Here is a 72,089-nt window from a genome sequence, read left to right on the forward strand (position 1 = left end):
TTTCTGTGTGCGTGTAGTGCGTTCCCCAGCAGCTGGAACAAAAATTAATGTTTTGCATTACAGCTGTTATGGGGCACAAATTCTATATTTATTTATTTAAAATCATAATTATATAACACTAAAATATTTAATATGGGAATTGTGAAAATAGTGCCCAGTAAATGACTACATCTTCCTATATTATGATGTTCCCGAAACTCCTCACTATCCTTATATTTCACATATATGTATCCTGACTCTTTTCTATCGTGTATCCGTCTATAAATAAATACACATGTACATAGAAGCAATTACTCTGAAACTTCATTTGCATGTGTATGGACAGAGGTGAAAAACACTCAAAAAAAGAATCAATGCCAGCATATCTAATAGTTATCTGGTGTCATTGTACTATATATTTATGATGCTTTATGATGAAGTCAATTAAAGTTAAAAACATGCTTCCCAAGTATAAACCCTGTTGTCAGCTATTAAAACCTTCATACTGAAGTGTGATTTCTACAGAGGCTTTGTGCACATCATCTCCACTGTCTCACCCACCACACCTTCTCTACTTTCCAATTCCCACCCACCACCTACAGACAAGTGACTGTGACTATACAAGTGGGAGATCCAACTCCCCGTGATGAATTCCAGACTAGAATGGGTGCTGCTATGGGAGGAGGGAAAGGGGTGATTGGAGAGAAAGGTTATGGGTTAAGCTGCTATTTTTTTTTTTTAATTTTATTTAATTATTTAATTTCCCATCCCCTTCCCTCCTCCCAGGGAGTTTGTTCCTTTAGCCCTGCTGGAGTGTGATTTGATGTTTGCTATTGCATGCAGCAAGCAAGCAGCCACCCACGCCCTGGCCGCCTCCCACGCCAGGAACTGCGTCACGGGTCCTGTGTGGGAGGGAGACAGAGAGCGAGAAAGAGAGAGAGAGAGCTTCGCTGTGTAGCAAGAGCGGAATATCCCAACCCAGCCTCAAGCGGAGGGGGGGTGGATGTGGGGTGATCGCTCAGCCTCCCGCGCCTTGCATGTAAAGACAAGTAGAGACACCCCCACGCCTGGTTTTTACCGGAGTTCTAGAACACTGCTCTCTGTTACAAAGTATCAGCAGCCTGAGCTGAGCTAGGAAGGGAAGGGGTAGCAGGTACCACTTGGATGGGGCAGAAGTTCTGTGAATAGGGATTCTGGCAGTAAACCTGCAAGTTCAGGGCTGAGCATCATAAAAGTAAGTGTGTGGATCTATATACTTCTATCAATGGCAACACTTGCAGTTGTTATCACAGCTGGAGATGGGCTGTTATATTGTATGCATGGACTATAAGATGTAGAACTTAAGCACAGGTCTGATAATCAGTGCTCACACTCAGCCTGCTAACTAGTAGCACTAGTACTAAGTTATAGAGTTTTTATAAGTTGATAGGTGTGTGTATATTGAATTAAATACAAATACATAGGAAGTAGGACTGGTTGTCAGGGGATTAAATAATATTATTTATAGTGATCTGTTCTGGTTTTGTGTATCTATTTCTGTTTTAAGTAAGATCCTATATTGGTCATTTTATTTCTTCTACGATCTATAGTACTGATGCAAGAACAAGATAATTAAACTACCGAGCTTATATAGTAACAAATAATAAAATAGTATAAAACCTGATTCTTCCCAACTTTAATTCTAGTGATGACGTAAAGGGATGACATGCCATAATCCAGTGAGTGTGAGACATCTATAAGTCTATCAATATTAAAATCAATGCAAGGCTGACATGCATTAATAGTCATGTAGCTTGTACATTGCATGATCTGAAATACTAGCAGAATTTAAAGTATTTAAAGGGGTCTTTTATAATTAGGGGTCTTTTATAATTGATCAAACTTTTGGCTTATTTCTACATAATGCTAGTAATAGCTCATTTGGAAATACTACGAGCATAAGAAATAAATCATTTGTATTTTTTTTTTTTACTTTTCTTTGTGTATCTACCTTTTCTGTTAATAAATCGTTTTGAATGAAAAAAAATATTGGTTCATATTGTATATAAGTATTGACGTGGGCAAGTATTTTTGTTAACAGTGTAATATATTATTATGCAAAGTTTCAGCAGCGCTGTACAATGTTCGTTTTATAGTAACGTGGATTATAATCAGTAGCTTTGTAAACTGATACTTATGAAGTGAATCTGTCATTAGGTTATAATATTAGACAAGTTGAAATGAGCTTTTGCAGAGTTTTTCACTGGGAACTGCAAGTCTGCGTAAGGAAGTGTATTTACAGCTGAGCCATGCCATGTTTGTATTATTAGTTTAGCATAAGCAATGCTGTATGTTTTAGACATTGGGTTTCTGATTGTAATGGCTTGTTTTCAATAACTATCAGCATGTGGAATATATAAAATGTGATGAGGTGTACTTCATAATTGCTTCCAAAGTTGAATCTTATACTATAACGTATTAATTGATCATGGGTTTCTTGTTACATTCTACCATTTGAATCTATATTTTCTCATAAAGTAGAACTGTGATGTCTTCATTTTAGTGTTTACCAGTCTTTTTTCAAATTAAGTATGAAAAATATATATTTTCACGCTTGTACCCCTAATGACATCCTTTCAGTTATTATTATTATTATTATTATTATTGCCCTTTATATAGCGCCAACAGATTCTGTAGCTCATTACAATATTATGAGAGGGGAGAATCAAGTACCCCTAATAAACTAGCAACACTGGCGAGTTTGCCATTCGGTACATCAAATAGCACAGAATGTGGAATTAGTGATATTTAAAATGTATCAATGCTTAAATGCATAAGGGAATCAAAATCGCTTATCTCCCGGTGAAACACTTTCAAAATTAAAGTATGAACTGAAAATGAGTGTGATAAGTTGTTAATGTGGTTGTTTGGAAAAGTTGTACTTTGAAGTTACTATCACCGATTGGAATAGTATGAAAGTTAAATTATGATAACATTTCACAAGAACAAGCATGATCTATATGTGTAGGAATTATCCACTGAATTATGTAGAACTGAAAAAGAGAATAGTGTCAGGGTTATACACTAAAGGGAAAATTCAAAGATCATTTCTAATTCATGGAAAAATAGCACAACTGGAAACCTGCTTCTCCTTTATTCTACTTTGGCCTAAAATTTGAATTTCACTCTGAATTGACTTATTTTATGTTTGTACGTTGGGTTTCCCACAGTTCATGTTTTAGTGAATAACCTTACTCTTCTTCATGTGATTTTCATATGAACGTGGTGGAATGAGTTGATCATGGGGTATTTCAGTGGACTCCAGAATATTAAAAGGGGAACTGCAAAAATTAGATCACAGTAGTCAGCCTGAAAAACATCATAGTTAAATGAATAATTCTTCCAGTCCAACTTTTTTTTGGTATAAAAATTACCTAAATGTGTCATTCCCATTACAGTTTTCCACATTTCTCAATATACTGAGTAAACCCGGTGGCTTTCACTGCCGTTTTCTACAGCCAGAAGTGTGTCCTGTTGCACGTTCCCAAGCATATCAGTAAGCAGTGACTGTTTAGTAGATCAGTAGCATCGGTTACATTATAGTAGCTTCAGATTTCTATTTACTGGTAATGTGTCTGATCAGGAATACCAGAGACAACTGTACAGTATTCTAATGCTTATTATTGAAACACTTGGACTTTTCCATAGTTCTTGTACACTTATTTGGGATTATTAACTAAACTGTGAATTGTCATTAATTTAGTAGCTAATTGCAATTTAAATGGAACACTATAGGGTAACGAACACAAACATGTATTCCTGACCCTATAGTGTTAAAAACACAATCTAGCCCCACTGACCCACCCTTGTCCCCCTATACAGTAACATCTTACCTTTATTCTAGTCTGCTGGTTCTGGCTCTGCCCCTGATCTGTCTCCTTGGCTGACATCATCAGAAGTGATGCTCTTAGCCAATCGCAATACTTTCCTATAAGAAAGCACTGGATTGGCTGAGATTGTCAATTCTGATGATTTCAGCCAAGGAGGCGAGGTAGGAACGGAGCCAAACACCTCGCTGGCCAATCAGCATCTCCTCATAGAGATGCATTGAATCAAGTTCAGTGTCTCTATGCAGTGGGTGGAAACACTGGCTGTCTGCAGCACTGCCCCAGGAAGCACCTCTAGTAGCCATCTAAGGAGTGGCCACTGGAGGTGTCCCTAGGCTGTAATGTAAACACTGCCTTTTCTCTGACAGTGTTTACTGCAAAAAGCCTGCAGGGACTGACTATTCTCACCAGGACAACTACATTATGCTTTTGGTGGTTATAGTGTCCCTTTAAGGCTAAATTTATCAAGCAGGATATACAGTTGAGCTAGATACATTTTTCAGTCTTACTCTTTTGCTCTACAAATCATTAGTGAATTCCATAGTTTAGCGAATAGCCCACTTAGCGTTGCTCCAAGGTTATGTAGGTTATGGCTAATATTTTCCCTAATATTCCTTAAATCCAGTCTTAGGCAATGGTAACACTCTGGTGCATAGCTAATCTGTAAACCGGTATTGTATATAGTATTGGACGTTCTATTCTGTTTTCAGCATTCTTTTTGCCATTTCTATATCATTTGCACATTTACAGCTGGGAGTCCCTCCGAGGAAAGGAATGTGCCATCACTGTAATTATAGTCTCAGTTAATCAATAACCCTAAGAACAGTATCAGCAGGGTTGCCAGTGCCACAGACAATAGTGTGGTGCTTTTGTGATTGAAATGGAGTCGGATGCTTCTTATTGATGGAAAATGAGTCACTGCATACGGTGAATCCAAGTACTTTTAAAAAAGGAAAACCTTTTTTTTTTTCTCTTTAATTGTATTTTTCTGTAACACTGGACTGCATGACACACTACCATAAATAAAGCGGATTTCTTTCCAACCACTTTATAGATACAATCTGCTTCAGGTAGGGAATTAAAGGAACAACATAACGATATGACCACCCATTTAATGCATGATTATATTGATTATATATGTCTTTAATGTGTGTCACCTACTAGGAGTTTCTCCTTTTAATAAATAGAATGCATGCTCTGATTTCTAAAATACTGTTTGGCAATCTAGCTAAAGCTATAATATAGGTTATAGATATTTTATTCATATCCTTACAAATTTGAAACCACTGATCTCAACTTTCCTCATTGAGTATCTTTTCATTTACTTCAGAGTTTTACTCCTCTGAGCTGGCTGACTGACATAACTTGTAACTTCCAACCAATCTTACTCCTTTTCCAAATGCTGAAGCCGTAGTGAGACTACGTCATCTAGAAACAATCCCCAGCCCACTAACACTGTCCACAAATATACCACCCACTCTACCTTGACCTTACTAATGCAGTCCTGACTCCAACTTACGTAACCCCTTCCTGCTCCGTATACACACCCCTAAAAACAATCAGTCAGCTACCACTCCACACCGTTTTTTTACTGCCACTCCACCTTGGCTTTTACACGCTTCACAAAACGTTTGTGAATTTGGCCCGTGTACTGTAATTCCGTTAATTCTATGCCAAGGTGTTTTAACTGTACCTTGAACCCATTCTGAATCCTAAACTGACCGGATAAATTACTTATTATGCTCCTTTAAAACCAATGTAAATATAACAGATATCATATTTATTTTGTTGTGCTCTGAAACTGCAATGTTTACATTGCAGCACTAAGACAGTGTCTACCAGACAGCCACTACAGGTGCTTCTGGGATTTTACAGGCCTTTTGGTCGCCTGACGCTGGATGTGTTTATGCTCTGCATGAGGACATACAGTGTCAGCTAAATCCCCATATGGGGAGAGACTGATGTACTCACAGCGCTCACTGCGCATGCGCATTAGGTCTGATGTATTCTAAACAATATAGAATCTGTTTAAACCTGTACAGCAGCAGTGAATGGCAAAAGTAGTTCAGTTGTTACAAGTCACTTTATTTATGAGAAACTTAAGTAAAACTATGTGAGAATCTCCATTCGTGTGCCTTGTTTTAGCTATGAATAAACCCAGTGGCTCTTTATGCTCATGGCTGCTTTACAGTCTTTATCAAAGAAAGCAATGAGATAGCCTGTTCAAAGGCAAACATACAGAATTGTGTATGGGCCATACACTCCCTGTGACATCACAGAGTAGTAGGGAATGAGAATGTAGCTGCTTCTTATTTTGCAAAATGGTTATGGTCTTTTATGCTTCAAATACAGTGTACAGTATTTACCACATAACAAAATGCAAACATTGTATTATATTCTTTCCTGAAGTTTTATCTTGCTTGAACATTTGTGCACACACGTTTCTTTAATCACCATTCCTTATTGTATTCCCTGGACATTGCATTATGGGATCATGAGTGATGTACTGTCCATTCACACACAGTGCACGGGCATGTTAACAGTTTTAATATTGCTACCCCAGCAGTAAAGTGATCTATATATACTGGAAACGTCAGATAGAAATATATCTTTATCAGTACGTTTCCTGCAATTTAAATTTGTTAAAAAAAATGTGCACTCTGGGACGTATTCATTAAACAAAATCTTGTGAACCGTTGCTGAAAAATAACAAATCTTAAAGTGATTTGAATTGGTCATGGTGCCTGGATTCTGTATGTTCAGAGTGTTCCTATGAAATAGTGAACATGCTGTGATTAACCCATCTGCTGCATAAAATGTAACTCCACCTATGGCAGCGTCATTGGGGCATCATAAATCCACTCGGAACAAGAATTCCTGGTGGCTAATGTAAACTCTGTGCAAATTTGGCAATAGTGGGCTGCAGGGGGAACTTGGCCTCAGTGCTGGAATTGAGGAAAAAAACATTTTTCTCTCTTCTTTCCTTGTTCTTATGTTTCTTTCCTCTGATCAAACACAGGGTTTCCGTCAAATACTGTATTTTTTTTTTGGTTGGAATAACCCTTTTAAGCCATAATAGCTGAATGAGTACAATTCCTTGAAGTCTATTGTTGTTTTCCCACCGCTACCATTTGTAAGTACTTTGCCAATTCTTCATAAAAGTTGTTCAGAGTATATGAACACCAAAGTCTGTGGTGTTAATATTTATAAATCCTTTCTTATTAGCGTGATGTAAATATTTGCACAATACCTGTAATTATTGACCAGAGAAACATCTTCCCTCTCCTAAAGGTAGGGAGGCTGGATGGACTTAAATACAAATGATAAATAGTAATTTGTGTGTGTGTGAGAGAGAGAGAATGTGTGTTCGCCAGTGACTGTGTCTGTCAGTGTGTGTTAATTGAGTGAGTGTGTGCATGTGTATGTGTGTGTATCTGTCAGGCCATATGTGTCAGTGTCCTCTATGTGTAATTGTTCTCTGTGTGTGTGTCTGTCAGTGAGTGTGTCCTCTTTGTATAAATGTATAATTGTTCTCTGTGAGTGTATCCTCTGTGTATAAATGTGTGTGCCAGTGTAATCTGTGTGTACCTATTATGTGTCTCTTACATTTTCAGTTTGTAACTTTTATACTTCAGATTAATAGTTCATACACTCCTTCTTACATACACAATATTCACATTGTGTCATATTTATTTTGTAAAATATTTTTTTCTTCCTTTTATCAGGTTTGAGTTCCATGTTAACATAAATATCAGTGTCTACATGTTTCATTTGGAATTAAAATCAATAGAAATTCTTGAGACAGGGATACTTAGGATTTGTTTCACACCTGCAGGGGTACTTCCCCGTGAAAAGTCGAGAAGCGCTGATTTAAAATAAGTCTTTTTAAAAACTGAAAATATATCCAATGCTCCCAGACCAGTATGAGATGCTCCTAACAGATTGAAGCTTCTTATTCTGGTCTATAGGGTTTGATCTAAGGGGGAATGAGAGTGGGCTCAACATATCTGCTGTTTGCAGTAATTTAAAGCTATAGTTCTATAAAAGTATGAGTTTATTTTATAATGGTTTTCCTATAAGGTAGAATATGTTGCACCAGTCTATCGGTATGAAACATGCACATTTTCATGCAATAGGACTATTAGGACTATTATTGTGAAGCTACAGAGAAATAATGAATATGACAGCTTCGGTACAATAAAATTGCTGTCAGCAGAAGGTGCCCCTATTTCAGAGACAATACAGTTTGTTAAAATATATCCATCTGCAATGTTTGATTTTGTAACAAAGCTCTTGGTAATTACAGTGTGTTCTAGTAACACCTGGTACCAGAAAAATATATTATGTGTATTAGGTAATGTGTGGGAGTAACTAGTAGCAGGGAAAATCCACATACCGAATATGACTTCTCACCCTCTCTTTATACCCACAATTTATATGTCTTAACTGTTTGTGCCGGGAGCCTTAATCCAACCATTTAAAGGAAAACTTTATTTTTTATTGTGTTTTTTCTATTATATGTGCCATATATTTATAGTGAAGATTTTAAAAAAAATTACCTTGTGGACTCAACAGTTTTATCTTAAATCTTTTGCATAATCAAGCTATGGACATTCACAGAGGAGGCAAGTACAGAGAAAATATTTGCATATGAAGCATGGTTTCCAGGCTTTCTTCCTCACTGCCTCGTAATCAGCAACAAAAAGAGAGTGGTTGAAAATGTTTCAGCCAATCCGTGCTCTTCTGCAAAAACGTATGGGGTAACATTATGCATGCTTATGATGTCACTTCCATGTGATGTAAGTGACATCACAAAAGTTTGTGCATGTTTAATGCTTTTAAAATAGTTTTGTTTTAGTTATTTTTTTTCACAATATAGTTTTTGTTTTATTAAAATTAATATATTCTCTCAATTTCACCCTGCCTCTAAATTCCTCATTTTGCTGCAGTTGAACAGCTGTGTACTTTGTCAACTCAAAGCATTATCTAATTATCTAAATGTCTACTTGTGCCTTCAGAAACGAGTATAAGAAATAACCTTGTCTTTAAAGGCACCTGTAGTGCCCAAAACATCTTTAGCTTTTAAAAGAGCATGACATTCTATACACTGCCGAGAAATTGATTGACAGGGAGAGAAGAAAAGACCTCCCACAGGAAGTCCATCTGTTCTCCATGCGCTGTGGTTGCTATGGAAACCTAGCCATCAGGGTGATTTCACTTGGTTCAGATGTTGGCTAAGAAGCCAGTTCAGACACTGGCAAGGAACCTCAAGCAGGACAAATAAGTGATCGTTGGGGGGGCAGTGCGGGAGGACTGGAGAGCAGCAGAGGAGGAGGGGGGTGGACCTCCTTAATGTGATCTCGGCTGGGGAGTGGATGCCTAGGTAAGTGGCGACAGGTTCCGTTTAACTTAGCTAAATTTACAGTTGGTTCTATTTTGGAAAAAAAGAAATAATAAAAATGAAAGATTTTGCTTGATTTTTATGAAGAATATGTAACAAAACATTAAAGGGATACTCCGGGCACCCAGACCACTTCTGCCCATTGAAGTGGTCTGGGTGCCAACTCCCACCACCCTTAACCCTACAAGTGTAATTATTGCAGTTTTTAAAAACTGCAATAATTACCGTGCAGGGTTAAGTCCTCCTCTAGTGGCTGTCTATCAGCCAGCCACTAGAGTGACTTCTGTGTTCTTAGAACATGAAAAGTGTTTTAAACAACGCTGGATGTGAGAACCTCCAGCATCACCGAAATTCCCATAGGGAAGAATTGACTAATGCTTTCCCATGGGGAGGTTTAATGCACATGCGCGGCCAATGCGCATGCGCGTTAGGTCTCCCCATCGGCTGACGTTGTCGGGGGGGCGGAGCCTGACCCAGCGCCGAGGGACATCAGCAACATGGGATTGGGGGTGGGAGGGAGAGGGGCACTGCAGTGCCAGGAAACCCGATATGTTTTCCTGGCGCTGGAGAGTCCTTTTAATAAGCCAGTTAAAATGTTCTTGTCCAGAATATCAAAAAAAAACAAAGCAACAAACAAAACACATTGTTGCTCTTGCTAGGTAGTAATGAGTTGATTAATGGGTGCTAATACAAAAGGATAAGCATATAAAAAGGTCACTATCACAAAAGTTGTGAATCTTGCCAACCCCATTGGTTTACATAATGATAAACTACTGTTAGAAAATGTGCATAAATGTTTGGTTAGTAACATTTAAAGGAACACTACATGCACCATATCTAATACAGCCTGCTGTAGTTACCTGTGCCCCACTGGGCACTCGTGCTGCTTCCAGCCCTTTCCAGGCAGAGAAGGCGGATGTCACTGCTTAGAGCTATGCAGGGCTATAGGCACTGTCTGACAGTGTCTGAGCCTTCTCAGCCAATAAACACAGTCCTGCATCGGTTACTCTATAGAGCAATCCAGCTACTCCTACAGTAGAAGACCGTATGCATTGTGGGCAGTGGTGGTGATGGTGCTTAGTTATTCCGTAAATCAGGTTTAGACTGTTTTTTAACTCTTCTGATGGTGTGGACTACATCTCCCTTGAACATTTGCCAGCATTCTGGCTGTAAGAACATGGGAGGTGTAGTACAGAACCTGAATGTGCTGAATGTTGACTACCTCCGCTTTAACCCCTTCATGTCAGCACTCATGTACACTGTTGCCAAGGTCTGCATCCATACCCCACAATCATGTGTATACGATTAAAATCATTGCTCATGAAATGTGTTCATTGCAGCCAAATTTTGTTTGCAATGACTGTGCTAATAGCAGACCTGGCGCTAGCTTTCAATCACCGACTCTGCTAAGCTCCCCCAAAGTTTCCCTGCGAAGCACGGGCCTGTAGGGAGATCTAGAGATCTCACTGTGCAGGCTGCCCTCGTGAGGAACGCAGTGATCAGAAAATGCTTCCTTCTGGTCAGAGAGTGCAAGAGGGCATCCCATGGGGTCTAGCAGACCACCAGGGAAACCAGATTCACCAGACCACCAGGGAATAAGCATCACAGTAAAAAGGTAAGCTGCAGTGGGCCTTAGCTAAAAATAAGTATAAAAAAACAAGCACTGTGTGGGGAGGCTGTGCACACAATCTACATCTCCCCCGGGGGAAGCTGTCACATCACGCACACTCTGACACACAGTCACTTTGTCACATTACTCTTCCCCCACAAACACATTGTCAGTCACCTTGTCACATCACCACATCCCCACACATTTATTCACCCTGTTACATCACACATCCCTCCCATACACATCCAGTCATCATGTCACATCACACTCTCCCCCATACACACTCACTCACCCTGCCACATAACCCAGTCCCCCAAACACACTCCGTCCCTGTCATATCACTCCTCCTATACACACACACACACATACAGTTACCTCACACACTAAAGCCTCACACACAGGCACCATGTCACAGTCAACCCCCCCCCCCCCCCACTCCCCCAACAAGACTTTGGAACATTTTCTTACAATGAGCTATTGGACTGTAAATTGAGGGTGCCATTGTATAATCCAACTAGAGGTATGTTTAGGGTGGGTGGGACTGTGTAGGTGACCTTATAACTTACTGGTAGTTAATTGTATAACAGTCAGTTATTCAGGACAATATAAGATAATTTTTAAGTGAAACACCTTTATTGACTAAGAGGGATTTTCCTGAGGTATGAACATGGCCAGTGATGATATCTGAATGAGAGAATAAATAGTTGTGGCGCACTCAGACTACAAAACAATATAAGAAACAAAGAAGGCTACTAAAATGCCTAACTAAGTATAAATATGGGGATTTGGTTCCACCATATGGCCATATGTTGTTAAGCCCACCACTACTTTCAAAGTACCCCATTATTGGTGGGTCCTACACTAAAATGTGGGGGGCAAAAAAATAGTGAAGCATTTTCTATCTCTGGATTGGCAACATCATCACAAACCTTTAAATCTCCTCCCACCACTCCCTCTTTAAACAGAAAAAGTGTAAATAAACTCCAATGATTTTTTTAAAACAAATTGTTGTTATCCTGCCTGCTCGTCGACATTTAACGTCCAAATAAATGTAACGTTTACAGTAATATAACTCCAAAGTAGTGATTTTGAGCACACAACTATAAAAAGTTATATTAAAGGGACACTAGATAGTGCTTTTAACACTATAGGGTCAGGAATACATGTTTGTGTTCCTGACACTATAGTGTTACTTTAATACTGAATTCATTTACAGTTATTTTGATTTGATTACAGTTTGCTGTATCTCTTCTAGTCACCTAGAAAGAAAGAAAAAGGTCTGTACCTACAGTATAAATGTAATATGTTTTAAGAACACATATTTTCAAGGACTGTGGTATATGTTAGTGTATTATATCGGCTGGTTAGAGCAGTGGTAACGTCACAACACACCTAACGATCTATATCTGTCTGTCTACCTCAAATCGTCATAGCTTGTAAGCTGGTTTGAGCAGGGACTCCTTCACCTCTTCCCCTTTCTATAATTGTAAAGCATTGCGAAATATATACAAAGGCTAATAATAGTAATATCATATGCATTTCATGGGGAAATGAAAATATAGTTCAAATACACTTTTTATTTACTTAGCTAATGCAGAACAGTTTATTTCCAATGAAGCAATTACTGGGGTAGATAGTGCTGTGGAGGTTCGTAAAAACCTACATACCTACCTCCATGGCACTCACACATTCTGAGTGACATTGTCATACCGTAATGCTTTTGAGGTGCTCAGAAATATCAAACAAACAAAAGACAACTCAGATATTCCTTCAGTAGTGCCACACTACAGAAGTTAAAGAGACACTCCAGGCACCCAGACCACTTCTGCTCATTGGAGTGGTCTGGGTGCCAACTCGCACTTCCCTTAACCCTGCAATTGTAATTATTGCAGTTTCCATAAACTGCAATATTTACCTTCGATGGGTTAAGTCCTCCTCTATTGGCTGTCTCCTAGACAGCCACTAGAGGACACTTCCGTGTTTATAGAACACGAAAAGTGTGCTATAATGTCCCTGGACGTCCTCACGCTATGTGAGGACCTCAGCGTCGCTGAAATCCCCATAGGCAAGCATTGAAACATTATTCAATGCTTTCCTATGGGGAGGTCTAATGCGCATGCGCATTAGGTCTCTCCTGCCGGATGACGTCGGCGGGGAGGGGCATGGGCAGACCCTGACCCAGCGCCGAGGGACATCAGCGCTGGATACAGGTAAGTCACTGAAGGCGTTTTAACCCCTTCAGCAACCTGGGATGGGGGTGGGAGGAAGAGGGGACCTGCAGTGCCAGGAAAACGGTTTGTTTTCCTGGCACTGGAGAGTCCCTTTTAACAACATTTACATGCCAAGACCAGCACACCGTGAAAATAAAGAAATAAAAACTACTTTTGAACTTTTGTTAAATAAGAACTTTTGTTAAATAAAACGTTACCCATAATGAATTATTTGGATATTGGCATGTGCAAAATTGTGAGTAGTGACCGTTCTGCATTGTTTTTAGAAACTTAGGTGGGAAAGGGTTAACATCATGGGCTTGTTTTCAGAGTTCATGAACACTGCATGTGTTTTTTTTGGTTTACATTCCCATGCAAAGCATGTGCATTGGCATTTTGTAAGCAGGTTAGTTGCTTGTGTTAGTATGGGAATCTTTCAAGTCATGCTTTCTATATGTTCGTGCGATATTCAGTTTTTTCACATTGTGCTGAAAAAAAGAGAATTGTGCTGGGTCTGTATCAGTAATTTTGGCTAAATCAAGCCTTGAAATAATTATTCTGAAGTTGGCCAAGAGAGATTGTAAGCTCCTGGGGACAAAGCTGTGATTGTACATTTTATAAATTCTATAGCACACACCGTCAGCATTATTTCAGAATAAATTATATTATTCTGAGGGAAGCAGATGGCTAAAAATCCTTTTGTGCATGGCCTGAGGGAGAGGGTGGGTTATGCATGCCCTGCGTGGGAGATTCCCAGAGAAAATCTGGGACTCTGGGTGTAGGCGGAAGGCTGGATTTTCAAAAGTAGTAAATCATCCTTTTTATAGCTTCTTTCTTCAGCCTGTTTGTATTCTAAAACTGAAAATCATTTGGTGGAAGAGTTGTCTGTGGAATCTGTGACCAAGGGATTTTTTTGTTTTAAAGCAAACTTGTATTATACTCACAAATATAACCAATTCCTTACTACCTATCCCATCAGACAGATGCTGGTATGATTTGGGGTGCTCTCATAAGATTTGTACTGACCCTGATATTAACCCCTCAAGGACACATGACATGTGTGACATGTCATGATTCCCTTTTATTTCAGAAGTTTGGTCCTTAAGGGGTTAAAAGAAAAAGCCAAGTGGTGTGATTTGCAAATTGTTATTATAGCATAGCTTGCATATACGGTATACTGAAAGGGACATTACAATTAACAGTAGTGGTTATGGGCCTTGGAGCCTGTTCCTGCACGCTCGGCAGTGTAAACGTTGCCTTTTCTGAGAAAAGGCAGTGTTTAACCCCTTAATGCCGTTACGGCGTTCTATGCCGTCCCGCTTTAAGTGGGCTTTAAAGCCGTTGCGGCGGCATAGAACGCCGTTACGGCTTTGAGCCCTGGAGCGCCCGGGTTACTTACCTTCCCAGCGCTGCGCTTCGGGAGGACTGCCTCACAGCCCAGGCAGCCCTCCCACGGCAAATCAGGCCCCCGGGGGCCATGTGATCGCTTTCAAAGAGCGATCACATGGCCCTCTATAGCTGGCTGTGGATCTGCCAGCAGGGGGACTGTCTAAAATGTCAGACAGTCCCCCTGCTGGTGGGAGCTGTAAAAAAAATAAATAAAGAAACCTGTTATAAAATAAAATAAATATATATATATATGTTTGTGTGTGTATATATATACATATTATATATATGTAACATCATACAAAGTGTATTTTGATATTGATATAAGTACATATATCAGTATTAAAATACACTTAGAATGACGTTACATATATATATATAATATATATATATATATATATATATATATATACACAGTGGCGTACTAAGGAGGGGGCGGTCCGCCCCGGGTGCTACCAGGGTGGGGGGTTCCATGACCCTGGTCTGGGAGCTGGAGGGGGCTGTGTGAGCTGTAAGGGCACACAGTGCCCCATGGCAGTTAGGGTGCCGTGTGGCCAGAACAGCTCACACACATGCTAACAGCAGCTGAACTGGCCGCACGGAGGTAAAGTGGCCCTTACCCGCTGCTGTTAAGAGGTGCAGCAAGATGGAATCCATGCTTCTCCACAGCTTCAGGGAATCCAGTCCTCCTCCAGCCCACTGTCTGTAAGTAAGAGTGTGTGTGACTGTGTGTGTGTGTCTGTGTATGTGTGTGTGACTGTGTGTAACTGTATGCCTGTAACTGTGTGTGTATGTGTGTGTATGAGACCGTCTGTGTGTAACTGTATGCATGTAACTGTGTGTGTGTGAGACCGTCTGTGTGTAACTGTATGCCTGTAACTGTGTGTGTGTGTGAGACTGTCTGTGTGTAACTGTATGCCTGTAACTGTGTGTGTGTGAGACTGTCTGCCTGTAACTATGTGTGTGTGGCTCTGTGCATGACTGTCTGTGACTGCGTGTGTGACTGTGTGCGCGTGACTGTCTGCCTGTAACTGAGTGTGTGACTGTCTGCCTGTAAATGTGTGTGTGGGGCTGCAGGGATTTTGTAGAAGGGGGCAGGGGTTTTGTATTCTGACAGAAGTCTTTATAAGGGGGGATAAGCAGGGGAATTGTGAAAGGGTGTTGCGGGGGTTTGTAGACGGGGCAGTACAGGATTTGTAGAAGCGGGCAGGACAGGGGTTTTGTATGAGGGGGCGCGGGGCAGGACAAGGGTTTTGTAGGAGGGGCTGACAGCAGTTTTGCAAAGTTTACACATTGTAAAAAAAAGAACATTTACATTTTTTTTACAGGTTTTTTTTTTGTTAACAAAATACACTTAGAATGACATTCTATATATATCTATCTATATATAAAATGCAAATAACTGCAAATATAAATATATATGTATGTGTGTGTGTGTGTATATATATATATATATATATATATATAGAGAGAGAGAGAGAGAGAGAGAGAGAGAGAGAGAGAGAGAGAGAGAGAGAGAGAGAGAGAGAGAGAGAGAGAATTACATAAAAGATTACATTAGTATACACATAGAATTTAAATACCTATAAATGCATATATATTAAAATTCTACGTGTATATTTAAGTAATCTTTTAACATAATTAGGTGATTTGATTAATTAAAATTTGAATGACATGCCTGACAACACAGGGAGAAAGTGCAGAGTATTTAATTTGCAAGCACTATATTTGACCCTGTAATTCTCCAAGACACCATAAAACCTGTACATGGGGGGTACTGTTTTACTCGGGAGACTTTGCTGAACTCAAATATTAGTGTTTCAAACTGGTAAATTGTATTACAACGATTATATTTTAATTAAAAGTTAAGTTTTTTGCATTTTCTTTTACAAACAACGGCACTTTTATGGACTATATTATTGTTGTAATATGTTTTACTGTTATAAAACACTAATATTTGTGTTTAGTGAAGTCTCCCGAAAATAACAGTACCCCCCATGTACAGGTTTCATGGTGTTTTGGAAAGTTAGAGAGTCACATATAAGGCTTGCATTTCATTTTTTTGACATTGAAATTTGCCAGATTGGTTACCGTATATACTCGAGTATAAGCCGACCCGAATATAAGCAGAGGCCCCTAATTTTACCCCAAAATCTGGGAAAACTTATTGACTCGAGTATAAGACTAGGGTGGGAAATGCAGCAGTTACTGGTAAATTTCTAAATAAAATTAGATCCTAAAAAAATTATATTAATTGAATATTTATTTACAGTGTGTGTATATAATGAATGCAGTGTGTGCGTATGAGTGCAGTGTGTATGAGTGCAGTGTGTATGAGTGCAGTGTGTGTATGTATGAGTGCAGGGTGTGTATGTATGAGTGCAGTGTGTGTGTGTATGAGTGCAGTGTGAGTGCAGTGTGTGTGTATGAGTGCAGTGTGTGTGTATGAGTGCAGTGTGTGAGTGCAGTGTGTGAGTGCAGTGTGTGAGTGCAGTGTGTGAGTGCAGTGTGTGTGTGAGTGCAGTGTGTGAATGAGTGCAGTGTGTGTATGAGTGCAGTGTGTGAGTGAGTGCAGTGTGTGTGTGAGTGCAGTGTGTGTATATGAATGAAGTGTGAGTGTGTGTGATGCAGTGTGTGTTTGTGTATGTGTTGGTGGGGGTGGGCATTTTGATTGTTATATTATTAATAATTTTATTAATTATTATTTTATTTTTTAATATTATTATTTTATTTTTTAATATTATTATTTTTTTTATTATTATTATTATTAGTTTTTTCGTCCCCCCTCCCTGCTTGCTAGCTGGCCAGGGAGGGGGGCTCTTACTCCCTGGTGGTCCAGTGGCATTGGCAGTTCAGTGGGAGAGGGGGGCTGGCAGAGCTGTAACTTACCTGTCCTGCAGCTCCTGTCAGCTCCCTCCTCCTCCGCGCCGTCCATTCAGCTCTTCTGTCAGCTCCCACTGTAAGTCTCGCGAGAGCCGCGGTTCTCGCGAGACTTACACTGGGAGCTGACCGAGGTGCTGAACGGACGGCGCGGAGGAGGAGGGAGCTGACAGGAGCTGCAGGACAGGTAAGTTACAGCTCCCTGCCAGTCCCCACAGCCCCTGTCTTTGTTATGGCAATGCAAATTGCCATAATAAAGACTATTGACTCGAGTATAAGCCGAGTTGGAGTTTTTCAGCACAAAAAATGTGCTGAAAAACTCGGCTTATACTCGAGTATATACGGTATGTTGCCTTTGAGAGCGTATGGTAGCCCAGGAATGAGAATTACCCCCATGATGGCATACCATTTGCAAAAGTAGACAACCCAACGTATTGCAAGTGGGGTATGTCCAGTCTTTCTTAGTAGCCACTTAGTCACAAACACTGGCCAAATATTAGTTTTTTTGCTTTTTTCACACAAAAACAAATATGAACGCTAACTTTGGCCAGTGTTTGTAACTAAGTGGCTACTAAAAAAGACTAAACATACCCAACTTTCAATACCTTTGGTTGTCTACTTTTTTCAAATGGTATGCCATTATGGGGGTAATTCTCATTCCTGGGCTACCACACCGTCTCAAAGGTAACATTACTAATCTGGCAAATTTCAATTTGAAAATGGAACGTTCTATATTTGACCCTGTAACTTTCCAAAACACCATAAAACCTGTTAATGGGGGGTACTGTTGTACTCGTGAGACATTGCTGATTACAAATATGTACATTTTTTTGCAGTATTATGACATTCACAGTTAAAATGTCAGACGGAAATACAAATTTAAAAAAAAAATCTTATTTTCTCACATTTGTTTTAAATTGTATTCATAATAAATTATGTTCCATATATGAATAGTTAATGATAAATTAAAGCCCTGTTTCTCCTGAACAAAATGATATATAATAAGTGTGGGTGCATATAATATGAAAGAGGGGAACTACTGGTGAACAGACATATAGCATAATCACATTTAGCCACAGTGATTTAACAGATTGTGCCCGCTCACTGGTTAGTCTCTAGGTCTTTAAATATGGTCCGAGCTGACTAAAGGGTACTTCCAGGTATTGAGTGATACCTGGTCATCCCTGTTGCCAGCAGGAATTTAACCCGTGCAGGTACAAAATGAAAACACAATAACCACTTCAAAACAATGCAGTGATCATGATGTTTGCAGTAATTAAATAGAATATTTGTATTTAATATACCATATGCTCTACATACATTGATGACAATTATGTGCACAATTTCAACTAGTGTGTACCTAAGGAAAAACACCCGTAAATATATAATTTATCAAACTCTGTATGACTGTTCTTGCCTCAGCATTTCAAATGTACAAGGTTTACAGGTCACGTAAATCTTAAATGAATAACATCCTCCGCCCCCAAGAATATTTTTATAAAAATAAAAGCAAAAAAAAACAGATTAGAGCGCATTTTGACAAAACAATTGGATTTCAAGCAAACTACCCCCACAATAAAATGTAATATACCGTAGTTCCTTTATTTTAGTCAGCTCTACGCAAGCACACCTTAGCCTACTCAGAAATGACAAAATAAGATTATGCCATATGTCCAGAGTACATTTATAACAAATATATTTGTCAGATGTTGGTTTACGTGTACAGCAGCAGCAATTGAGAATTATGGGGCTTGAGTGGGTGAAGTATGTATATTTTAAAGGGATATAATGAAATGTTGACCCATTTTTTTGTAATGCATTATATAGATAAATAAAGGAAATATTTTAATGAGTTATACATACGGTACAATGAAATCAGAACTGTGAGCCTAGAATATTGCACTTTTTTTCACAATATTCTAATTTACTGAGATTGTGGATTTGTGGTTTTCATGAGCTGTAAGCCATAATCATCGCACTTATGACAAATCATGGCTTGAACTATCTTGCTTTGCATGTAATGCGTCTATCTCATATATTAGTTTCCCCTTTTACGTTGCATTACTGAAATAAATGAACTTTTGCACGATATTCTAATTTTTCGATTTATCACCTGTCAATGAGAACTTTCTGATTGGGCATCCTCCAGCATAAACAAAAGTCTTCCTGGGTGGGCTTGCAGTAGCTACAGATATGAGATCTGCAGCTATTGTAAGCGAAGATTTTTTTGTGGCTCTAAAGAAAATTTGTAAAAAGGATTACAAAAAGGTTGTATTTGCTGATATGCTTATTCAACAGTTGTTATGCATTCATTTTAGAAAACTTGCAAATAAAAACCTAAAAATATACTCACCTTAAAAGTTCCCAGCTTTGCACAATCGCATGAGAGGCTTCAGTAGTTAAGGGAAGTTAGATCAATGGTGGTGGGGGGAAAGAAGGTCAGTGGTGGTGGTTGTGGTGATACGGGGAAGTAAGGTCATGGGTAGTGTTGGTTGGGGGGGGATGTAAGGCAGATTTAGGGAGGTGAGGTCAGTAGTAGTGGAGGTGGGGGAGGACAAGAATGTTTACGTGTTGGTTAGTTGCATGTGGGGATTTCCACATGGGTAATAGTCTGACTCCTGCTTGTGACTATTCAACATATAATCTTTAATCTGTTCAGTTGTATTCACTTATTAAAAATAACAGACACTAAATTAAGAGTTACCAGATGTATGCAAATATTTATATATTCATTTCTTGAGTCAAACCTGTTTATTATTCTTTTGTATCTGAATTTACAGATTTATTGGACATGTGAATTCATATAGCAGTACTATATTTGGACAGTTTCATGGTGTCATGATTTATTTTTGAATGGCTTGGTAGAATGAGATGGCAATGCGCGCAAATCCTATACATGTGATTCATCCCATACCTTGTAAGGCTTGGTAACTCTATATTGAAGAATACTTGGATGACTAACAACCTATCATTAAGTCAATCTTTCTTTTATTAAAGGCATATAGTATAGGATACAGAAGAGAAATTGGAGGAAACGTTTAAGTGATTTACAGTATAGGGTTGGTACATCAATACGCAAAGTTAGATTACATTTCCAGATTTTCTATGCCTCATTTTTTTTTTTTTATGTATTGTAGTTAAACTTCAGTTTGAAAATACAAGCTAAGGATCAAAAGATCCGGATTGGTAACTCGCTAAGTCATGTTAGTCAGGCGTCTGGTGACACAAGGATGAGTAAAACACAGGTTTCACAATAGCTGCAAGCGTAACACGGGTAACGGTACTGACCTCGTTGGTACTTGTTAGTATGGCATCCTGAGTTATATTACTAAGGCCTATACCTAGCATGCTCGTGTCGGTTAGTTATAGTATTGTCTACCGAAAGGTCATAGAAGTTGTGCTATAATTGTTAAATAGTAGAACCACGCTTCAACTGTGGCGTAAAAGTAAAACATTAAAACAGGTTGTCTCTCGCTTTAGTATGTATGCGACAGGTTATCTCTCGCTTTGGTATGTGTGCGACAGGTTATCTCTCGCTTTGGTATGTGTGTGACAGGTTATCTCTCGCTTTAGTATGTGTGTGACAGGTTATCTCTCGCTTTAGTGTGTGTGTGACAGGTTATCTCTCGCTTTAGTGTGTGTGTGACAGGTTATCTCTCGCTTTAGTGTGTGTGTGACAGGATATCTCTCGCTTTAGTGTGTGTGTGACAGGTTATCTCTCGCTTTAGTGTGTGTGTGACAGGTTATCTCTCGCTTTAGTATGTGTGTGACAGGTTATCTCTCGCTTTAGTATGTGTGTGACAGGTTATCTCTCGCTTTAGTATGTGTGTGACAGGTTATCTCTCGCTTTAGTATGTGTGTGACTGAACGTTAAATTGACAGTACCGGCTAGATACTCGTTATAACTACAGCATTCATAATTAATCGCTTAAGTGAGTAGTAACAGTCGCTGTAGATTACTAGACATTTTGATTTTGTTAGGCTAGGCATAGGCTTAAAAAAAAAGAGAGAGAAAAAAGGAGAACAACATCACTAAAACAAAATATGAAGAACAGTGTGCAGGGTCTGTTAGGCACAGTGGCAGCAGGGTTGTGTAGCAGACCTGCAATTCAAATGCAGTCCAAGCACTAAATAGCTCAGTCAATGCCCCGGGAGGGGGGGGGGGGTTGCCAGCAGGTGGATGCTTCCAACCTGGTGTAGATAAACCAGTGGTGACAGATTATAGGAATGCAGGTTTGTTCTTGGGCTTGGGTCGTCTGCCAGTGTCTCCTACCATTATACCAGTTCCAGTCCCGGGTCAACCTACCCCGCACAGGGGCCATGTGGGAGAGACAGTCTCTGCAACTGTGGAGGGCCAGAGCTCCGCTCCGGTTTGGTCGCGTACTGCAGGAAGCTGTACTGTGGCCTGGTAGGCTACTGTGTTCCGGGGTTTCTGAGCATTGGCTTGCTGGTCAATGGTGCTGCATATGTTGGCCCCCACGGTCAGGGGATCGCCTCCAGTGGCAATAGGCTGCGGACATGAGGCGGCCGCCTGCCGGCCCCAGGCTTTCGTGAAGGCCTGCACCTTGAAACCACCAACTCGGTAACTCTGTGAGGCCGGGTTGATCCTCTGTCGGGCGCCGTGTAGAGCTTGGCTGTTTCGCCTCCGCCTGCGGTGGCCTGCTCTTCGGCGGCGTGGTCGGTGCCTGGGAGGGTTGCTCCTATTGGTCCTCGGCCCGGGAAGGCTTGTGGGGCGGCCATTGCCAGTTGCCGCTGTCTTCGTTGGTGGGCCATATTTACGCGGGTTGGGGATGCGGTGGGAGTTAATGCCCCGTGGGATCCCCTTCTCCCTCTTACCCGCTTGTGGTAGCATGCTCTTCGGCTCCCCAATTGCTGTCCACATATGTTCCGCTAGCTTCTCCCAGAATCGGGTGAAGTGTTCATCTATGCGTTGTGCTATGCCATCCAGTATGGCGCTCCCGTCCAGACAGAGCTGTTGCGTGGTTCCGATGGTAAGTGCGTCCGCCATGTTGCGAGGGCTCACTGGACGACCAGCGACCCTGGATGTAGCCGGCAGCAGTCTGTGCGGTAGGTGAGGTGTGCTGGTGCGGACCGAGATAACCCCCGTCGGTCCAGGGGGGGGGGGAGGTGTTCCCCGGGGTGCCCAGCCACGGTCAGTGAGTCCGGGGAGCGGCCGTCTCCCCAGGCCTCTTCCACGTGTAGGCCGCAAACCTCTTTTCAGCAACGTTTTGGTCGGGAGAGGTACCGTCCGGTGCAGCAGCCTCTCCCGGGTCGTGTGGGTTAGGTTGCGGTAGGCAAATGTCGCTTATTGGGGCTGGATTACCCCGGATTGTGATCCCAGATGCAGGAGCCCTAGTCAGGCACGTCTGGTCTGCTAAGCGGTTAGGCTCCGCCCCCCACAACCTATCATTAAGAACGTCCTGTGCAACATGGCACTTCAGAGACCTGAATTGCAAAATTCAAACTAAGATAGCCATGCTGCGACTATAGTTGAGTTGGAGAATTATCCCAGATCCGCCATTTCAGCTTGAAGTTTGTCATTTGGATTTTTGCGTAGTACAATTTGGAGCTTAGTAAATAGCCCTGTTATTGTACTGTGATGAGTTTATATGGGATGTCCTGAAAATAGGTCAAATTGACAACCTCCATTGGTGACTTTATAGTGAATCTTTATGATCTTAGTATATTCAAGTCCCCCCCAAACACTGTAGTGGCGGCATTAAAGTTATAGAATTGTGGACTTTTTTTTTTTTATCTCTGCAGATAAATTCTTTATTGATTTGTACATTGTCCATCTTTTTGTGCACCTTAGTTCTTCTCCGTACATATTGTAGAGATGTTTAGAGTGTTTCCAATGAAATGTCAAAATAAATGATGGCAAATTATAATGCAAATTAAGTCAAGGGATTCTTCTAGTGAGGTGAGCGCTGAGAAGACAACCAGTTATTTGACTTCAAAACCAGTCAGTGAAATACTACTCCGAGCTTCATTACACACCTTTCATTTATTATCACCTGCCACAGTGTTGTTTAAATATGAGCTGAAATAAAACTCAGTTGACCTCTCAGTAAGGTTCATCAATCCGTGTCCCTTTTGTTTCAACAGAATCATATTTGTCCAAGCTAGGTTTTTTTTCAAACAAAGACATTTTGTTGGGAGTAGTGAGATTTACCAAAGTGTCTTTTTTATTTTTGGTCTTTAATCTGTATGTATTTATTAAATTGTTCTAAACAGTTCTCCTTCTCTAAATTCCACATTTTTTTGCACAAATATTGATATTAGAATACCGTAATCTGCCAAGTGTAGAGTGTCAGAAAAGAAAAAGAGTGAAACACATATCGCCCTACATTTTAAATAGGATTTGAGCCCTAAATAGGGACACTTGGGAGGTATGTTAACAGACCACTTTTCTGGATGAAAAAAGTGATGTAAAGATTGATAAATCCATTGCATTGCCTATTAAGTGTATGCATAAATGACAGAATTGCCTACTAATTTAAAAAATAAACCTGGTAATCATTCCATGATTGTCATTTTTTGCACTAAAACACATAGTGCCCGAAGTTACTGTTCACTGATTAACACGATAAGTAAATAGATTTCGACTCGTTACACTTGAGAGAAGGCATTACTGTTGAACATAACCCCCAGGAGAGAATCTGCACTGTGAGGATATTATTAATACATTCATCACAATATACATTAGAAAGAAAATGTAAGTTCAGCTACACTATGAAAAAAAATGAGTTCTAATCACATATGCACATTTTATGTCTTCCCACGGTGGTCATTTAGTCGATCCCCTCATTATGTTATATTAATGATTTCTTTGCAGATGCTCTTGTTTAGCTTATGCCAACTGTTTTATTGTATTTTAATGCAGGAGTGGTTATTTTAAGAAACGACATTTGCTGCTTTTCATGAAATGGCATTTTTTATTCCTAAAAAAAGTATATGAAGCGTTTATTTGTATTTGTGTCAAAAAGGCACCAACACAATTTGTATTCACTTTTAACCTAAAATTACTCTCAGCAAGGCAGTCAGACCCTGCCCCCATTGTGAGTGTGTGTGTGTGTGTGTGTTTGAGAGAGAATCGATCTGTCTATCTTTCTACCATATGTGCAACACAGCTACTGACACCAATTTATGGCGGACATCTTGGAACTTGTACATAAAGCCTTCAGGTAAGTATTACTTTTAGACGAGGCCCATTCCTACTAGGAACAGACTGTCATCCACATATTATGCGTATGACTGTCTCTTTAAATGAAAGCGAGAGTAGGTGGTAGCATATTCTGCTTGATCAATGTTCTCTTGGTTTTCACACACTGTGTATGTAAAGATTCAAAGCTTGACCTTGAAGAAGGGGTCAACCAACAAGGAGTGTTTTCATATGTTCATCAAATGCTGCCAAGAATTGCTCATGTTATGGCTGACAGCAGATCGTTCCCATAATCCTTGCAATAAGGTTGTGCGCCCAGCTGGACTGATATGTCTGATATCAGCTGGACTTGTATGTCTGATATGTATCTGTATTTATGAAGTGGCAATCAAAGTATCACTGTATTTAATTTATTTCTGTACAATTTCACGCAGTGATTTAAAGCACTGACTTTTACGTGTGTTGTGTTAACAGTAAAAAGGATTTCATGGAAAGTCTTTGGAATGCACTTACTAAATTCCCGCTTTAGGGGTATTCTCTAAAGTGAGAATTGTTGGAAAATCCAAGTAAATTTCACATTTCAGGCCACAATAACAGAACTGGAGATTTCAACATGTTTCCGGGTTTTTCGGCTTTGAAATTCACTTTGAATTCTCGACAATTCTCACCCAGAAAAAGGTCAAAGTGGAAAAATTCCATATCTCCTCTATTTTTCCAGCTCAGCTATCTAAAATATGCAATCCATTGTCCATTTTCCACAAGTCACGGTATAGTGAATAGCCTACTCAATTTTGGTTAGAACCTACTGCTGAATTTTGAACACTATTTTATAGAGCAACAGCTAGTTGGGATACCATTTTCGGACACAGTATAACTTGTATTACAAAATTATGAGGTTTTGAGAACCTACGTTACAATATGTAAATGACAAAAAAACTACTTTCTTATATAAAATAGGGATTGGTTCTAATCATGCAAAGTAAAATATATGTGTAATACGGTGACATATCTAACAAAATAGCTTTTCAGATTTACAAATTATTATTAATGAACACCTTTTTTGAAAAAACGATTTCAAACAATATTAAACAGAAATATAACAATAAGGAACAGTGTAAATATGAGTAAAATAAAAAGGGAAGGGGGGGAAATAAGGTGTTTCAATGTATATATTTTTAGTTTTATGCTTGTTTTTTTTTGTGTATCTGTACAATGTATAAATCCGCATAAAGTAATTTTAATCCTGCTTAAAAGAAAGATGCAGTGATTCGTTAATTTGCTTATACAATAATTTTAGTTGTACATGATCCCTTTTTCATCTTTAGTATCTAGTGAAACACTAATGAGCATACCTATTTGGATTTTGTATTCCAGGTTCACCTGTTGGTCAGCTATGGCATCCTCCTTACCGAGAACCCTGGGTGAACTTCAGCTTTATCGTATATTGCAACGTGCCAACCTCCTATCTTACTTTGATGCCTTTATCCAGCAGGGAGGGGATGATGTTCAGCAACTCTGTGAAGCAGGGGAAGAAGAGTTTCTCGAAATAATGGCATTAGTTGGAATGGCCAGTAAACCCCTACATGTTAGAAGACTCCAAAAGGCATTGAGGGATTGGGTTACCAACCCGAGTCTATTTAATCAGCCTCTAACATCACTACCTGTCAGTAGTATTCCAATCTATAAACTCCCAGAATCTTCGCCTTCTTCTCTGTTGGGAATGAACTCCAGCAGTTATGAAAGGAACAGCAATACAAAGGAACCACATGTGAAGATCCCAAAATGTGCAGCCACAACGTGTGTTCAAAGTGTTGGCCCTGGGAAATCTGATGGGAATTCTCCATTGCAAAGCAGCAGTGAAGGAAGGCACTGGCAAAGTCACCACACCACGGAGAGTGAGCACAGCCTGTCACCAGCAGACCTTGGCTCTCCGGCATCCCCTAGAGACACCACAGAAACGCTGGACGCGGCGGCTGCTCTTTCTGTGGCCGAGTGCGTTGAGCGGATGATCCCTTCCTTGCCTAAGAGTGATTCGAATGAAGTGAAGGAGTTACTAAAGACCAACAAAAAGATGGGAAAGATGATCGGGCACATCTTTGAGATGAGTGATGAAGACCCTCGTAAAGAAGAGGAGATTCGCAAATATAGTGCCATCTATGGCAGATTTGACTCTAAAAGAAAAGACGGGAAACACCTAACACTCCATGAAGTAAGCATGAATCACAGCCGCAAATGCTTTGATATGTCATGAACTAATTACATGTGTACATCATTGTTTAAATGGCTCATATATGTTATATCATATTGTTAAAGAACGTAAAGTTATTACAGTACCTTTTAAATGTCAGAAACACGTTACATCACATGTTAAGAGGTCGGAAAGTTATTATAACACTGTTTGAAAGCCACATAAACGTATCTCTTGGTTACACAGCATAGCACGTTCATGCCCTCGCTGTAGTAGCTGGTTAACGTCTTAGGTAAGCCTGGCCAGAAACCAGGGATGACACTGTATTTCATGTAACAAACTATGACTGTCAGTCATAAATATCACTTTGAAAAAAGGAAACTAATCACATTTAAGATTGGTTTGCATGCTATTAAGTGGACAAAACAAGGAGACAGAAAGTGGTTTCCCCCATTATTTTCTGCTTGCCCCTCTCTGACATGTCTTTCCTCTTGTTAATGCACCATTTCTCTTGCCTACTACAACCTCCGTTGATTTTCAAGTGAATGAAAGCCATATGCTTCTAATGCACTGGTAGCACACATTGTCATACCTGTGCTGAACATACTCTGGTCTGTTTTCCTATTTATAGAAACAATCAATTTAGTTTTTTTTCTCCATTTGTTATTTAGTATATTTAGTAATTTAGTATATCCCCAAAGAAAACATGCATGCAGTTTTTCTCCCCTTGTTTTCTTTGGGAGTGTGAGAAAAAACATTCTCCGGCATAGACTTTCTCATTCACAATCCTCTGTGCTGGAGCCAAAAATGGTCATACACCTGCAATTGCGGTATCTCAATGTTTCGTAATGAGCTGCTCATTGAGAAGGGTGAAATTCAGGTGCACTCTAGCCCAACGCACCTGCTACTGCCATAGTGGAAGAAAAACTCTGCCATTGTGATTGTGTTTCTGCCTTTTATTATAAAATTGCCTATTTCTATCATGCCAAATGACAATTATAAAGCACTTCAGTAGGTATTCCTTTAATGGGACACTCCGGAAATCAAAAGGACTTGAATGCGTTTGATAGATTTTGGCTACATTAATCTGATGTATTGTTTTGCATGTTCAAACCTTAATAGTTTTTGCACAAAATGTTTTAAAGAATTCTGCACCATAAGCCTGCCTCCGTAGGCCTGGTTTACCACGCCAGAAAGACATCCTTAAAGCACTGAGTGAGCTGCTTTAAGTTAGAGAAACTATAAAGAGGTAGTGATATAATTATTATTTTATTATTTATATAGCACCAGCAAATTCCGCAGTCCTGTACAATGATATCCTTACAATATGCTTTCCCGAGTGTCCTCTTCTTCTAATGCTGGTTGTTTTGTTGCTCAGATCTTTCAGTAATGTCAGTGGCTGAGCTGTGTGCATATATTTGATGAGGAAGTATTTTTCTGGAGTGATGGGGTGTGGCTAAAGAGGCAGTCTTATGGTGCAGCATTCTGTAATTAACAAAATGTGTTCAAAAACTGTAATGGGTTTAGCATGCAAAAATATACAGCATATTAAAACAACATCTATCAAGTGCAGTTGTATTGGTGCCCTGAGTGTCTCTTTAATTCAGCCCTGAATCATTATGCTCTCTGCAAACATGTTAGAGAAGGAGCTCCTACTTTTTTCTAAAATATTTAGTTTATTTTGCTGGAGCTTTGATAACGTTATCTAAAGGTATGTGTGTGTGCGTGCAAATTTCAGTATTCCTTCCCTATTCTTCTTTTCTGTCCTCTTTTGATTGTACGGTGTTTAGAATGTCCACCATCCTTGGAGAATTTGTTCAGTTGGACTAAACAACCTGTTTGTGTGTTTCCTAGCTAACCGTGAACGAAGCAGCTGCTCAACTTTGCATGAAGGACATTGCTCTGCTTACAAGGAGGGACGAGCTTTTTACTCTTGCACGCCAGATTTCTCGGGAAGTAACCTACAAATACACATACAGAACCAGCAAGTAAGATCTTGGAAAAGCATTGGAGAATGTATAATCTAAAATAACGAATTCTAGATTTGGATGTGATGAAAAAATGAGCTGTTTATATGTGTTATTAATTCTTTAACCATGTCATTTTTAGGATTTTAATTAGCACTAAATAATTAAATAAACACTATAGTGTTAGGAATACAAAACATGTATTACTAACACTATAGTGATGGACTATATGTTTAGGTGAACAGCCCCCTCTGAATCGAGTTAAAATGTATTTAATTTACATTTTCTCCATTTCTGCACTGGTTTTGCCTCTGCTGGCCCCACCTCCATGCCTGAGATGATCACTCTTGATGATCTCAGCCAATCCAATGCTTTTCTATAGGAAATCTTTGAGAGGCTATTGAGCATATGTGACAAAATGTTGCACTGCGCCAATCGGCATCAACTCTTAGAAATGCATTGAATCAATGCATCTGTATGTAGAGTGTTTGGCCTATCCATGCAGAGCGTGGAGACGCTGATCATAAGTGCTGCACACAGTGCAACACTGGGCAAAGAAGCAACTTTAGTAGCCCTCTTAGTGACTGCCACTAGAGGTGTTACTAGCCAGCAATGTAAAAAACTGACTTTTCTCTGCACTATTAGATTTTCTTTTCTCATTAATACGGATCCCACGAACCCCTCGATCCCACTACTCCATAGACATCTTTACCTCAGATAGAACTGTGATTGTTCTCTCATCCAAAGGTTTTACTGGACTCTTTTTGGACTGTTCTTTATGTATAAAAAACAACAACACTTGTGCACAGGGCCTGACAGCCAACCAAGCTAGTCGCATGTGGCTGGAGCTCCTTCAAAAATCTAGTTATTAAGCCAAAATCTTACAGTACTTACTCAGCGCAATTTGGGCACAAAACTTGGCTACTCACTTCCAGAACACTCAGCTGACTGTTGGGTTCATTACTGCCAGGTTCCTGTGGGCATAGGCTGTGTTGTACACCTCTGTGACCTGCTGACATACTTGAAGCAGAGGAGGTGCGTCTCCGTGAATTTGATCAATTGTGTGTGCGACCGCATGCTTCCTCGCATCACTCTGGACCACATCAAGACCTCGCAGCTCTGGACTACAGATAGACGCTGCAGGGTGAGGCTTTGCCCAGAAATCCCCAGAAGGGTACCGCGGGCTGAGGGCATCATTGCCGTCAAAAGCAGAATGGCGGTCCAGGGAACCAGTGTCTGGACGTGGCTGGACCTCGGGGAGCTGCCTACCAGAGTGTGAGGGGGGGTCAGGGACCAGTGGGGACTTCAGTGCTATAGATGTTTAAAATATGTATGTTTTAATTTTGGGCTAAAAAAATAGGGGTCGTCTTATACATGGGGGCATCTTATACATGGAAAAATACGGTATATCTGTCTCCCACTAATCCAGGAGCTGTGCTTCTTTCTAAATGTATATACTGAAAAGTTATCTATTCTAATATGATGTTCAAACTGAGACAATATGTCATTTTATCACTCAAATGAGTAAGTGTGTTTTTATGATAAAAGCACTGATGGAATATTGTCTGCTAGAAAACCAAGATGGCTTCTCACTTTATAATTTTTGCTGTTACTTAACAAAGAATAATCACTGTACATGTTGAATAGCTTTGTGTTTGAAGATATGTATTATTAGAACTACATTAGTGTAGGATAGGATGATATTTGCTGTTTATTCACCCTGTTATAAAAGCAACAGGCAGATCACTATTTACAATCCACTATTTACATTTTAGGTCAAAATGTGAAGACAGAGATGAGCTGTCACCCAAGAGAATCAAAACTGAGGTAATTTGTCTCTTTATGCAATGACATTTGTGTACGTAATTTTTTTCAGCTATCCATTAGTTTCATTTTCCATAAGTACGCAGATACTATGTATATTGGTTTTAATGGTGTGCATTAATGATGCTGCCTCACTCACATCAGATTGACATTTTTAGTCTTATATAGCCACAGTTATAAGATAACTGTAATACAGCGGTAGGCAAACTTCAGCATTCCAGAAGTTGTGGACTACAGCTCCTATAATACTCTAACAGCCATATTGCTGGCAAAGCATCAGGGGAGATGTAGTCCACAAAATCTGGAGTGCCAAAGGTTGCCTACTCTAAAATCAAACATTCTGGGAATTTTTTATTTATTATTTATCTGCATTTCTTCCCCATTGTTTACTGGGGTAAATAATGCAGTGAAGGTAAATGGGGGGAAAAAAAACCTTACTTGCGTTTTCTGCACTTCTGTATTGCACCATCCCTGCCATCCCATGATGCCTTGGGCGTGCATATAGACGCTTGGGCATTTATCAGCTAAATTCGAAACGTATGTAGGCTTGGAATTTTCTCCAGCAGTAGACGTGCATATTTTCCCCAGCCTTTTAAGTAAGAATATAAAGAAATAAGTGAATTTAAGAAAAAGCTATTTTTGCTTATTTTATTTAAATTATTTCAAATTTCTCTTTAATTCATAATGGTAACCTGGCATTTAATTTAAAAGGTATTTTTATTTTCATTTATTCCTTCATATTTTGAAGGTGAGGTATAGATAAGACATTATACAGTATTCGTGGTTGTGCAATACATCCTAGTAGAAGTATTTTCTGAGAAAGGGATTTTTTAAATCAAATACAGTGGATGATATTCTTCATTAGGTATTTATAATTCAGCTGCTGGTATTTTTGAGAATGCAGATTCCTAGACTGTAACTCCAATGTCCACATACAATATAAGTACAATTGCATGGCTAAAACTAGGTAGCTGTACTTTAAAGGCATTACCGGTTCTTATAGTAAGTAAGTAATGCAATGTGTCTCCCTACAGTCTTATCCCCTATACTGAAAATAATCCAGCCTTTTATTTATTAGTCTTATGGATTCTTACTCTATATGGGAGGTAGGCGGTAGGATGCCTGTGTGATACACACTGACTGTTCTAACCTCCAACTGAGAATTTTGTTTCTTCCCTTGTTAAAAGAAATTACATTACAAAAGAGAAAGGGGTAACATTGGTAAGATGAGTGAGCATGCTAAATCCTTTCTTTAAAGTACACTTTTTACAGTTTAACTAAAAACACCTGTCTTCAAAGGGTTCTATAATCTTGATCAAACAGTGTGTTTATTTCTATTTCTCTAAAATTTGCACATGTCACTGCTGAATTATCTGCTAACTATATTTAGAGAATAGTGTATCTACACTATTGTAGATGATAAAATCTGCTCAAACAGAATTTATGGACCCTAACTTTGAATTACTTTACAGCCACTCACCCGTATTCATTACAAATTTAAGTGGGATTTGTCAAGCAGTGGAATGTGGGGGACTTGTTAAAATTATTGTGCGCATCTTGTTTTTAAAGCTTAAAGAAACACTATAATGTTAGCAAAATAGATATATTATGAAACGCTGCCGTCAGGCTTTATTGTAAAATGAAGGTTCAGACTTAATGAGACATTGTCGGTACAAAGCATCCAAATGAAGCAAATAAAAACCCCACACACAAAACCTTTACAAAATAGTATAAAATCTCACGGTCAAGTACATATAGACCAAATGCAACAGTATGTGTGATCTAAATTACCAATAGCTAAAAACAAATATAGAGTTACTCTATCCCTACTTGGTTCAAAACTCACGCACTAATGGCGAGTGTGATAGTTCAGAATAAGGAGTGACAAGGTCTTCTACCAGGTCGGGACGTGGGTGGAGAGGATCTCACAAGGACCAAAAACAAAGCTCCTACGCATTTTGTGAATAGTTTTCACTTCCTCAGTTAGGAATAAATAGTTATGCTATTGTGCCCTTTTAACCGTTTAGGGGCCCATGCCAGTGTCAGTGACGAACACTAGAGGCATATAAACCCTGCAATGCAAACATCGCTGTTCTAATATTTTACAATGCAGGGTTAAAATGACAGGAATATGGTGCCCAGACCACTTTATAACATTAATGCCTCGTTTCCACTGAGCGGATCGGTTCGGGTTGGTACAGTTTGGAAGGTTTAGAATGGACCAGCCCATTCTGGTGAGCGTTTCCACTGCAAGTCAGACCTTCAGGGCCATGCAGGGTTTAGAAAAAATGCTCTTCCTGTCCACCAATCAATGGATTGTATAGTAGTTCCGCCCTAACCGAACTGTTCCATTTTCTATGGAACCCTGAATGTATTGGTACGGTTCGCTTGTATGGACCACTTTCATAATGGAAACACCCAAAATAGCGAACCGTACCGAACTGAACCGATCCGCTCAGTGGAAACGAGGCAATAGTGTCCCTTTTAAATTATAATCAGAGTTTTGTCTTGTATATTATACCTAAATGTGAGAACTGAACTTTAAATGTTACCCTTGGTCTAGTTTTATTTAAATACTTTAAAAAAAAATGTGTTATATATTTATCTTTAGTGCTATGAAATCCATATTTTGCCATATAAATCTGTCTCTGTTTTTGTATATTGGCTTGTATCAAGAGTAGACAGATTGAGCCGTGTGATTATTTTTAAAGGAATGGCCTTATTGGCAAGTGATGTGTTTTCCCACTTAAAAAAAGTCTATTGACGATAATTCTTCAGATTGATACAGTTATTTTATGCTAAAGCATCTCCCAATGAACCATAAATAACAATCCAAGTCAGAGGTAGCTGAGTCGTCCTTGGATTACTGCCCCCATACTTTATTAGCCTCTACATATACATTGTCTGAAACTCTTTGTCCCTAAATGAGATGGGGACATAAGTCAGAATTCCTCACTTTCAGCTTGGTTTCTCTTGCAGTTTTGTGAGACAATTATTGTCTCACAACTTGCTGTCATGAATTTATCTTCTGTCTGTGGTCCTTCTAAAGAAGGCTTGGACAACTTTTTGTCCCTCAACTGTTGGGGGTATTTTGTTCTCATCACCCTTCATTCATGACTCCAGTAACAGTTGGTGGGCAACATGTGGTTAATCCTTGTCCTTACTCTCATTTTGTCTTAATGGAGGCCTCCAAAATTGGTCAGTCATGACATGCTGGCAGGTTTTTTTGTGTGCAAATTTTAGGAACATAGAAGTAGCTAGACATGTGTAAACCATGGAATATGGAAACATAGTCTGGGGTCCTGCCTGTATATCTATAACTAGGTGAGCATTGTAACAGCCTTTATACCAGCTTTTTGGTGCCAACGTCTTCATTTTCTCTGTCCTGACAAGGAAAATCCAAGAGGACGAGTCATTCTGTGATTTTTGAGCAATTCATTCTGGCAGATAGATGTAATATGTAAAAAAATCTGTAGGCTGAAACATTAATATTTGGCTGAATTACTGTGAATTGTTAACAAGCCATAAGGATGATGCTATGTTTGGCTAACGTAATAATCTGTTTGCCACAGGATAGTTTCTCGGATTACCAGGAGACTCTAGTAGCTATTCACCAACAAGTGGAATCACTAAAGGAACAACTTGCAATGGCCAAAGCTAAAGGTGATGAAGGGTCAGCTCATAATTTACAGGTAAGACCAATGGAGTTTTTTCCATCTGAATTCGGTGAGGCAAGATTGGCTTGTGTTTAGTTCTCATACGTTACATCGAGAGAATAATAAACGTATACATTGCTTTTCCATATTTTTCTTGTATTTCTTCCTGCTCTAAAATATAAATTACCATGAAAATAAATTTTAACAAGCATAAGATCAGAACTTATTTAAATAAATTTTTTGTGATCACATGTATATACTATTGTGTGTGTGTGTTTGTGTGTGTGTGTGTGTGTGTGTGTATTTTGAATCTCTTAGATGTTTTGCACTGTGCTAATCTTTAGCCCTAAGATGTTCCATGGATCACACTTTGTAATAAACTTTCACAGTTCTTGTTTAAAATATGTTCCCGCTTTGACTTGGCTGCAGTAGTCCAGTAGAAGAGCAAGGTGAAGGAGCTTAATTCACAAGTCTTGTGAAAAATAAAACACATTACATTTAGTGGGCACTGGTCCGTGACAGGCTGTTACCATATACAGTTTTAGGTAGTTGCCACTAGTTTTCCACAAAACAATGCACATCAGCATTAATAAAAAATGTCACTAATAATTTGTTTTTGTTTTCTTTTGATTTGTTTTTCAATTAATTCCATATGGCTGTAGTTTGTTCCAGGTCATGAAGAGGTTCCTTCATGAATTTGTTATGGTGCCTTGAGTTTCCTTGCGCCATCTTACCGTTAGAGGTTATATAATTCACAAATGGTTTAACCCCAAAGTCTCGAATCTAGTGCCGTCTAGCTCTGCCCCTTGCCTTTTTGCTTCTCTCCAATTCTTGATATAGAAAGCCTTGGACAGGGGCCCCGCTGATTGGTTGAGAGCATCAGTTGACACTCTCTGGAAATCAGTTGTGCTGTTGTCTGAGGTTATTTAAGACTTCCTGTTTTAACAGTTAGAGAGAAGCACAAGAGGGCAGTGCTAGACAGCCTGCAGCAGGGACCTCCTGGCATCATAACAACTTAATTAGGGTGAAGTTGTTATGGTGCCCAAAGTGTTCCTTTAATTAGGCTGAATGTTCTGACACAACATCCCCCACTCCTCTGTTTTTGCACTTTAAATCATTACCAGGCATCTCACATCCAGCCATATTTCACACTTCAATCCCTCACAGCACGCACACTCATCCCACGGACACCATCATTAACGATGCGTGCAACATGACATTGTGTCTTTTATCTAGTCTCTTGCTGAGATCTTTTAACAGTGCCGTATAAAGCAATGGTGTTGGCTTTACATGCAGTGTTTCTGCTAACTTAAAGCCAGTTGAAGGGGATTTAAACACACACACACACATATATATATATACATACATATATATATAGTGTTCAAGTAGAGATTGTAGCCGTATTAGTCCAGTGATGTAGATGTAAAAAACAGATACAATTTGTATCTTGTAATACCTTTTTTTATTGGAATAACAGAATTTTTTAATGCATATCCTGTAACTCTTGGATGGGAATTCATGCATTCATTATATTAATACTCCCCCCTTCTAGCACCATCTTCTGCACTGTTCGCTTGTTTTTTTTTTTCTCTCTCTCCCCCCTCACTCTGTGATCTTCAAGATATTTACTGCCCTCTGCAAGAATGGTGTCTATGTTCTATCAAACCTGTGTCTTATCTGCACTCATGTCTCTTTAACCCCTGTATCACAACTCAACTTTGAATTCTATGTGTCGTCCTGCTCAGAAATGCTTTACACTTGAGAAAGGGAGGTTCTCCTGAAAGCTTGTCATTAAAGAATTCTGTTAATCTTATAAAAAAGGTATTACAAGATACACATTTTATCTGTTTTTTACACACACACACACACACACACATATATATATATATATAGATATATATATATATATAAAATAGATAATAGCTTGGCACTCTCCTAAAAAATATATAATAGGATAACTGCCTGGGTGCAATCCACGTTGCGTTGCATATATAAAATGATAAGGAATATAGGATGCACTCACAGGACTTGGTGAAAAAATCTTGTTGTTTTATTTAATCCAGGTGTAAACCCAAAACCGACGTTTCGACCTCTGCAGGTCTTTTTCAAGGTTACTATAACAAGCAAAATATTATCTTTAAATACATAAAGTATAAGTGCACTTACCAATCATTTGCGTTGTGAATCCCTTCACCGATACCCGGAAGTGAGATAGGACCGCCCACGTGACTTCATTACATCATTACGTGCCGGCGGAGAGCTCAGTGGTTGCTATGGGGACGTGTAAACTACACATGTGCAGTGTGTCTAAGGGAAAGTGAAAGCAGTATAATGATGAAGGAATAGTCAGGATGGAAGAAAATACGAGCATAAACGGAATAATAATTGAAATAGAATGATGCCTACTTGACCACAAACCACCTAATAAAATGTGTGTTTTCACCAAGTCCTGTGAGTGCATCCTATATTCCTTATCTTTATATATATATATATATATATATATATATATATATATATTTTTTTTTTTTTTTTTAAATGTATTAACTTATTTTTAGTTGGACTTAAGACGGGCACAAGCCAATAAGCAAAGGCAACAAACAATACATAGCCCCATTTTACATGTAGAATAAACCAGGACTGAGGAAAAGAAAGTAAAAGAAGTAAACTTCAACTGCAACTTCCCACGTGTCCTCCCATTTGTCACCAGCTAGCGATCAGTCAATAGCTCACTCCCACTGGAGACATGGGGAAGAGGAGAGTTCTATTCATGGTGCATAGTGTTGGTACAAGGTGGAGATGAGCCCCTTTTAATATTCACCCTTGGGCAAGCTGTCTTAAACCATTTCAGAGTCCTAGAGGCCAGTGATAATTTTATATTTTAACTGTTTCCACCAGAATAAAAAATATAATTTTACATAACTTGAAAAAAACTGAAAATTCCCAAACAATAACTATACAAAATATTTCTAAACATGTTGTTGCACATAGAAATGTGATGGTACCTATGTATGGATAAACTAATGGCCATTTTTACTGGTGATGATTATATTTTGTGGATCTCAGCATCCTCACTTGCTCCCAAAAATAAGTAATCACCTTTTATATAGTGTATTGCAGTGGTTCCCCCCCCCCCCCCCACCATTAATGAAAACTTGGACTAAACTAATGTATTGGTGGCAAATAAGGACATTATTAATTAATTTGTTGATTTTTATATACCAAAATAGTGGAAATATGATATTCATTTATATGTGGAGTACAGACATAAACCAATCAGAACCTGGAACCTATTGACTGTCAACTAAGAGGGACTTAGAAGAGCCAATTGTGTAAAGTAGTTAGGACAGTTCCATGGAAGGCAGGAAAGACCATATCAAGACATCAAGACAAAGCTGGTGAATATGAATCAAGCAAAGTTCATGTGAATACTTTTGTATACAATGACTGACTCATTTCACAGCTGAGATCATGCAATCTTAGTGCTCAGTGGGACCACAAATACAAATAATTATAGCCAGTGGTGAGGAAAGTCCAAGGGTCCTATAGCAGATCAGCCAAAAAACCAACCAATTTGATACATAACAATCCTTTAATGTTTAATACATCTCTGGTACACTATGGCGCCAATCTTTTTAGCACATTCTTTCGAAAATCTTTTCTGCCAATTTTTGTTGCAAATTCTATCCATTTGAATGTGCTCCAGCCCAACCCACATCTTTTTTCCATCCTCTACCTCTAATGATCACTGACTCTGATTTACACATTGTATTGGGTATATTTATTTGCCTCTCTAGCTATGAAGTATGCTGCCCTAGTAACCATGTCTTGAATGTGGTTTAATATTACTTTTTAAGGAAGAAGGAGGTATATACATAACACATAATTGTTAGCTGTCAAATCAAAGAGGCAGAAAAGAAAAGATGTAATTTCATAAATACTAGCAAAGATGGTATTGATATGAATATTAGCAAAGATGATATTGAACAGTGGTTGCTTTTTATGTGTTCTGTGATCTCCTCTTCAGCTTTATGTGTGTCCTTTTTTTTTTTCATGTTTTCACTTTTATAAATTAACCTTGTTACACGTCATTGACTGTCAATCAGACAACAGGCCATGTTACTTCCTGGTTTGGTTAGCTCAGTGGAGCTAAACTCAAGAGGAAGACAACTGCCTAGAGCACCTGCATTGCAGTCAAACAATGTATTGATGTATTGTAATTTTTACCAGTTCTTATCACCTAATAGTGAGTTTGACAAGCACTCCTTCATTCTGTGACTGCAATTAGGTTCGAGTGACTAGTCTACTTATTGAGAATATGTCTCTATACACAAAATAAAGCATGTATATATTGATATTTGCCTTGAAAAATGAAATACAATGGAAGGCATGTACTAAAAATGCATGGCAACCAATAATTAGAAAAACATTTATATTTAATACTAGTAGTAATTTACTAATGCGTTAAATATATATATATATATATATATATATATATATATATATATAAATAGTAGTTTGAAAAGGTAAAAAAATGGTGCTACAATCATCTCTGTGGATAACTCTACACACACAAATAAAGTGCAAAATGTGAAAAATGGAATAGTGAGAGCACTCAATAAATGTTCAAAGATATCATAAGTATGGATGAATACAACCCTAAAACCTAACTAAAAGAAGAGACCATAGGGTAATACTGTTACACTTTACAGAAAAAAACTCATATTACTGATCCAACTCACATGCTGCTGAGACACTTATAGAAGCTGGCTCAGACTAAAGGCTTCATACGAAGGATATAACCGGTACAGTGGATCCTTGTAGCAATCAGTATATCCCCAGGCTGTGTTTTCAATAACCCACCATAAAAATCCAAGATGCAGGATCAGGGTGGCAAAAACACAATTTATTGATTAAGCATAAAAAAAATTAAAGACAAGGAAAGTCCACTGGTTGCTTGCCACTTAACGCGTTTCGGCGAATAGCCTTTCTCAAAAGTGGATAGTCCATTTTTTCACATAATGAGTTAAAGAATTGTTAGTAGATTTCATAACTGTGCTGCTGTATTTCCAAATTAAACCTACTTTAGCATGTTGGCTGAACAAAGTTTAAAAATATATGGCAATGAGTTCTGTTAACATGCTACATTGTGCAAGAGATGTTTGCTGTGTGCATTTAGATTCTCGATTTGTCGCAATGATATTCTTGGATGATTTTGGTTAGTTACGGTGCAAAAAGAAAATCAGATGGAATGTTCATTATTTTGATTCTATATTTCTCCCCACACATCGTTAATTTTTTTTTTTACGATTAACCTTTTTAAAATTGTGTTTGGTTAGTGCATGCACCCCACCAAATGTGTGGTTTGTTTATATTGGCTCAACATCACATTATGACAAATATGGAAATTTTAAAGGGAAACTCCAAGTACCTTAACTGCCACAGCCTGGCACCCTTCCAGTGCAAGTAGGAACTTATATTATTTTAAACCAGTTTGAAAACGTATCTAGTCACCATGCACTGCTCCCTTCCTCTTCTTCAGACAGAAACTCCAGCAGTGACCTATACCTGGCTGTGCAACAGAGCTATCTTAGCTGCAGGCTTATTTTTCAGTCAAAATAGAAATGCTGTGCTTTTTGTTTACAGTTAATTAAATAGCAAACAATTTCAACAGTTTTCTTAAAGTTAATCAGAAGAGCTATTGTGCTCTGAATGGTGTTGTTATGGACATATTGCTTAACTTATGGTTGAAATGGGTTTAGCCATCTGATAATGATACTAACGTAAACTTTTTATCACTATATCTGTAGGTTCAAATAGAAAAAGTGGTGGCAAAACAGATGGAGATTTTCCGTAACTCAGGGTATGAGAGGCTACAATATCCAGAAAGGTGTTTTTCTACCGGGCCTTACAGACAAAATTCAGAGGAGAGTAGCCCTACAGCCATGGCATCAGATAGTTCTGACGGTCAAGGTAAGGTAAATATTAACTGGCCTGTATAAGATGTAACTCTAAAATCAAAGCTTTGGTCTGAGAAACTATTTCTCCATTCATCTACATTCTAGTACACAAAATTATTGTTTCACTGATGCGTAACTGTTAATGATATATTACTAACAGTGACAAAATTGGATTGCATAATGAAAAAAACAAGCAAACAACACAACAGCAAAAAAATACAAATTGTTAGAAACAATACAATGAGTGGCTCTTCCAATTCCTTCTTAAATAGTCTTATTTAATCAAAATGAAAACAAAAGAAAAATGTGTAGCATTTGTAAATAAACAAACTCCCAAAATGTATATATCTGAAACAAAAAAGTTAAAATGAAAATACTTGAAAGGGGCACTGAGGGTGTTTGTTTGACCAGCATTCTTTACTCTTTTATGTAGGTGGTGCATACAAATAGCACAAAAAGATGTGATGTATGGGTAATATTACCCATAGTCCATTAGATGGTATCTCCTGGTCCTTAGTGCAATAAGGTCAGAGGGACCCATAAACCTCCATTCTCCTTGTCAGTAATAGACAGAGAATTCCCCTGCGTTTACAATACCCATCTCCAAATTCCCAAGTCCGTTGCCTCTAATCCAAAGAGGAAGCTGTCCACATAGTGAGAGTATATTTATGTCTGAATTCCATAATGTGTATTTTTGTCTCCTCTTAAAAAATCCTAAAGATCATTGAGGTGTGGTGGAAGCTTGGTGTGTGGCAGTATAGGAACACTCCAGGCACCATAACAGCTTTGTCAAAATTAAGTTCTTATGGGGCCAAGTTCTTATGGTGCTTACTTATCTTTAGGGTTTAAACCCTAAGTTGGCTCTGTAACCGTCCACATCCGCTTTCTCTAATTCTGATCCAGGAAACGCTGTCAGTCTGTAGTTTTATGGAATTCCATAACAATAAAGGGCTTTATAAACCCCTTTAAGATGTTAGGGGCCTGCTATGCCATCCTACGAAATGAGGGCTTATACACCATTAGGCTGGCATAGCATGCCATAGCGATCTGGCCCTCACTCAGGAAGCAATACATATCCTCCATGACAGTCGCGATCAGGGGACCTGCTTGACCTTGGAGTGCCATATGGTCTCAATGACAACCTAGATCGAGCAAACCAATCTGGCAAATTTCAATGTGTAAAAACTGAAATGGAAAAGCTCTTTATTTGACCCTGAAACTTTTCAAAACCCCATCTCATGAAACCTGTACATTGTTTGCATGATTGTGCATGTGGAACATCACAGCCTACGAATATGTTTATTGTATTGCAGTAAATGCTAACAACTATTATTAATCGTTAAAATGCCATGCAGAAAAATGACAAAATGTACTAATATTGTGTTCCAATATACATATTTGATATGCAATGTAAGCCCTATTTCTCCTGAACAAAATGATATACATATAATGTATGTAAGTGTGAGTGCACTTGGATGAGCGGATTGTAGATAGCCACTTAAAGGCCTGACCATTATCTCCTACCACTCCCAACCAAGTAGTCTGTGAGGTATCTAATACGTGTGAGTACACTTAATATGAAAGAGGTACAGAAGTGTGGGTACACTTAATATGAAAGAGCAGACATATAGCTCAAATTCTAGGTTTTGTTTTGGTTCAGAACTTGGACAATTGCCTACGTCCTGAAAGGGTTAATAGATAGTTACTTGCAGAAATAATATATATCTTAAAGAATCATTAAATTTACCAGCTGGTAAGAATGGATTCCGAATATTTGCCTTTAATGGAACAGTACAAAACTGTATTCCTAACAGTATATTGCGCCTCTGCTCCTGCAGCAATCAAAGGGTGAGAAAGCCTCTTTGGCTAGTTAACTGACTCCAGTACATTTTGAGAAATCCATGGTTATGGAATCTGAATAATGACTGGTTACTTGTTTTCCAGTTGAAAGGCCACTGAATCTCCGAATGTCAAACCATCAGAGCCGACAGCTACAGCAGGTGATGACGGATGGAGAACACTTAGGAAAGCAACTGTGCAACGAACTTAGCAGACTTTATTCCTGCAGTGACGCCAACTCTCAGTCCTCAGGTGAGACAGCACAACTGATGCCTACAAAGATTTACATTATGGACCCATTGATCACATTCAGAGCTGGACGGAGAAACCCTTAAACATAAAAGTTCTCATGCGTTGTAATCGTTGAATAGTCACAAAAACGTTTTATCCATTAATTATACACCCAATTCTATAACTATACAATAGCTCTAATGGCATATTGTATCACATTCACTACGCAGAACTGGATTGGAATCATCACACACGCTAATTTTTTATTCTGTAGTACAGGGTAATTAACACTACACCAACACTGTGAAACCTACTGATGCAAAAAAAAAATTCCAGTTATTTTGTAAATTGCACCTTTGTGATTGCTCCATTCACTGCTAAAATAACTAATTTAGCCATTGTTATAATTTTTTTTGCTAACTATTCCTATTTCTTGTTGCCTGCAGATAGTCTTGGAATGCTCAAAGATTACTCACAAACAGCCTTAAACACAGACAGAAAAATGATCAAACTGGAGCCAGAAGATGCAAGATAGCTGGCAAGACAATCCAGTAACCTCCCCGGGAGTTTACCACCGTGACAAGCAAGCCTTAAACTCTCACCAGTGTTGCCTCATCAATATATTCAATACCGTGTTCAAAGCCAAAGCTCACAGACTGATACCATTGGTAATAAGAGAAGCAGGACTGCTAACACAATCTATGGGACACATTCCTTGCAAAGCCTTTTACAATAAGGCACAGCTCACAAATTAATACAGTGGGCTTCCAATATTTAAGAATGTAAAATGTTATTATTTTTTCTTATTATTTTTATTTTCTATAAGTTATAAAACAGCATAGATTTTAGAACATGTATTCAATTTAATAGATGTGAATACTGTTCATTTTACTTGAAATGTCAGTGTCTGTTGTATTTTACACATTAATAGTACTTATGTTAGGGTTAAGACATATTCTAGGGATAACAAGAAAGAGTATTTGACTGGCACAATAATAAGCTGGCAATAAGACTATACTGAATGAATATCTGTTTGGAAGTGGAAGGTTCACGTGAATGATATATGTATATGTCTAAAGCAGAGTATATGTAATATATAATATTAGTATAAGTAGTACTGTGAAAGTCTTAATGTCTTCTTGCAACCCACTGTACGACGTTTGGGAGTCTCTAGATTGATATAAAAAATAATTCACAAGCATTTAACTAAATATTTTACCCAGAAGCCTTTGCTGCCTGTGCCTGCAGCTCAAATATTTTATTATGGAGATATACGGGGTATACTCCTTTAGGGATTTATCTCTGGTACATAGTCTGCATTGCCATATGTGTAATCTGTCTCTATTTTGTTTACTTCGATTCAATGTGCATTTAGTGACATATGTGGTTTGAAGCATTATTACACCCACCAGTTTTCAGCTAGTTTTCAGCTAAATCTATCTCAGTACTTCGTGATATATATGTGTTTGGTTTAATGAGTTAAAATCTGCTGTATGCAACTGTAAATGGATTGTATTGATATTTATAACAAAGGAAATTGAGACATTATTATTTTAACTCAGGATCTTGAATGGAAGAAAGTGAATGCTGTATATGAAATTCGGTGCTGAAGTTCTAAATTAGTCAAACCTCTATCTTCCCATGCTAACCATTGTTAATGAACCCAAGGCCTGATACTCGGCATTGGGCTCCTATATTTGCATATACAAATGCATTTGTATTACACTGCCATTTATCTTTTAAGCACCATGGGTAAGTACAGGTCCAGAAATTAGTATTGAACATTGTTCTAAATTTGGATTACAGGCTTAATTTTCCCACTTTTTAATTTTGAAAATAAGGGGGGTTAGAGGGAAATCATGCACGAATAATGCATTTGCAGATTTCAACAGCAGAAAAGTAAGAAATAAGTAAGGAAAGTGCCATTTTACTTTTTGTGAAGACACCATTCTGTGGAAGGTATAGCACTTTTATGAGTAATGTTATTACGACAAGGAACATGTGTGGCATTTAAACTGCTACAAGACAAAATGGCTGCTGACAGAACCTTTATTTTACAGATATGATCTGTATATTGTAACTGCACATAATAAAAAGCACTGCTGGCAAGGGAAGATATGTGTGCTAAAGGTTAGACTGGTCTAATGTAATTATGAGTGTGGTTTCTTTTCAAGGCTTTTGGCTATGAATGATGCCAAAATGGGAGCAATCACTTAACTTCAAGAATCAGAACTTTAGTATATGTGTAGAACCTAATATAAAATAAATATTGCTAGTCTTAGGGGTTTATTCACAAACAAAATTCCAAAATATAGGCGCAAATAGCCGATTTGGAAATTAGGTAGATGATAGTAGGTTAAGTATTTTAGCTTATACTTTGCAATACCATTTTCAGTACACTCAAATTCAGTGATAGTGAATAAACCTCACGATTGTTTAAAAATCATGTATATTGTGCCCATAGGTATTTATTTCGTATATCTTCCCTGCTGGATATCATAGCTCTGTAAAATGTTAGACCACACTTAAGTCTGAAAGTAGGTGGCTACATGAATGCGTAACCAATCAATATTTCCAAAATGCTATTGAATCTCACCTATTACAGCACTTGCTCGTTCCCAGTTTTGTGAATAGTCTGTAGTGTTATTTCTGTCTGCCATTTATAGAGCAGTAGTCATGCTTTCAATGTACAGAAAATGTGAGATGTTTTGTCTGCACTGTAGTCTCAAATCACTGTAACCCCGTGCAAGCGTTCCGTTTTCCATTGAATTTGTAAAACCACACGGAAATATTGTGCTTCTAGTCTTAGCTTTCTATTTTATTCAAAAACAATGTGTATTAAAAAAAGAAAAGCTTAATTGTACAATTTGATTGCATGTTCATAACTCGTGTTTGTAAAATTTATGTCTATGGTACTCAGTTTGTTGTCTTACGTCATTTGTGCAAAATCAGGTTAGCCCTTGCAGGTACATTATAACTGTTCTTTTCGACAAAGCACATATTCTAATTACTTAACTCCTGTCATATCCGTAACATTTGCCTTTTTCTTATGAGGTAAATACCATTTACTTTTTTTCCCCACTAATGTGGCTTATGGAATACGTGCTGCAAAGTTTAAAATTGTGTGGTGGCTTGCAGTATATTGAAACCGTTTTATTGAAAATATTTCAAGACATCAATTGACTTGTAATAGGAAGGACTATGCACAAAATTATAATAAATTGAGTTTACTTTTGTTCTTTTTTTGTATTGATGTCAGGAGGCAGCCATTTTATATTTTATATATGATACAACACTGAAACTTTAGAAGGAGTTGCAAACACAATTTCTCCTTTTACAAAAATAATGCAAATATTTATTTTTTTTAATGACCAAAAATAGTAATGTCCTGGCCCTCTATGGTGATCCGGCTTCTTTACAAAGTTTAAAAAGTTAATTTAAAAAATAAATAAAATGATTTGCCCTGGTCTTCAAGACAGGTTAGGCCTTTTAATGAATATTCATGAACATTAGTTTGGTAGGTTAACTAAGTAATGGTATGGCCAGGAAGAAGATGTGTGCTGAAGCAATGACTTTGCTGTTGAAACCTATAGCAACACACATTTCCTAAGCACAATGTAAACATAATTTAAAGGTGTGTTTTTTTTTTTTTTTTTTGTTTTTTTGTTTTGTGGGAGATGTTTCAACCAGGATACTTTTGGAATTTGTAATCCATTTAAATTATTTTAGCATTGCAGCTACAGACACAGTTTACTGGGAGAACTTAACAAGATGTTACAAATGTGCATTTTATTTATTTGTTTACATTATTAATTTACTCCTTATTTGGGGTTTTGGGAGGGAGAAAATAGTTACTCCCCTCTTCCTGCCTCTTCATTGCCATTGACAAACGGGACAGGGCAGGCAGAGGAGGCTGACAATTAATTGATCACAGTAGCATTTAAAGCATTTAATCTAGACTCCTCTCGGGCTGATAATGAATACATCTCAGTTGATGCATTCTTGGTTTAGTGCATCTGTGTATCTTTGGACATTTACTGTGGTGAAGTATATATTTGAAAATTGTAAATATATGTGGTTGTGTAACTCCCACAGTATTATTTGAGAGGTACAATAATGCTATGCTCAGCTGTCCTTCTTCCAAAAAGAAATATGATACAAATTCAGTGTTTTCGTCACCAGCATACGATGTGATGTTTTTGTTAATCATGTGCTTAAGTCTCAGAAAGCTTAAAAAGCTCACAGGGGTTACATGTGTTCTTGAATATTATATAATCCATATTTTAATATCATTAGGACCTGTCTTGTCTTCTGAACACTTTGTACTGCTGGATAGTACACAGTCCATTAAGTCGATCTTTCGTGGAAGTAATTGCCTAAAATAACTATATTGGGAGAATGAGCCATTCAAAAATGACAGTATAAATTAATTTGTATAACTGAAATATATTTATGAAGTCAATCTCTCCAGCTGTTTGTGAACTACAACCCCGAGTGATCATACTTTGGAATAGGCTAACCCTGCAAATTTATAAAATTGCAAAGATTTATTGCAATGCGAAGAAATGGTTCTGGGTGTCCTTATACAACATCTAACTTGTTAGAAGAGGTATCCTTAATTGTGATATATATTTAAGCAGGACATGTCAGAGCAACACTAGTTGGCTGGTTAAAGAGTCATCAGATCAGTGCAGAATATGGGGTGACCATTCACATGGAAACCAAAGGACACCTGGAACTCCAAGTCATAATTGTTTGTCAATGATCACCTTTTTGTCCATCAGTTTTGAAGGACAGTGAGTATAGGTGGGATTTCTGTGAATCTGACAGAGGCTTCATGCATTGCAACAAATGTTTGACATTTCCTTGTGGTTTGCTCACTTTGTCCCAATTCTGGCCACATGTCAGTTGATTATGTATTCTCTTGCCTATTTCTTCCATATGTTAAAAGAATCCTCATATAAGGAGAAAACAAGCCATGTGTATGTTGGCTACCTATGCTTACAACAGTCATGCTTTATTTTCTGGCTGATCATGCTATAAAAAGACATAAATTATTCTTGTAGTTCAATTTGGCAGTCAAAGGTATCTTTCAGCACCCTGATCATCAATTAGAGGTTGACTCAGTAGCCATCAGGACAGGCAATAAAGTGATTAGCTCTTTAATTTCCACAGGAGTCAAACGTATCCACTTGGTGTGTATCTGTACTGTATAACCTCACTTATAAAATATCCCTCCTGGTATGTTGGTACCTGATACAAATGGATTGATTTGCACATATTTTACGACCATTTTAAAACTTAGTGTGTACTTATGTGCTTAGGTGTGTCTCTGTGTTATGCTGGTATTTAATGTCTAGTGATGAGCAATGAAATAAAGCCTTCTCATTTATAAGTTCACAGAACATGTAGATGCCAATTTTTTTTTGTAAACACTAATGTATTTAACTTCTTATAATTAAATATGTATTGATTTTTAATGGCATTGTGCGTGTTTATTTTAGAATTGTCTCAGATTTGCGTACAACACATATACACTTACACTAACATGACCCTAAAAATATTTAATAAAAAAAGATAAATAAAGGCAAAGTGTGTGTGTCTATCTATCTCTCTATCTCTATTGCAGTTGTTAAAACATATCTTTTGTTGCAGCATCAGTGTTTCAGTTTAAAAATCTAAACTTTCATCAGGACGGTCCTGATGAAAATATATGCATCATAATTTAGGTTTCTTACATTCTTTTTATTATAAACTGAATACAGTTTGGAATACATTTATAAGTTGTATTAATAATGGTTAGAATTAAAGTGTCTCTATCCGTCCAAACACCAAGATATCTGTGAAGGAGATTGCGGGAGCCTCCATACAGTCTTCACTGGGGGAAATGGCAAAACTTTACTTTTGTCAAGTCAAAGTAGTCCCTACAATATCTCTGTTCTGGAAAGTGATTACTCACTAATAAGAGCTAATGCCCTTTATGTAATTAGCAGAGTCTATTCTGTTTCCCCACAAGGAAATAAAAAAAAAAAAAACTTCAGTATCTACATGGATTTCATTAGGCAATGTTTTTCAGACATTTAAAGAACGTCGGCTCTTACAGACATTATCAAGTTTATTGGCCCTACTGTGTGTCACTCTAATTCTATGCCTTAATCACATACATTATCAAGTGTATTGGCCCTATTGTGTGTCACTCTAATTCTATGCCTTACTCACAGACATTATCAAGTTTATTGGCCCTACTGTGTGTCACTCTAATTCTATGCCTTAATCACATACATTATCAAGTTTATTGGCCCTACTGTGTGTCACTCTAGTTCTATGCCTTAATCACATACATTATCAAGTGTATTGGCCCTATTGTGTTTCACTCTATTTCCATGCGTATTTGCGTATTTATCCTAATTCAGATATCCCTTCTTTGGTAACTGATGGCCATACAATATAAATCCCCTCCAACATCTATTTTTATTATAATGCAAGTCGTTCGTACTTGCCAGTCCTTTTTACAATTTTTTTTTCTATCCTAGTTTACATACCCCATTTTTTCTACACTATTTTCCAATGGACCCTTTTCTCTTCCATTCTATTTGATTTATGTTTACCCCTTTGTACTATTGCTGAAAATTCAACATAAAAAAAGTATAGTTATGTTACCTGTTCTTAATACACCTCTCATCAGAAACCGCATTATAAGGTAGGCAATCAGATTTATTCACTAATGTGAGCATTCTCAGAAATTCAAAGTGGATTTCAAATTTAAGACCAAATAGCTGAACTGTAAAAAATGTCTAATAAAATATTCTTGCAGTTATGCTACTTTGGCATATTTGAAATTCCTTTTGAATTTGTTAAATTCCATAAGCATTGTTAAATTCCTGACAATTCTCACTTTAGCGAATCAGAATAGCCTGTCTTCTGTACAATACGATATATAATTTTTTTTAGATTTCTTTAGAATTTATAAGCAGTATATACAGTTACCTACAAAATAAATGGCATTGCACGTTATGATTTTGGGAAAAAATCTCATTAAGGTTTGGAGAAAACTGATGTTTTTTTTTGTGATATAGAGATATTACATGCAGTAATCCACCCACTTACCAACTGCAATCACACCGTGATATCTGAGAATGTCAAATGAGTTTCAATAGTTATAATAAGCGTGAGGAATGGATAAAATGTAAACAAGTTTAAAATATGGCAAAAAATTCTGGAAAGAAAATATTAGGTTTTCTTTTTGGTTTATATATATATATATACACATACACACACACACACACACTCTCTCTTTAATAATAGGTCTGATAATATTTGGACACTGACAAGTTTTGTTATTGTGGCTGTTTACTAAAATAAATGGAAGTTACAGTTAAATAATAGGTTTTAAGCAGTGGCGTACATACCAGGGTCGCAGGGGTCGCGGCTGCGACCGGGCCCGGCCCACCAGGGGGCCCGGCCGCCCCTGCGACCCGGTTTGTACCCACAGGGCCAGCCTCTTCTGCTGGGGGGCCCAGGAGCCGGCCACCTCCGGGCCCCCCGAGGCTGGCCCTGCTGTCACCCGGCTGGCGGGCGCGCGAGGTGGTTGCTCCCTCTTCAGCTCCCTTGCGCACCGCACTGAAACCGGAGCCGGAAGATGACGTCATCTTCCGGCTCCGGTATCAGTACGCGGCGCGCGAGGGAGCAGAAGAGGGAGCACCCAGGGGACAGTGCTCCCTCGCGCGCCCGCCAGCCGGGTGACCAGCAACACCACTGGACCCCAGGGAATCCCCCCAGCTCTCACACAGGTAAGGAGGCTGGGGGGATTTAAAAAAAAACAGAAAAAACGTGAGTGTGTGAGTGTGTCTTAGTGAGTGTGTTAGTGTTAGTGAGTGTGTTAGTGAGTGAGAGTGTTAGTGAGTGAGAGTGTTAGTGAGAGTGTTAGTGAGAGTGTTAGTGAGAGTGTTAGTGAGTGTGTTAGTGAGTGTGTTAGTGAGTGTGTTAGTGAGTGTGTTAGTGAGAGTGTTAGTGAGTGTTAGTGAGAGTGTTAGTGAGAGTGTTAGTGAGAGTGTTAGTGAGTGTGTTAGTGAGAGTGTTAGTGAGTGTGTTAGTGTTAGTGAGTGTGTTAGTGTTAGTGAGTGTGTTAGTGTTAGTGAGTGTGTTAGTGTTAGTGAGTGTGTTAATGTGAGTGTGTTAATGTGAGTGTGTTAGTGAGTGTGTTAGTGAGTGAGTGAGTGTGTGTGTTAATGTGAGTGTGTTAGTGTTAGTGAGTGTGTTAGTGAGTGTGTTAGTGTTAGTGCGTGTGTGTTAGTGAGAGAGTGTGTTAGTGTTAATGTGAGTGTGTTTTAGTGTTAGTGTTAGTGTGTGTTAGTGTGAGTGTGTTAGTGTGAGTGTGTTAGTGTGAGTGTGTTAGTGTTAGTGTGAGTGTGTTAGTGTGAGTGTGTTAGTGTTAGTGATTGTGTTAGTGATTGTGTTAGTGAGTGTGTTAGTGAGTGTGTTAGTGTTAGTTTGTGTTAGTGAGTGAGTGTGTTAGTGAGTGAGTGTGTTAGTGAGTGAGTGTGTTAGTGTGTGAGTGAGTGTGTGTTAGTGAGTGAGTGTGTGTTAGTGAGTGAGTGTGTGTTAGTGAGTGAGTGTGTGTTAGTGAGTGTGTGTTAGTGAGTGTGTGTGTGTTAGTGAGTGTGTGTTAGTGAGTGTGTGTGTTAGTGAGTGTGTGTGTTAGTGAGTGTGTGTGTTAGTGAGTGTGTTAGTGTGAGTGTGTTAGTGTGAGTGTGTTAGTGTGAGTGATTGTGTTAGTGATTGTGTTAGTGAGTGTGTTAGTGAGTGTGTTAGTGAGTGTGTTAGTGTTAGTTTGTGTTAGTGAGTGAGTGTGTTAGTGAGTGAGTGTGTTAGTGAGTGAGTGTGTTAGTGTGTGAGTGAGTGAGTGTGTGTTAGTGAGTGAGTGTGTGTTAGTGAGTGAGAGTGTGTGTTAGTGAGTGAGTGTGTGTTAGTGAGTGAGTGTGTGTTAGTGAGTGAGTGTGTGTTAGTGAGTGTGTGTGTTAGTGAGTGTGTGTGTTAGTGAGTGTGTGTGTTAGTGAGTGTGTGTGTTAGTGAGTGTGTTAGTGTGAGTGATTGTGTTAGTGAGTGTGTTAGTTTTAGTGTGTGTGTCTGTTACTGAGTATGTTTGTGTGCGTCTGTCACTGAGTGTGTGTCTGTCAGTAAATGTGTGCGTCTGTTCATGAGAGTGTGTGTGTGTGTGTGTCTAAAGCACTTACCTTTCTCCAGCGCCGGGCTCCCTTGGCGCTGGGGATCTCTCCGTCCCGATCCGCCTCTCGGCTCCGAATGCACATGCGTGGCAAGAGCCACGCGCGCATTCAAACCGCCCATATAGGAAAGCATTACTCAATGCTTTCCTATGGACGTTCAGCGTCTTCTCACTGTGATTTTCACAGTGAGAATCGCAGAAAATCCTCTAGCGGCTGTCAATGAGACAGCCACTAGAGATGGATTAACCCTCAGTGAAACATAGCAGTTTCTCTGAAACTGCTGTTTTCAGCTGCAGGGTTAAAACTAGAGAGACCTGGCACCCAGACCACTTCATTGAGCTGATTTGATCTGGGTGTCTGTAGTGGTCCTTTAAGTGTATGTGTTTATGCATGCACTGGCGTACATACCGCGGTCGCACGGGTCGCAGCCCTGCGACCAGGTACCCGCCCGCCATGTGTTGCGGCCCCAGCCCGCGCAGAGTAAGCGCGGGGGGGGGGCACACAAATCAGTTTTCGCACCGGGGCCCCATGGGTTGTGTGTACGCCACTGGTTTTAAGTGCAGTATCTCAGCTTTAATGTGAGGGTATTTACATCCAAATTGGAGGAATAGTTTAGGAATTACAGCTGTTTACTATGTAGCTCCCTCTTTTTTTAAGGGAATTGGACAATCGACTCAAAAGCTGTTTCTTTGTCGGGTGTGGGCTATTCCTGTTAATTCTTCATCAATTAAACAGGTAAAAGGTCTGGAGTTGATTCCAGATTTGTAGTTGGCATTTGTATTTAGAAGCTGGTGATCTGAATCAATGCAAGTGAAACAGGCCATTCTTAGACTGGAAAATGAATCAATCAGAGAGATAGCAGGAACATTAGGAATGGCCAAATCAACAGTTTGGTAAATTCTGAGAAAAAAAACCCAGAGTGCACCGGTGTACTCTACAACACAAAAAGGCCAGGACATCCACGGAAATCAACACTGCTGGATTATTTCCATGATGAAGAACACTCTCCAGGAGGCAGGCATATAATTATTTAAGTCTACCATAAAGAGAAGACTTCACAAGAGAGAGACATCTTAAAAAACAAACCAGCCCAGTTCTTCCAGAATGATGGGAAGAAAAAAGTATGGAGAAGGTTTGGAATGGCTTATGATCCAAAGCATACTGCATCATCTGTAAACACAGTGGGGTCGGTGTGATGGCATGGGCATGCATGGCTTCCAGTGGCAATGGGTCACTAGTGTTTATTGATGATTTGACAAGAGAAAAGCAGACTGATTAGTTCTGAAGAATATAGGGATATGTCTGCTCACATTCAGACAAATCCTGTGAAGTTGATTGGACGGCTCTTCACTTTATAGATGGACAATGACGCAAAGCATACTGCAAAAGCAGTATACTGAGAATAACATTTGAGCTCATGAAATAAGGGAGCTGTGTAAGAAAATGGTTGAAATTCCTAAATGTTTAATACTATATTTTTGCTCAACCCCTTAAAATAAAGCTGAAACTCTGGACTTCAATTGCATTTACGGTTGTTTCTTATCAAATCCATTGGGGTGGCGTATAGAGCCCAAATAATGAAAATTGTGTCCGTCCAAATATTTCTGGACCTAACTGTATATTTTTACAATAAAGAATATGGAAATAATACCTTAAATATTTTATCACCTGTAACAAATATTAGCCCCAAAAATCCAGTATAAAACATTTCACACAAATGGAACTGTGAGTGTCAAAATTATTGACACCATTACTTCCAGTACTTTATAGACCCCCTCTCTGCAAATTATGAGATTGGAAATTACATTGGATATATACTTCTATACTGGTAATTGCCAAGGAATTGCATATCTTAGGATCAAGTATCCAAGTATAACAAATTCCATAACTTTGCAATTTCCATCTCAGCAATTTCCACCTACAATTAGCAGCTCCACTGTCAATGCTTCATGAATAAACTTCATAGGAAGATTATTTAACTCACAAAACAAAAATATTTCCAGATCATTAAATTTTTGATATGTCTTCATGGATTAGTTTTATAGAAAAAAGGTTGCACCAAATGGGGCCTAGGATGATTTATTTCTGAATATTTAGCACTTATCTGCCGTTGTTAAGTTTTTTCTTTATTCTATATCTGTATTTGTGAATTGCCTTCTTCAATTGAAACCCAAGACATTTGTGGTAATGTGACATAACGTGATGCTTGAGATTGAAATAGAGGTAAAGCAGTGCTTTACTGGACTGGAAAAAAAATGATTTTTGAAAAATGATCAATTTATCATGTTGTTCTGACAGAGGCAAAAATGCGTTTGGATAAAATTTCTCAGTAGAGTTCATGATGCATGATCTACTTTGTGTATGGGCCCTAAGGTGTGTAAAAGCAAAAGTCTGTAACACAGATGTATCACCATATTATGCTGTTGGCATGATGTTCTTTCTTCTGATACCAAACCCATTGCTGGTGTGTTGACCAGGGAGCTGTGTTTGTGTTTCATGTGAACGTGGCTCCTGGTAAATATCTTATTCCAATCTATGGCATAGTGCTGTTGCAATAAAACATATTTTTGCTGGGAAACCTTCAAAATATCCTATTTGCATGGTGGACGTTTTAAAAGTTATAAAAATGCAAACTTCTAAATATTCACCTGCAGGCCACATATCCTCTTTAACCTCTGCAATAATTTCCTGCATTTTTAGTGCAAAGCTCATATGTGACTTCTACAGCATTGTTGCTGTAATAGAGGCATGTTGTATATTTTTTTGCATGTCTGCTTTTTGCCCTTTTACATGAAAATAAATTACTTGTATTTCAAATGGCACCCCCCCCCTGAAAAATTAGTATTTAATAAAGATAGAATCTTAATGAAATACTAATTTTGACTGTATTGAAATTTCCTTGAAATTCCAACCAAGTCAAGAGATATAAAGAGACAAAATAAACACCGCTCCAGTGACCATAGCGGCCCTTACGCGGCTACTTGCAGATCACCATAAGGATTTGCGTTACGACATCAAGGCACTAAGGGGCGACCTGAAGGGGCTGACAACCCGTTTAAGCACACTGGAACACACAACTGAAACCACTACTAGAGACATCGGGGAACTCAGACAAACTGTGCAAGACCTGCAACCGCAACACAAACTACATGAACACCGCATGGCGGAGCAGGAGGATGCTGGGCGACGGGACAACTTGAAAGCCAGAGGGATCTCTGAAACGATCCCCGAAACAGAACTACCACAACTTGTCAAACGCCTCCTTGCAGCCATATTGCCACCCACGCAGGCCAACAAGATAGTCCTCGCCAACATATTCAGAATCCCAAAACCGCAGAGGGCGCCAGCCGAGGCCACCCGAGACATCATACTCACCTTCCAAACCAGAAGGGACAAAACAACAGTCCTAGCCGCCCTAAGGGGAAAGACACCGTTCCAATTTGAAGGGATGGCAGTGAGGGATCGACGCCAAGCCAGAGACACCCTGGCTTGGCGGCGATCCCTCCAGCCACTTACCACACTTCTACGCCAACGAGACATTAAATACCGATGGCAGACGACCCACACACTCACAGTACAGCAGGGGCCGGACTCCCACCAAATCAGGGAACTGACAGACGCAGCCCCGCTCTTGCAGGCACTGGGCCTGCCACCGGACTCCCTCATTCAGACAGGCCAGAAGAGAGCAACTCCCCATCAACACTCGTGGGACCCTGCGAAATCAGTCCCGTTCGTGCCGGTAGGTCGCACACCCGACCCTTACGTGGCACTCACTACTTGAAAGAAGAAACGGACTAGTAATGTGACAAACTACCGACCAGATAAGCTGCTTACCAAAGCAAAAATACCTGCAGGAGTGGGACATTGATACTAGAGACTTTGATGTCTAAGACTTTGCTATCAGAGACATTAAAGGACCACTCTAGGCACCCAGACGACTTCAGCTTAATGAAGTGGTCTGGGTGCCAGGTACCTCTAGGATTAACCCTTTTTTTTATAAACATAGCAGTTTCAGAGAAACTGCTATGTTTATAATGAGGGTTAATCCAGCCTCCAAATCCTCTAGTGGCTGTCTCACTGACAGCCGCTAGAGGCGCTTGCGTGATTCTCACTGTGAAAATCACAGTGAGAGCACGCAAGCGTCCATAGGAAAGCATTGTAAATGCTTTCCTATGCGACCGGCTGAATGCGAGCGCGGCTCCTGCCGCGCATGCGCATTCAGCCGATGACGTCGCGATCAAGATGGAGAGGAGGAGGAAAGCTCCCCGCCCGGCGCTGGAAAAAGAGGTAAGTTTAACCCCTTCCTTTCTCCAGAGCCCGGCGGGAGGGGGTCCCTGAGGGTGGGGGCACCCTCAGGGTACTCTAGTGCCAGGAAAACGAGTATGTTTTCCTGGCACTAGAGTGGTCCTTTAACGGGTATCTCTGCACCAGAGAGGGACTTAACCCACACACCACACCTCCCCTCCCCCAGCCCATACATAAGCCTACACATTATGCAACAGCTTCTCTCCCCCCCAGCACATGGACACACGACCACACACACACAACACATCATGCTTTCTCTTAACTCTCTTCTACCCAGCATAGCATAATTAACACTCACAGCATAGAGCAGTCCTACTATGTTAAACGCATAACATGGTGCAATCGGACATGAAGACAGGAGTGAATAACCCAGATCTGTCATGCAATGTCCTAACCTGACCGTTGATCTTGTAGTTGCTAATAGGTAAAGCGTATCTAAGAGCAATGCTTATGCTTCCGCTAGCTACCGTTTGCTTCTATACACGTGGGATATAACCCTGCTTACTTAACTAATTTTAAGCCACTGTAGCCCCAAAGGACTGAGATGTCGTGGATATAACTAGCAGTGTTTACATGCATACCTGCAGTCTCAAGTTTCACCCCTTCCTATTATATTCATGGTTATGTTTATAAGAATGTTCCTTCTCCCTACCCAAAAATACAGTACTCTCAAGGCGGGATCTGCCAATCTTACTGCATATGTAAAACCTTATTTTCCCCTCCTACTCACCTAACACCGCCTTGCAATAATCTGATACACATACCTTAGCAACTAGTATTATTATCCTGTTATTTTGTCTTTCAAAAAAAAAAAATGTGTGCTTTTCATTTTCGACAATGTATGCAATTGAAAGCCTGTGCTCGCTGTTGTGGCGCTACAGGTCTTTATGTTATATGAAATCATGCACACGAAAAATAAAGAATAACAAAAAAAAAGAGAGACAAAATAGAGACTACTTTGCCGTTATATATTTCTTCTGCCTGACTTTCTCACACTCTGGGCAAAGCTACAGAGCCAATTCCGACAGCTGTCACCAGTGATGGCTGCAGGGAATGAAGGGTTTTGCAGGATCCTCCATAGACCTTAATGCTGTACTCTTGCACATGCACTTGAGTACAGCAGTAATAATAGCTCTATATATTGAAAATGTCTTGGCACTCACCCCTTGTAGAATTTTAGCCCAGAAAACTTGCCATGGTGCCAACCCGCGTCTTAAATATAGTGCAAAGAAAAGGGTGCACTCTCAGGTCTTTTCAACGTTTTTTGTAGTGCTTACATGAAGTTTGTCCTGATCGAGACAAATATTTATGTAAACACTACAATACACCACTTTAAAAAGACCTGTGAGTGCACCCTTTTCTTTGGAATATGTATATATATCAGTAACCGACCTCATGCTGATGATTTGCATTAACAATGAAACAGCTGTCCATGGGTGGTTTACTGGCTTTGCATCTTTTCCTAAGTTGAGTTCCAAGCTGTTGTATACAGCAAACACATACTCAAAGGAATCCATGTTTAAAATGTAATGAGGCAAAAATGTGATTCTTTGTTAAACTAATTTGCATATACCCACCCAGAATCCTTTACAGTAGTAACATCACTCCAGATTTGTGATTTCTGTGGGAAAAGCAAGTCTTATGGCTTGACTGGTGTGCAGATTGTGTTTAACATTGTAGTAATTATATACATAAACATGCATTGGAAGTGGACACTCAGAGGGCTTCTTTAGTTCAGAAGCTCTTTTTTTTTAAATTTATGGCACTAGTTGCAATTTAGACGGAAGGTGTGCTCTTTTTTCTATAGTTTTGTATGTATATATGTAGATTTACACGTATATATATTAGCAATTTACGTCATTTAAAAACCTTTCAAAAAGTTTATATGTACACTAAATGTCAGTGTAGATCGAAACTAGGCCCTTTTTACTCTTGCTGTAACCACACAGGCTCAGATGAGGTCATTAGACACTACAACGTGCATATCTGGCGTTGATGGTAAGTGGGCAGTTGGCTGTAGGCAGCATTTTGGTTTAACGGGGTGTGAAGAGAGTTCTTTATATTACAACAAAGTTCCTAACCATAATGAGCTCTGTATTTCCCTTAACACAAATACACCCACTCTTAGTGGTTCAGCTGCTCAGTAAACTGTAGGAGTCTGGTACAGCCATTTCCACTGAACTATATACCATGTAATAATGATTTACCAACTCACTCTGTGCATCCAGAAAAGCAAATATCAACACCTCGTAAGAACTGACTCGCTATATATTGTGTAATAACACTCACAAATGTAATTTGCATACTAAGGGGAAAACATAACACTGGATGCAATATAGGCACAAAGAATGCCAAAGTGTTATTTACTAAAACTGTGAAATGGCTGCCATTATGTGATATTTGACTGTGACTATATAAGACTGTGTTGTTGCCTTGAGTCATTGTGAGATACTCAATATCTAATGACCTTCTGTGACTCTGATTTTTTTTCGATAAGTGACTCCAGACATATTATGTACCATGTTGCTTTCCCTCCTAGTGATGTGGAGTATTACCTTCTGGCTTCTGATGAAGCTCCACTTGCCTCGTGTTACCCTGTGTGCATGAATCAGCTGGTGGCTGTGAAACCTATTAATGTGCCAAATTAATCGTGTCATTTATGCACAAGCGCCCACTTTGGAATGTATTTCTCAGTATGTTACAGATGAGTTTCTGTCAGGTTTTCATCATCTTTGGACACAGTTCTTAAAAGCCAAAATCTAACAATTGACTCATCTTTTGATTATTCTGATTTGTGGTTCTGTGACTCTTGGATCTAGGTTTATCCAGATTTTGAGTCTTGCTATGTGTGATCTGTGTGTAGATATGTGTATCCTTTACTTCCTAGGGGCTTTCATGAACATTTCAACCATTTCTAAGGATCAGTTTATAGGACCACCAATGCTTATATTGCAGGATTAAAAGTGAATTGTGGGTACACCCAGACCATGCATTTCTCAGTATTGGTAATACCATAAAGATTAACATGTATACAAAATACAGATTGAGGAACAATGCAAATACAAAAAAATGCAGATTTAAATTTCACAACCAAACAAATATGTGGATTCATTTATACCATATGGTCATATCTTGTTAAGTCCACCACTACTTCACAGTGCCCCAATATTGGTGGGTTCTATACTCATTTCAATATGGGAGATTAGCATGTGAACTGCAATACTTACAGCTTAATCCGACTCTCCTCTGTTGCATGCTATCCCTCCACTATAGGTGCACATTTCGAGGTGACAGGAATATTTAATCTTTTTTAACAGGTTAACATTGGGTCGGGGGGTGGGGGGAGGGAGGAGGAGAGGTGGGTCTGATCAAATAATATATGGAAGTAGCATGGGTAGATTGAAAGCCCCAACTCAAAAGGTGCACTGTTATGGGATGTGCACACAACATGATGTCATGCTAGTGATCCCATGTTATTTTAGTCTGGCTCCAAAGCTAACAATTTGTATGATCCACTGTACATAAAGTCAAGCCAACTCCTCCCTTCACTGACTACTGTTATAATCCACATCCTACTTCCATGATTGCAGCTCACTGGGATAGTGGTAGCAGTAGTCATGATCTAGTTGACATTGGTTGTAGCAGATCGAGAGAAGGTGTGAATCAGGAGGTGTCTCACCATGTTTTCATGGACACATATAATTTAGTCATATTTATGAAGTAGGTAGGCATAATGCATTATTCTACATATCCTGCAGGATTCTTCATTACCCAATTCATTCATCTTATAAACCTTTTTCTGAATTCTACTTACTCCAGGGCAACCCTTTTCATGTGCTGCCCATCAATATGTACATGTGATATGTGTCCCTGAAAACATGATGGATCTGGTTACTATATGTATTAGGATTCTGAGTATAACTAGCAGCTACTTCCTCTATCCTAAAAAAAACACTACTTCCCTATCTGACATCCCTCCTTTTGTAATTCTGTTGTTTGATTTTTTTTCCCTGTCTTTTCCTTGGTTCTCTCCAGTTCTCTTTACTTCCCCATGCCCCCCCCTCCCCCCCACTTCCGCTGCACTTCTGTACCTATCGTAGTTTTCGCCCCACAGTGACACTCATGTCCTTTATGCACCTTCATATCTGTCCCATTCTTCCTCCTCTAACCTCTCCCACATTCTCCTTATTGTCTCTTTTCCTTGAAACTTTTTATTTATTTATCTTTTTTGGCGTCTTGTTTGACGCAGGATGCCTGAGCAATTCAAAGCGAATTTAAAATTGGAGGCCAGAATAGTCGAATTGGAAAAAAAATTGTCTAAAAATTTTTTTATTTGAAATTTACTTTATACTCTTTAACGCATAATGAGAAATGTTTTCATGGAAATATTGTGTTGGACTCTCAAATTCTGAAACTTGACAATGACTCACACAAAATCCACTGTAATGAAGGCCCCACATAACTAGATTTAACTATCTTCAAGGTGAGACAAGAAACACCCACATCACATACCAACCAGAATAACCCTATTCTATCACAATACAGTGACAGAAAGGTCACACTGGCGCACATACGTAGGATGCTGCCTCCGTGGTATGAGTAGGAGGCATCTCATTGTTCTTCAAAACTTTAATTGATGGACATGTTAAATGCTCAGAGAGAGTAGCTATGGAGAATGCAGGGTATATTAACTCATTGTTTAATATGCATCATTGCAGTAAACTTAGTTGTTGCTTTTTCTGCAGATATTGAAAAGTAGTCCATTCTCTTTTAGGCGCCTATGTCTCCTGATAGACAGGCTTTATAAAAGTGTAAATCCGAGCAATTATTACAGTAGTACGTGTTTAATGCTGTTTAAGCAGCTAGTCAATGAGTCATGTATTGGGTATAATTGTAATCGTTTAAGGCATTGCTGAAAATTATTTTCTAGCATATACAGCTGTCACTGACCAGAGAATAGAAGTAAAATTTTAAATGCCTGTAACCGAACAGTATAGACAGGGTTATACAACAAAGTGAGGATTGTCAGGAATTCAAAGCAAAGTTCACATATAAGGTGAACGTAGACAAGGTGAAAGCAGAGCTGACTTGGAGAATTTTACAGGTAAGCTATTTTAGCCCTAAATTTTAAATTAATTTAGAATTCCTTAAAATGTGTGTGTGCAGTGGCCTACCTTCTGCAGTTGCAGGAGTCACAGCTGTGACCTGGCCTGGCACTCCAGGGGGCCTGGCGTCCCTGCCGACCCCTGCGAATAAGCTGTCCGCCGGCAATGTGGTGCGGCCCCAGCCTGAGCGGTACTACCGCTGGTCATTAAGTGTCTGTGTATTTGCACGTGTGTGTTTATATGTCTATTTGTATGTATGTGTGTCTGTGTATCTGCATGTGTTAGTGTGTGTCTGTGTTTATGTATATGTGTCAGTGTTTGTATCTGTAGGAGTGCCATTCTGTGTATCTGAATGTGTGTCATACTGTGTCTCTGTGTATCTGCATGTGTGTCAGTGTATGTATTAATGTATCTGTGTATCTGTATGTGTGTTAGTTTGTGTGCTTGTGTATTTGCCCTTGTGTCAGTGTATATATCTGTGCAAGAGTATCTACATGTGTGTCTGTGTATCAGCATGTGTGTCCGTGTATGTATCTATATGTGTGATATGGTGTGTATGTGCATGTATGTCAGTGTGTTTTTGTCTGTTTATCTGCATGTGTGTCAGTGTATGCATCTGTGTATATGTCACCCCCCACACACACACTGTCACCCTCCTTCACTCTGCCACACTCACAATAACAAAGCCAATCCTGTCACTCACCCATGCCATATTCACCTCCCATCGCTCTGCCATACTCAACCAATCACACTCATTCCCCCAACCCTGTCACACTCATTTCCCATCACCCTGTTGCACTCACCCCCTTCACCCTGCCACAGACACCCCATCACATAAACCCCTTTAACTATGTCATACTCAACCCCTCCCTCCCCAACAATGCCACACATGGAGGGGCTGGGGGGCGTGAATGTGACACATGGAGGGGCTGGGAAGAGGGTGAGACGTATGGGGGGGGGGGGGGGGCAGGGATATCTTCGCACCAGGTCCCGTGGTTTCTAGTTACACCTCTGTGTGTGTGTGTGTGTGTGCTTGCATGCGTGCATATGTGTATACCATGTGTTGACTTGATAGAATCCAAGACCATAAATTGTTTATTATTGTATCATAGAGACCAGAAAGGTCTCCTTCTTCTTGATCTCACAATGACCAATGACATCCATTGCCACCTTGTTGTTACTGGCACAGTATGTGTATATAAATCTTAATAATTCCATTACAAGAAGGCTGAATTGCACATTATTTTTGCACATTAATGTAAGCCATTCTGGCATCTTGAATTGTTTAGCAAAAGAAGGTTAATTGCCTTCTAATTGCTTTCAAATAAGTCCTTGTAGCTGTCAGTATTTCTTCACTTTCTTTACAGTAATTGACCTTTGCTATACAAAACCTAGTCACACTGAAACAGTGTGAAAAACATGCATTTTAAGCAATAAATTGGAACCCCTTCACCAACCCTCCTTGGAATTAACTGACACCTCTACCCACGCACATCACATAAATGCCCACACATACCAATACCCACACCTTCCTGTTCTCTCCGGTGTCTAACAAAGAACCACAAACATAAAATACTTGAAGAAAAAAATAATTTTAATATAATTCACTAGTTATCATGTTTATAAAATGATTGATATTACCTCCTGCAATTTTAACCACACTCTGCATTATTGCCCATGCAGTATTAGTCACAGCAGAACTCCATAATGACATGATCATGTTTGACCATAGGCGTGCGCACGGGGTGTGCCGGGTGTGCCTGGGCACACCCTAATCCCCGCGGCACGCCTATGGATTGAGTCCTGCAGGAACAGAGTTCCTGCACTTTTTTTGTGCAGGAACGCCGTTCCTGCAGGCACTCAGCGCCCCCTTCCTCCCCCCATGTCCCCCCTGTCATGGATGGGAGGGGGGGGGGGCAAGAGGTTATGGACCCCCCCCCGGTCGGCTCTCTCAATATCAGCCGCGGCGAGGGAGCTGTGAGCTCTCTGCTCCCTCTCGCCGCGCGCTGCTTGCTGATGCTGGGAGCCGGAATATGACGTCATATTCCGGCTCCCAGCTACAGCAGACAGCCCGCGTGGCGAGAGGGAGCAGAGAGCTCACAGCTCCCTCGCCGCGGCTGATATTGAGAGAGCCGCCCGAACCACTGGACCCCAGGGACAAGTCCACGCCAGCACTCCAGGTAGGGAGGCTGGGTGGACATTTTTTTAATTAAAAAAATAATAATTTGTGTGTGTGTGAATGTGTGTGTGTGTGTGTGTCTGTTTGTGTGTGTGTGTGTCTTTGACTGTGTATGTGTGTGTGAATGTGTGTGTGTGTCTGTGTGAATGTGTGTGTGTCTGTGTGTGAGAATGTGTGTGTATGTGAATGTGTGTGTGTGTATGTGAATGTGTGTGTGTGTGTGTGTGTATGTGAATGTGTGTGTGTGTGTGTGAATGTGTGTGTGTGAGTGTGTGTGTGTATGTGAATGTGTGTGTGTGTATGTGAATGTGTGTGTGTGTGTGTCTGTGAATGTGTGTGTGTGAGTGTATGTGTGTATGTGTATCTGTGAATGTGTGTCTGTGAATGTGTATGTGTGTCAGTGTATGTGAATATGTGTGTCTGTGAATGTGTGTGTCTGTGAATGTATGAGTGTGTGTGTGTCTGTGAGTGTATGTGTGTGTGTTTGAGTATGCGTGTCAATGTGTGTGTATATATATATATATATATATATATATATACACACACACACACACACACACACATATATATACATACACACACTGGAGTGTATATTATTTTTTTGGGGGGGGGGTGGGAATCTTGGTTCCCACACTTTATTCCCCAGGACTTTATTCTCCCCTGTCGGCTCACGCAGAACCGGCGCTGAGTGTCAGCTCTGCTCTAAGCCTCCATGGGTCGGCGGGGAGATCAAAGATCTACCTCACCGGCCTACAGCAGCTGACACTGGAGGCAGGAGGCAGGAGAGGCTGGAGGCAGGAGAGGACCCGGGGAGCTCTAGACAGCAGCTCCGCCAGGTTCCTCTGGCGAGATCTGAGCGTTGCCGCGGCAATGCTCAGATCTCACAAGAGTTAACTCTAGCCCCGCAGGCTAGAGTTCACTCTCCACTGGACCACCAGGGATGGCACATGGCAGCAAGGATCCCCCCTCCCTACATAAGGTAAGAAGGAAGGGGGGATATTTACTAATCTGCCCCCACCTCCACAATCTGTCCAAACATACAGCACCCACACACACACATACAGCACCCACACACAAAAAGCACCTACAGACATACAGCACTCTCACACAAACAGCACACACACAGCACCCTCACACACACAACACCCAAACAGCACCCACACACATACAGTACACATACAGCACCCTCACACACACAGTACACTAACCGCACCCTCACAACACACACAGCACCTTTACAAACACACAACACCCTCACACACAGCACACTAACAACACCCTCGCAAACACACACACACAAACAGCACCCTCAGAAATACATGACACCCACACACATCACACAAACAGCACCCTCACACACACAGCACCCTCACACAGCACACTAACAGGACCCTAACACACACACACAAACAGCACCCTCACACACACACACACACACACACAAACACCCTCACCCACATAGCACACTACCAGCACCCTCACACATACACAAACACAGCAGCACCCTTACACACACCATCCTCACACAGCACACTAACAGCACACACACACACACACAGCAGTGTATGTATATATGTGTGTGTGTATATATATATATATATATATATATATATATATATATATATATATATATATACACATATACATGCGGCGTGTGTTTGTGCTTTAGGGTGCACACCCTAATGCAATAGGCTGCGCACGCCTATGTGTTTGACCCAACTGAATTTCTACTGTAGCCTCTGTCTGGAAGTTGTTGGTTAATGAAGAGGTCTAGATGAGTAACATTAAATTGGTCCAAGGCAATTAGCATATTTTACTATAACTGTTGGAGCAAGGTTAAAATATTGGCAGTCAGCACTCGTGACTATTTTTAGAGCAAAATATCTGATTGCTAGTAACAGCGCATGAGGATTCAACTAATCTATGGGGGAAGGCAGTGTGATAGACTGGGAACTGAAAAAAATGATCAAGAATAGTGTGATAGAAGCTGGTATGCCATCCAGAAGATATGTCTACTTAAAAACTACACAGCTCATATTGAATATACGCTCACCTGATTTTGGAAAAACTGTGAGAGTGTGGGCAGAACAGTATGGACAGGACTATGTCATAGTTCTGAACCCAGAAGAGATTGAAGACCTCTACATCCATCTAGTCCTGCACGTTAACTCCGCCTCTATTACACATTTAGCTCCATTGACGCTATCTGCCTCCCAACTCCCACCACCTCCAGCCAGCCAAAGACACCCTCCTGCTCCCATAAGGTAGGAAACTGGAGGGTGGCTAAAATGTTCACTTGTATGTGTGCTTTGGGTATCTTTATGTATGTAGTGTTTGTATCAGTGTGTGGCTCTGTATGTCTACGTATCTGGATCTATATGTTTGTATCTGTGTGTGTGTGTCATTGTTTGTATCAGTGTGTGTATCTGTATACCTGGATCTATATGTCTGCTCTCAAATGGTTTAACCACAAATGCTTCCTCCAGCTCCAGGTCGCTCAGTGGTATTCGGCTTCTGAAACGGAGTGTCAGGAAGTGCAGATTGATGTCAGGCATGTGTGCTACAGATTGGCTAGAGTAGTCAGTTGACACTCTAAGCCAATCGCTAGTTCCCGGTTCATAAAAATGTTTTACTTTTTTTATGAATGGGGAGCTACTCATTGGCTTAGAGTGCCAACTGACCGCTCTAGCCAATCAGTGACACCCCTACCCAGCAGCACTCTGTGCTTCCTGGCACTCAGTAAATAAAAGTGAACACATTAACACTGATATTTTTATTTTATTTTTACCTGGGGAGATGAAAAGGTCCAATGTTTCCCTGCCAGGCCCAGGTACCAAAGCCTTATGATGTGGTGTCCAGAATAAAGTGGATGGTTCACTTCACTTGTCCTTCCTGCTCCAATCTCCTTTTCTTCTCCTTCATTTGACACCATCTTCTTTTTATTCTGACACTGTCTTCTCTCCTCCTTGGCTCCTTCTGCTCCTTTAACTTTCTGCTACTTTCTGCTTATATTGTTCCCCCTTCTGCTACTTTCTCTTTCTGATCACTTTCTGCTCCTTCTCCTATTTTACATTTGTGCTCCTTCTGCGTCTTTCTGCTCTTTGCAGACCCTTCCTTCTCCTTGCTGACCCTTTCTGCTCCGTGATGTCCCTTCCTGCTCATTTCTGTCCCTTCTCCTACTTCACATTTGTGCTCCTTCTGTCCCTTCCTGCTCCTTGTTGCCCTTTATAGCTCCTTGCTGACCCTTTCTGCTCCTACTTTACCTTTGTGCTGCTTTTCCTTCCAGCTCCTTGTTGACCCTTCCTGCTTCTTGCTGACCCTTCCTGCTCATTTCTGCGCCTTCTCTTACTTTACCTTCCTGCTCATTGCAGACCCTTCCTGCAGGCTGTCTCCCCCATCCCTTACTTACCTGATCTATAGGCTGCCTCCCCCCCATCCCTCACTTACCTGATCTGTAGGCGGATCCCCCCATTTCTAACTTACCTGATCTGTAGGTGGATCCCCCATCTCTCACTTCTCTGATCTATAGGCTGCTCCCCATCCCTCATTTACCTGATCTATAGGCTGTCTCCCCGCCCATCCCTCACTTACCTGATCTCTAGGTGGATCTCACTTCCCTGACCTATAGGCTGCCCCCACATGCCTTACTTCCCTGATCTATAGGCTGCCCCCCATGCCTCACTTACCTGATCTATAGGCTGCCCCCCATGCCTCACTTTTCTGATCTATAGGCTGCCCCCCTATGCATCATTTCCCTGATCAATAGGCTGCACCCCATGCCTCACTTCCCTGATCTATAGGCTGCCCCCCCATGCCTCACTTTCCTGATCTATAGGCTGCCCCCCATGCCTCACTTCCCTTATCTATAGGCTTCCCCCATGCCTCACTTCCCTTATCTATAGGCTATATCTCCCCTCCCCATCCATGCCTCACTTACCTGATCTGTAGGCTGCTCCCCCATCCCTCACTTACCTGATCTATAGGCTGCTCCCCATGCCTCACTTACCCGATCTGTAGGCTGTCTCTGCTGGCTGCATGTGCTGCTCCCCTGCTGTTTCAGTCAGCAGAGAGAAGCAGGGATAAGATGTAGCTTCCTATCCCTGTCTCTCTCCATACACGCACCGGTATTGCACTGTATTTTCTCACAAGCTGAAAAATCCCTGCAGACGCCCATGGTGCTCCCCTCATTTCGCTCATTGTATGTAGCGTGGCTGAGCGGACTGCAGTCTTATAGGAAGTACTCACTGACAGAGCACTTCCTGTCAGAACATTTACCGCGGTCGCTCAACCATGCTACAATGAGGTGAGCAGGTACAGGAGGGGTTTCAGGAAACCCATGGAGGGGCTGTTGGGGGGAGAGACATATGGAGGGGATGGAGAGATGGTGAAGAGACACATGGAGGGACTGGCGGGGGTGGGAGAGACACATGTAAAGGGTTGGGAGATGGGGGAGAGACATGGAGTGGATGGGTGGGGAAGACACATGGAGGGAATGGGGGAGAGACACATTGGTGGGATGGGGGAGAGACACATTGGTGGGATGGGGAGAGACATATGAAGAGGAATGGGAGAGACAAATGGAGGGGATGAAGAGATACACATGTAGATGAAGGGAGAGGGGGGAGAGACACATTGGGAAGGTGGGGGAGACACACATGGAGGGGCAGTGGTGGGAGAGACACATGGAGGGATGAGGTGAGACACATGGAGGGGAAGGGGGAGAGACATATGGAAGGCATGGTGGAGAGACATATGGAAGGGATTGGGAGATGGGGGAGAGACCCATGTAGAGGATGGGGGAGGGACACATGGAAGATATGGAGAGATGGGGAAACACACATGGAGGGGAGAGATAAGAAGGTTGAGGGGTAGACACACATGGTTGGCAAGGGGGAGATGAGGAAGAGATACATGGAGGAGAGAGGGAGAGACACGTGGAGGGAATGGGGAGATGGGGGAGATACACATGGGGGGATTGGGGGGATGGTGGAGAGATACATGGAGGGGACGGGAGAGAGACACATGGAGAGGCCCGGGGTGTGGGTGAAAGAGACACATTAGGGAGATGGGGAGAGACACATGGAGGGACTGGGTTGTGGAAGAGCGACACATGGAGGGTCTGGGGGGAATGAGACACATGGAGGGTCTGGTGTGGGATGAGATACATGGTAGGGATGTGGGGTATGAGACGCTTTGAGGGGCTAAAGGGGAAGAATGAGACACATGTAGGGGCTGGTGGGAGTAAGTCACATGGAGGGGGTGAGGTGGGGGAGACACATGGAAGGGATGAGGGGGAATGAGACACATGGAGGGTCTGGTGTGGGATGAGACATGTGTGGGAGTGTTTTGTATCTGTGTATCTGCATGTGTTAGTGTGTGTATCAGTGCAACTGTATGTGTGTCTGTGCATCTGTATGTGTGTCAGTGTGTGTATATGTGTTTCTGCATTTGTGTCAGTATGTGTATCAGTGTGTCCTTGCAACTGTATGTGTGTCAGTGTGTTTATCTATGTATCTGCATATGTTTCAGTGTGTCTGTATATCTGCATGTGTTTAAGTGTGTGTAACTGAGTGTTTGTATCTGCATATTTGACAGTGTGTGTATCTCTAGGTCTGTATCTGTGTGTGTATCTATGTGTCTGTATCTGCATGTATCAGTGTTTGTATCTGTGTCTTTGTATGTATATCAGTGTTTGTATCTGTGTAACTGCAAGTGTGTCAGTGTAAAATTGTGTGTTTGTGTATCTGCATGTGTGTCAGTGGGTGTGCTTGTGCATTTGCATGTCTGTCAATGTGTCTATCTGCAATGTAAGAATTATGGGGAACCTGGAGACGTAGGGGGGCCTAGGGCAGAGGAGGAGCAGGGGAGCCTGGGGCAGAGTAAAATCCAGTAAGAGCCTGGAAACCACTGCTTTACAAAGTTTTGTGTCATCTGCAAACACTAAAACATGGCTTTCAATGCTTATTTTAATATCATTATTTAAATAGAAGCGGTCCCAAGAACACTGAAGGACACCACTTACCACTTTTGTCCAGTTTGAAATCATACTATTAATGACAATTCGCTGTACTCTATCCTTAAGCCAATGTTCTACCCAAGAGCAAGAATATTCATCTAGACCAATTTCTTTTAATATTGCTAGAGGGAGTGGGGTAAAGTGACACCAAGGTAGGGATATAGTATTAGACTAATGACAGTTGCAAGAGATACGCTTTTATGAAGAAGTGGTTTTTTACTGACTTTTTGAAGGAGTGGAGACTGGGTGAGCATCTAACGGAGGAGCGAAGTGAGTTCCACAGGAACGGTGCAGCCCTAGAGAAGTCTTGAAGGCGAGCATCAGAGGTGGGAGTATGGACAGAAGATAGATGTAAGTGGGTGGGAGCAGCATTATGTAGAGATTTGAAAGCAAGAACCAGAATTTTAAATTGAGCCCTATATCTTACAGTAAGCCAATGTAGTGACTGACAGAAGGGTGAAGCGTGGACGGACAGGAAGATGAGCCTCGCCGCCGCTTTCTTTATGGACTGTAACGGTGCAAGTTGGGAGCACGTAAGACCACTGAGAAGCGGATTATAGTAGTCAAGGCGAGAAAGGACAGTGGAATGGACCAGCACCTTAGTCGAATCTGGCGTTAAGTAGGGTTGGATGCGCACAATGTCTTTGAGATGGAAGCGGCAGGATTTGGCGATAGACTGAACATGAGGTGTGAAGGAAAGGTCGAAGTCAAAGAAAACAGGCAGCGAGCCTGCGTGGTGGAGCTAATGTAAGCACTGTTGACTTGGAGGGAGACAGACATAGCAGTAGCAACACTTGAGGGAGGAAAGTCCAGAATTTCAGTTTTGGTCAAGTTGAGTTTAAGGAAGTGGGCAGCCATTCAGTTAGAAATAGCAGAGAGTAATTCAGAGACACTAGTCAAGAGGGACGGGAGAGATCATCCACATAGAAATGATGAGCCAATGAGTTTACAATGGGAGGCAGTATAGATGGAGAACAGTAGGGGACCAAGGACTGAACCTTGGGGGACACCAGCAGAGATGAGTTGGGGAGAAGAAGCAGAGCCAGAGAAAGAAACACTGAAAGAGCGCTGGGAGAGGTAGGAGGAGCACAGGAGAAAGCAATATCTTGTAGACCGATATTGCAGAGGATGAGAAGAAGCTGTTGACGATCAACAGTGTCAAAAGCCGCAGAAAGGTCAAAGAGAATTAGGATAGAGTAGTGACCACAAGATTTTGCAGTGAGTAGATCATTTGATACTTTGGTCAGTGCAGTGGAAACCAGACTGAAGTGGGTCTAGCAGAGAGTTGGACTCAAGGAAGTCTGTCAATCTTGCATACACAACACTTTCAAGGATCTCGGATACAAAAGGCAGAAGCGAGATAGGACAGTCGTTGGACGGGGAGTTAGGGTCAAGGTTGGGCTTCTTTAGAATTGGGGTTATAGTTGCATGTTTGAAGGGCGATGGCAGAGGAGAGAGAAAGAGATTGAGAATTTTAGTGAGAGGTAAAGAAAGAGAAGAAGACAGAGTATGGATGAGATGCGAGGGAATTGGATCTAGGGAGCAGGTGGTGGGGCGGGAGGACTGGAGCAGAGCAGAAACCTCTTCCAATGTAGCGGGTGCGAATGAACATAGAACAGCAGAGGGAGTGAGGTTAGGGGAAGTATTGTAAGGGAAAGAAGAAAGATGAGAGATCTCTTCCCTGATTGTAAAGATCTTGTCAGTAAAGTGAGTTGCAAAGTCTGAGGTGGTCAAGTTAGTAGGTGGAGGAGGAACAATAGGGTAAAGAAGAGAAGTAAATGTGTGAAATAGTAGTTTGGGTTCGCGAGAGAGAGTGTGGTTATGAGAGTATTGAAGTCATTTGCAGAGGAAAGAGCCAAGCTGTATGAGCGCAGCATAAATTTATAGTGGAGAAAGTCAGATGCACAGTGAGACTTTCTCCAAAAGCGTTCAGCAGTTCTGGAGCATTTTTGGAGATATCGAGTCAGCTTTGTGTGCGAAGGTTGTTGTTGGGGGCGCTTACTGCATTTAAATGTAGGAGGTGCCATGATATCTAGTTGAGAGGAGAGGGTGGAATTGTAGAAGGAGGTTGCAGAGCTTGGACAGGCGAGGTTTGAGATAGGTAAAAGGAGAGTTTGGAGAGAAATGCTCTAGGTCAAGACATTGTAGGTTTCTCTGAGATTGATGTTCAGACGGTGGTGTCAATTGGGTCTTAGGTATGCCGATGTCAAAAGTCAGCAGATGGTGGTCAGATACAGGGAAAGGAATATTGGAGAAATTAGAGGCGGTACAGAGATTCGTGAAGGCGAGATCAAGAGTGTTTCCCGCTGTATGGGTTGCTAAATTGGACCATTGCGTAAGACCAAAGGAGGAGGTTACAGAGAGCAGATGAGAGGCATCAGTGCAGTTGGGGTTGTTGATTGGGATATTGAAATCCCCAAGTATAAGGGAAAGAGTGCTAGATGAGAGGAAGTGGGGAAGCCAGGAAGAAAAGTGCTCAATGAATAGCCTAGGATGACCGAGGAGGCAGTAGATGATAGCACTTCTTGAAGGAGTGGGTTTAAATAGGCGGACAGTGTGAACTTCGAGGAAGAAAAGGATAGGGCAGGGTGAGTTATGATTAGTTAAAAGGTACATTAAGGGGAGAGAAGGATGCCTACACCACTTCCTTTACAGTTGAGTCTGGGAGTATGAGAGAATTGTAGCCCACCAAAACATAGCGCTATCAGAGGGTGACAGCCAGGTCTCTGTAAGTGCAAGTAGTGTGAGTGAGTTTGAGATGAAAAAGTTATGTATGGCTGTTGATTTTAAATTACTGCAGACGGAGCAGGCGTTCCAAAGTGCACACTGAATGTTGGTAAGTGAGGGTAAAGGGCAGGGTATTGTGATGAGGTTTGTGAGGTTTCTGGTTTTCTTAGTGTGTGTGTAGAGAAGGTGAAGGGCCCTGGATTGGGAGAGACATCACCAGCTGCTAGAAGCAGGAGGAGAGAAAGTCACAGGAGGTGTGAATGGGTTTTGTATGCATGGGGTCTAGAATGAGATCGATTGTGGGTAGGAGTGAGTGAAAAAGTGCAAGGCATGAGATGAGAGAAGGGGGGAGTGTAGCAGAGAGGGGCATATGTAAAT

The 72,089-nt window shown here is 40.2% G+C and overlaps 1 protein-coding gene across 1 annotated transcript; it reads left to right on the plus strand.

The window, feature by feature from the left end:
• Positions 1-923: 923 nt before the first annotated feature.
• NAB1 (NGFI-A binding protein 1) lies at positions 924-43,607 on the plus strand. Its single transcript, XM_063430151.1, has 8 exons — positions 924-1,213; positions 25,868-26,702; positions 28,536-28,669; positions 30,424-30,475; positions 34,045-34,164; positions 39,936-40,098; positions 42,030-42,176; positions 42,602-43,607. The coding sequence occupies exons 2-8, from the start codon at positions 25,887-25,889 to the stop codon at positions 42,688-42,690; spliced, it is 1,521 nt and encodes a 506-aa protein (XP_063286221.1). The 5' UTR covers positions 924-1,213; positions 25,868-25,886; the 3' UTR covers positions 42,691-43,607.
• The last annotated feature ends 28,482 nt before the right edge of the window (positions 43,608-72,089 follow it).

The sequence above is a fragment of the Pelobates fuscus genome, chromosome 8 (assembly GCF_036172605.1).
Source record: "Pelobates fuscus isolate aPelFus1 chromosome 8, aPelFus1.pri, whole genome shotgun sequence".
In the NCBI taxonomy this organism is placed as follows: Eukaryota; Metazoa; Chordata; class Amphibia; order Anura; family Pelobatidae; genus Pelobates; species Pelobates fuscus.

What these genes read in the sequence shown, in the direction of transcription:
- NAB1 (XM_063430151.1), top strand. Translation starts at nt 25,887, where the DNA reads ATGGCATCCTCCTTACCGAGAACCCTGGGTGAACTTCAGCTTTATCGT. An exon ending in AGATAGTTCTGACGGTCAAG is followed by an intron (nt 40,099 to 42,029) that starts GTAAGGTAAATA and finishes CTTGTTTTCCAG; the next exon opens with TTGAAAGGCCACTGAATCTC. An exon ending in CGCCAACTCTCAGTCCTCAG is followed by an intron (nt 42,177 to 42,601) that starts GTGAGACAGCAC and finishes TGTTGCCTGCAG; the next exon opens with ATAGTCTTGGAATGCTCAAA.